General features: G+C 31.8%; 3 protein-coding genes across 20 annotated transcripts; 1 reads left to right on the forward strand and 2 right to left on the reverse strand.

Moving 5' to 3' along the window:
• Window positions 1-12349: 12349 nt before the first annotated feature.
• On the forward strand, window positions 12350-29807 carry LOC110666280 (uncharacterized). 6 transcript variants are annotated; one of them, XM_058145493.1, is made up of 22 exons: window positions 12353-12559; window positions 12945-13211; window positions 14095-14151; window positions 14768-14795; window positions 14884-15006; window positions 15234-15345; window positions 15545-15582; window positions 15722-15775; window positions 21084-21152; window positions 21269-21385; window positions 21520-21588; window positions 23726-23805; window positions 26037-26162; window positions 26263-26359; window positions 26459-26536; window positions 26954-27046; window positions 27196-27363; window positions 27756-27886; window positions 27974-28118; window positions 28869-28993; window positions 29136-29318; window positions 29501-29807. In XM_058145493.1, exons 2-22 carry the CDS (start codon window positions 13117-13119, stop codon window positions 29517-29519), a joined length of 2007 nt encoding a protein of 668 aa, XP_058001476.1. In that variant the 5' UTR covers window positions 12353-12559; window positions 12945-13116; the 3' UTR covers window positions 29520-29807. The 6 variants fall into 6 exon arrangements, with proteins under 6 accessions (XP_058001473.1, XP_058001475.1, XP_058001472.1 ...); XM_058145494.1 differs by having other exon boundaries at window positions 27974-28106; XM_058145490.1 differs by having other exon boundaries at window positions 12350-12559; window positions 26263-26536; window positions 27977-28118.
• Window positions 29808-32394: 2587 nt separating this feature from the next.
• On the reverse strand, window positions 32395-35798 carry LOC110666282 (PRA1 family protein H). Of its 5 annotated transcripts, XR_002497136.2 has the most exons (6): window positions 35277-35798; window positions 34526-34662; window positions 32987-33058; window positions 32753-32855; window positions 32622-32661; window positions 32395-32529 (listed from the first exon to the last, which is right to left on the reverse strand). XR_002497136.2 is itself a non-coding variant. In XM_021826713.2 (5 exons), exons 1-4 carry the CDS (start codon window positions 35705-35707, stop codon window positions 32791-32793), a joined length of 705 nt encoding a protein of 234 aa, XP_021682405.2. In that variant the 5' UTR covers window positions 35708-35798; the 3' UTR covers window positions 32395-32661; window positions 32753-32790. The 5 variants fall into 5 exon arrangements, 3 of the variants coding, with proteins under 3 accessions (XP_021682405.2, XP_021682406.2, XP_021682407.2); XR_002497137.2 differs by having other exon boundaries at window positions 32395-32661; window positions 32753-32884; XM_021826713.2 differs by having other exon boundaries at window positions 32395-32661.
• Window positions 35799-49011: 13213 nt separating this feature from the next.
• Window positions 49012-55815, reverse strand: LOC110666283 (protein yippee-like At5g53940). 9 transcript variants are annotated; one of them, XM_058145499.1, is made up of 7 exons: window positions 55457-55814; window positions 55068-55111; window positions 53078-53234; window positions 52939-52994; window positions 52792-52850; window positions 51667-51753; window positions 50794-50879 (listed from the first exon to the last, which is right to left on the reverse strand). In XM_058145499.1, exons 1-6 carry the CDS (start codon window positions 55550-55552, stop codon window positions 51698-51700), a joined length of 468 nt encoding a protein of 155 aa, XP_058001482.1. In that variant the 5' UTR covers window positions 55553-55814; the 3' UTR covers window positions 50794-50879; window positions 51667-51697. The 9 variants fall into 9 exon arrangements, with proteins under 9 accessions (XP_058001478.1, XP_058001479.1, XP_058001482.1 ...); XM_058145498.1 differs by having other exon boundaries at window positions 50794-51078; XM_058145500.1 differs by having other exon boundaries at window positions 50794-51753; window positions 53090-53234; window positions 55457-55815.
• Between the last annotated feature and the right edge of the window lie 16274 nt (window positions 55816-72089).

The following is a 72089-nucleotide window of genomic DNA, read 5'->3' on the forward strand; positions in this document are numbered from 1 at the left end:
AAACGTTGATTGCTAAGCTACATTGTCAGTATCCAGAAGTCATGGGAAATAAGGATAAGGCAAGTACATTTAGTGAATATGAGAATGTGAATGTGAGCAATAATCCCTAGGGTCATAATACCAAGCTAGAATTTCCCCATTTTAGTAGGTAGCAGGTGATATTGAAATGAATGACAAATTGATTAGAACGTATGGAAAATATGGGAGGATGAAAGATGCATGTCGGGTGGTTGATAGAATGTAAAAGAGTAACATGGGGTTCTTGGCATTTGTTGATAAGTGAGGATGAAGCAAATTGGCAGGGTGATATATTCTGCATGAGGTATGCAACCCCAAGTCCAATGTAGTGTCCTATTGGTTTAGAATATCCTCTGTGCCCGCGAATAACTTCACATGGACATTTATTTTGTTTCCCATGTATTCTTCAGTACTTGTTAATGGGCAAGGAGGATCACAAAGGTGATTGGTGTATAAGATTCCCTTTATGTTTTCTGATGATATCTCAAAGGATTTGTATAACTTCTACATTGAGAATGTTAAGAAGTACTATGTTGGTGATACTGTAGAGTTCATGTTTCTAACTTGGCAAAAGGATTCATTCAATACATTTTAGAAAAATAAACTGGAGTTGGATACCATGTTTTTTTTTTTATCAGCAAAATATATTAAGAGAGAAAGAAATACAGAGGATGCAATACTCCAAAGAAACAAACTGCTTCAAAACCCCAATGAGGATGAAGCAAAATTAATTAGGATGGATATGCAAGCATTTGAGATGCAAGTGTGAATCCACTTTCTCCATTTAGTGCGAAAGCCTGTACATCGCATTGTGTTATCAATATGATTCCATTTTACTGCATCAAAGGCCTTCTCAAAGTCTAATTTGAACAGAAAGCAGCTTTGGTTTAATTTCTTATAGTAATCAATTACTTCATTGGCTGCAAGAATGCAGTCAATAATTTGACATTCACTAATAAAGGCACTCTGGTTTGGGCTGATGATCTTTGACATAATTGGTTTGATCCTATTGACCAAGACCTTTGCCACCACTTTGTAGAGCCCATGAATCAAGGAAATAGGCCTAAACTCTTGAACTTTAGAGGCTCACTACACTTTAGGAATAAGCATCATGAAGGATGAGTGAAGTCTGAAGGGCAAGGTGGAGTTTAGGAAAAAATTATCAAACATTGCAACCAAATCATCTTCGATGAGGTTCTAAGAATTCTTATAAAAGAAGAAGTTTGCGCCATCCGGTCGTGGTGCCTTGGAGGGGTCACAACTCCATGCTATGGACTTAATCTCTTCGAGGGTGAAGGGAATTTCCAAATTCAAAGCTTCCTTAGGCGAGATTGTTCTGTAATTCAAATTTACATTTTGGCAATCCGGAGGGTATTGTTTGCATAATCACTCTTTGAAATGATTCAAGATGATTCGCTTAATGGAGGTTATATCTGAGGAAGTATGACCATCTTCGATAATAGAAGAGATTAAGTTCTTCCTTCTTCTATTGGCACAACAAATATGAAAGAACCATGTGTTTTTATCTCTTAGCTTACACCAGGTAAGCCTTGATTTCTAGCACCAAATGCCTTCATTCCTGGCTACCCAAGCTTGCAGATCAGCTTTTAATTGTTAGACGGTGTTCAGTTCTGAAGGAGAGAGGTCATGAGATTCTACTGTAATTTCCCATTGGTCAATAGATTGGCTCAGAGCCTTGATTTTTTTCCTCTACATTCCCAAACACGTTAACATTTCAAATATTGAGTCGTTGTTTCAGCATTGTCATCTTTAAGGTTAGAAGCGCAGAAGAAAATGAAACCTCATCCCAACAAGATTTTAGAGTATCTATAAAACCCGGGTAACTCCACCATGTATCAAGAAATCGAATTGGTCTTGGGCCCCAGTTAGAGATATCTGAAGAGAGAAGGATGGGGTTATGATCTAAGCCTCCTTTAGATAAGCCCATGAGAGTGAGATTAGGAAAAACAATAATCCAATGATGTGAAGACAATGCACTATCAATGCGGCTCATTTAGGACGTATTCCTCTAGGTAAAATGCATGCCACTAAGTGAAATATCAAGAAGACAAAGGTTATTCACAAAAAACTGAAATTGTCTTATACCCACTGAGGATGACCAGCCTCTTTGTCTATTAGATATAGATAAAATTTGATTAAAGTACCCTATGAGAAGTATAGGCCCATCAATTAACTCAAGGACATGTGTTAATTCATTCCACAACATGAGTTGATCTTGGATCGAACAAGGCCCATAAACAAAAGCAATTATGGCCTCAAAGTTATTAGAAACAAAGGAACCATGCAACAAAATCCATTGATTGAAAGATTGAGTTCTCTAGATAGAAAAAGCTTCTTTGTTCCATGTTACCAGTAGCCCACTTAACAGTCTAACCGCATCTATAGCAATCCAGTCAAGTGTTCGCATACCCAAAACTCATCTAACTATAGAAAGAGATGTCTGAGCATTTTGTCTTAATTGACAAAAACAATATCTATGTTGTGCTTATTGATGAGATTTCTAAGATATATTTTCTTAGAAGCACTACCCAAACCTCTAGGATTCCACGAGAGTATAGCAAGCATGTTGGAACGAGATACCTTGAACCTTAATTGTTTCGAAGAAGATGATCTGCCTCAACTTACTTAGCAAAGTGTAATAAGAGAGTCTCTTCATCAACATCATAAGACATACCCAAGTTCCTTCCGACATCCATGGTGGTTCTGCTTCTACTAGTGGTGATAGGATCAAAGGATTAATTCCCTCTTCCAAAGCTCTTTTGTAGTGAACCAATTTCATGAGATGGATACCATGTTGAGTTGCAATTATGAGAAGGACCCATTGTGGCCAACCATTGTAATTGGAAAAAAGAGGTATCATGATTTGAAATGGGAACTAGTTGGTTCACTAGAAGGTCCAAATGCAATTTTAATGCTCAAGGAGGATAAATATGAAATTGGACGAAAACAATGGAAGAAAATATGCTTCTCGGCTAAGCTAAGCATAGAAATATTTCAGTGAGCAATGCCTATGTTCTTTGGAGTTCCTTGTGGACAAGGAACTTTTTGAGGAGAAGCCGTTGATAATATGATACTGTTTGCTATTACAGTCAGTTACACTACGCAGAAGATTAGTTAGTAAGTAGTTATCAATTATAATTGTACACATATAATAACTAGGCTCTAGACTATAATAAGTGTCATTCTTGTATTGGATATGCATTCTTTAATCTTGATTAATGAAATGAGAATTCTCTCCCTTATATTGTCTTCTTCCTTTCTCTTAAATTCTCTCTTCTTTCTAATCCTTTTGTGTTTCTCCCTTTTCTTCTCCTTTTTCTAGTTCAATTCTTCTTTTATTTGTATCAATTCATTTCAATCGCTCTAACATTCTTGGCTTGTATCTTAGCAGATATTAGACAGTTGGACATAGCTTGACTATAAATTTAATTTTTTTTAATATTAAAATATATTTTAAATTAAAAAAATATGTTTATTTAGGCAAATCAAATTAAATTAGGTAAAATTTTTAAACCCAACTCGGTCTAACCAATTAAATATAAATGCTATAAATATATTCAGAATATATGATAATTATTCATCAATTAAATATAAAGTTTTTATTTTTTCACTTTTTTATAGGAAAAAAAATTCAACTGTGGATCCCTTATCTCTTATATATAAAATATTAGTGAAATTGTAGAAAAAGGTGGAACTAGCAAAGCTCATCCATTTTGACGTTGCCTTTGCTACGAAGTACAAAGGATAAAAATGGAAGACTTCTGCAAAACCCATTAAAAAACAGAAGCGAAAGGAAAAATAAAAAGAACATCAACAGTTTCTATTTTATGTTATTATTTTATTTCAATCATTAAATTTTAATTTATTATAATAAATTTTTTTAATTTTAATTAGATTTCTTAATAAAATTATTAATTATATATATTATTTGTTATTAATTAAAATTTAATTTATGACAACTTAATAATAATAATAATATAAATTTTAAATTTAAAATAATATTTTGTTGATATATAATATTTTATTAATATTTAGTTGTCATAAAAAATAAAAAATAAAAATAATAATTTACATATTTATTTTAATTAAATATTAATTTAGTGTTGATAAAAAATAATCTGAAAACTTGTTATAAGCTACTAAAAGAAGCTTTTTTTGAAATAAAATTAAAGTTTATAAATTTTATTTTAACATATTAAAATTAAGTGACTAAAATAAAATAATCACATAATTTTTTAAAAAAAAATAAAATTTATTAAATTTCAATAAAAGGCTAAATCTCTGTTTATTTTATAAAAAAAGATATTTTTTTAATAATATTTTTTATATTTTTTTAATATTTAGAGATTTTTTATTTTTAAAACTTTAATAATTTTATTAAAATATAAAAATACATATAAATCATATATATATAACATTAATTTAAAATTATAATAAAAATATATATTGATAAAAAATATTTTTATATATAAATTACTTTTTACGTAATAAATGAAGCATAAAAATAATTTAAATATTTAAACAAAATCATAATAATAATTTGTACGGTTCCAATTCAAAACAAAAGAATTTGCTATTGTGAGCGCAGCCTCTCCTTTTTTGTGTCCATTGGTCAAATACCAACATTGCCCTTGCTATCTTTGCGCAATTTCTCCCTTTCAATTTTTGTTTTCGTTATTTACTAAAAAGTTTTAAATTTTTATATGTATTTAATTTTATTTATCTCAATTTTAATTATATTTACTTTTTATTTTAATTAATTTTATTAATTTTAATGTTTAATTTTTTATATTTATTTTAATTTTAACAATCAAATTATCTAATAAATGAACATATATAAATTTATTATAGAATTTTTATTTTATTAATGGATTCTATATTTTTCACTAAAAATTAAATAAAAATAAAAATTTAAATGTCTTGAAAATGTCAAATTTTATGGATTATAATATGGAAATTTTACTAATCCAATGATTATTATTAAATAATTTAAGTAATAAACAGTTTTATGAGGCATGATAAAGGTTGAGAGAGATGGTTGAGCGGTGTCACGTGTGCACGTGCCATGGCAGTGAGACGGTGCATCATTTGTCATAAAAGAAAACGAAGCGCACGAATTGCGGGGCACTGCATCCTTTACATGCGACATCCTCTTCATTTTTCAATACTCCAGTCTCCAACTTCTCACGAGCAAATCACGCAACTCTTTTCTTTTCTCCTTTTCTTTTTTTTTTTAATTATTAAACTTCTCTAAAAATTATTAAATCTCTCAATTTCAAATATATTATATATTTATGACAAATTTCCTTTGATAAATTATAAATTTCTAAAATGAGAGAATATTAATATTTTCTAAATCAATTTTTCTGTTTAGTATTTTAATTATTTAATTAGCTCTAGTCAAGTTAAATTAAATCAAAATTTGTTGGAAGTGATTTTTTAAATAAAACAGGATGAAAGCCAGTGCGGGCAAGAAAAGCAGTTTGCGCGTGGTAGAGGAGAAGGATAAAAATAAGAAAAGCAGGGGGAAGGATCCAATCTTAAAATACTTTATTAAACGTGCCTGTTCTGCATTGGCCGCCCAGGCGGGATTCGCTCCAACCCCACGACCGGATCTTTTGTGGGTCCCACTTCATATCTCTTTTTATTAACTCTCTTTATCATTTAATAATAATAATAATAATAATAATAAATCTTAAACCTGCAACATTAGTGTTAAGATTTGATTGGGATGCAGTGCAGTGCACTCCACCCTTAGCTTAGCTGGATCCTAACTGGGAAAATTTCTCTCAAAATATTTTACAAATTAAAAAAAATAATGTTAATGTCGTCAATTTTCTTAAATTATTAAATTATCAAAAAATTAGTTTAATTATTAAACTCATATAAATTTTACATTTTATAAAATTTTAATAAAACAATATTAAATCAGAATGTATATTATCCAAAGAATAATAAGAATAACAAACTTACAAGATTGACCTAATTGTGTAAGCAATTACGTATGTATATATTTGATGGGACTTTCCTCTTAGACGGCTTTTGGAGTTATGTAATAATTGTATATATTTTAGATAGACATTTTGAAGAAAGTAGATAACTTTATCCGCGTGAGACTATTTTGGTCAAGTTTATCATAATTAAATTTTGGTTGATTATTGAGAATCAAAGAAATATTAGTAATTAATAATATGGGGTAAATTTCTGTCGTTCTTAAATTTTGAATGTTTTGTAGTATAAAACTCGTTAATATTACTTGAAGTAATAGAATTTATGCTACTTGAAATAGGAAATTTTTGCATTTGTAAATTAAGTTTATTAATTAAAAAAAATAAATTGAAAATTTCAACTTTTTATATTAATGATTATAAGTAGTTTACTTATAAATTAATTTGATCAAATATTTTACTATATTATTCTCGTTTAATTTTTAAAATTTTATTATATATCACATTCAATAATTTTTAAAAAATTATTGAATTATTTTAATATTCCCATAATTAAAATTTATTAAATTTAAGTTTAAATTATTTTTTAATACTTTTTAATTAATATATTTAAAAAAATAACTTTTTTAATAATAATTTTAATAGAAATGCCAACACAGAGATCCCAGTCTCTCTTTCCTTTTCCTTCCCCAATCCTCTTCCCTCTCACTTTGTCCCACTTCCTCAAACCTTCACCGTGATCGTGGCCTCCTCCAAACCTCTCACCTCTCATCCTGCTCACTACGCTCGACCAAGGAGTTCCACTCACACACATGCAAGTTGTGGCTTCAATGCGCATAAATCAAAAAGATGCTCCACTTTTAGTTCCTGCGACGCATGCACACTGGCCACGAATTGCTCGCAAAATGCAAGCTCTAGCCCTAACTCCTAATGGCCTTTTGGCCATTTTGTGGCCATGTTCCGCCAAATTTCTATAACCACTAAAGAAGTTTTGCCCACTAAGCCATCTGCAAGCATGAGAGCTTAACTCTCCACATCCTAACAGTCTCTCTCTCTTCACTGTGAAATAATATAATTCGTATTATCTATTATAAATTATCTGAAATATTTTCTTCAAATTTAAACAATTAAACCTAATTTATTATTTTTAATTTTTTTGTTAAATTTTTTTATTATATATATTAAGAATTATAATAAAATTACTCTCACTTACAATTAAACCTAATTTATTATTTTTAATTTTTTTGTTAAATTTTTTTATTATATATATTAAGAATTATAATAAAATTAGTCTCACTTACTCATTAAAATATAAAAATTGATGGGTTATCAAAACAAATTTAAGGATTAATATTAAGAATAGCCCTCCAGGCTCCAACAATATTTCTTTAAAAAAAAAAAATGACAGCTGATGCAAATCCTAATTTTTTTTTTTTACTATTTTGCTTTCTACTGGCTCATCAAGAGCTCCCTTGAATGAAAATAAAAATTTTCAAGCATCAAATGACAGATTTACCCTTGTTTTACATACAAAATAAAACTTATATGCCATGGAAATTGTTGGATTTTTTTGTTTAATTTGTTTGAATGCCATGAAAATAAGTTAGTGGGAATTGGATTTTGAGTGACATAACCTTTTCTTAGCACCTTTCAAATTAACAATGTAGAGAAGATTTTTATTTTTTTTTAATAATGTAGAGAATAATTTAATTTAAAGCTGCATTTAAAAAGAAAAATTCATATGCTTGCAAAATCTCACAGAAAAAATTCCATTATAAGATATATCCTTATTTGGAATACAAAATTTTACAAGAATTCAATTTAATTATTTTTTTTTATTAATTATCTCGTTTGAGATAAAAAAATTAATTTTTTTTAATTTAAAAATTTGTCATTATAAAAAAATAAAAATCACATATATTTTGTGATAATTTAATTGAATTTTTTTAAATAATTTATTCAAATGAAGCCATAGTGTTGTTTAGATTGAGTAATAGTTGAAATTTTTAATTTTTAAATTTTTAATCATCAATTAAGACTACTTTGTAAAATAACTTTTTAGTCAATTATTAAAAATTATAAATATATTATTAAAAATTGAAAAATTTAAAGCATTTAATTCTTGATCTTTTAATTATTATTCACTGGCTATTAATTATTAATATTTAACCCCAGTTATTGGTATCTAAAAAAAACCCTCAATTATTAAACCAAACATATCCATAATTACATTTAACATAATGACATCAATCTGTCTAATTTTATTAAAACTTAGCTAAGAAAAATAAAATTTCCTAAAAAATACACTAAATATGTTAATCATAAATGTCTTTAAAGTGTTGTTCTAAATATTAAAAAATGTTGAGTCCAAATAAATTTTATTATGCCAGTGGGAAAAAAAAATAAATTTTATTTACAATTGTTTTATATGAGAAAATTTCTTTAATTGTGATAATAATTTTTATATACTATAATTACTATCATATTACAATATTTTTTTAGAACATGATCAATAATATAGAGAAAAAAAAAAATGAAAGAGTTGATAGAAAGAAAAGAGAGAGAGAAGATAAATAAAGGGCCGTGATATATGAACAAAGGCTATTTGCCATTGCCCAGTTCACGGGTACAAACTTTCATGCATCTGGGCCAACAACCCACTTCACATATATTTTTTTCAAGCTCAAGGTGGCCCAAATTATTTGGATTAGCCATTGGAGAGAGATGGGAAGTTCTCTTTTTAATATTATTGTTATTGTTGTTGTAAATAAGAAGGATTAGGGTTATAATAATTTGCCAAAAAGGCATACACTTATGCTTCATTAATGCTTGAGTTGACAATAAATATTTTTTTTAAATGCAGTTTCATCCATTTTGGGTATAATTATTCAAAAGGCATCCAATTATGCTTTATGCATCATACCTCCAATATTTTTTAGATGAATGACTCCAACTTCTCAACATTTAAAAACAAATCACGATACATTGAAAATTTAAATCTTTGTCCACACCCAATTATTAGGTAATTATTAGCCACGATTATGAATATTTTTGTAAAAATTATTAAATTTTAATTTTTTTTATAAAATTTATTAACTTCAATTTAATTTAATAAAAATTATTATAATTAAAAATTAAAAGCCTTAAGTTAATCTGACTTACTAACTATTTTATAAATAAAATTACTTATAAAAAAAAAGATTTGCCAATGATGAAATAGTTAAATGCAATTTATGTATTTTTTTAAAATTAATAAAAACATAATTTTATTTATAAAATAATTGACAAGTTAGGTTAATTTGAAAACTTTTAATTTCTCTTAATAATAGTTTTTATAAAATTAAATTAAAATTAAATAAGTTTTATGAAAAAAAAAAATTTAATAACTTTTTTGAAAATACTCGTTGAACGACGACGTATAATATTTAGCCCAAATTATTATAATATTTTATATAAAAAAAATCTCTCATCAAATTGATAAATTATTTTAATGATAATGTTTATATTTAAACTAATTGCGCATCGCATAGTATGCATGTTATAATTTAATGTTTTTATTAAAACATATATAAATTTTTCTATATTATCCATTATTTTTGGAATACAAATTGATCAATATAAGTTTAAATTAATCAACTTATTAATATAAATCAATCCAAAACAAAAATTGTAGTGAATGTAGTTGGATTATTTTTAAGATAAAATTTAAGTAGTTTATTTATTTATTTATTTTAATTAATCTAATACTAATTTAAATTGTAGCTAATAAAAATTAGGTCATGATGAATACAACTCGGTTAACAAAATTAATTTGAAATAATTAGATTCATAAAATCTATGGAAGATTATTATGTAAAATTAGAAAAATTAATGAAAACATTCTCTTAATAATAAATTATAATTTTATTTTATAATATTTATTTATTTTAAGTTTTTTTTTTTTTATATAATTTTTTCACCATCATCATATGTAACAAACTTTTAGGAAGCAACAATGTATATTAGTGCAGAAAGCTAGAATAGCAGCTGATCTATATATAGTTTTTTTTTTTTAAAAGCAAATTATCTCATTTACCCATAAGTACATGTTAAAATTTTGCATGAATTAAATTTAATTGATTTTTCAATTAATTTTCATATTTAGAATAAAAGAATTTAATTTTTTAATTAAAAAAAAATTAACTAAGTATTTATCTAAAAAAATTTATTGAGATCGGCTATATGAATTCTCTTTTTTCACTCTAAACGATTTTGGGTTAATAAATATGTAAATTTCCAGAGATACTCTCCAAAAAATTTCTAGAGATGAATATGTAAATTGTTCTAGACTTAAAAGTGATGCTTGAGAAGTTTTGAGGTAGAAAACTAGATATTTCAAGGGTTGAAGAATCAAACGGTAAGTTTGAAAAAAGAGAAGATCACAAAAGGAGATTTTGGTGGACATCTAGTTGGCAAATTTTGAATCATGGTTGTGTATAATTTTGGGCTCTCAATTTTGTCGTTCTTGTGCTTTAATTCTATAATTTGGTATTTGCATTTCTGTTATTTTTTTGCAATTTCACTTGTGGTTTGCATTTATTGAGAGCTTATTTGAGAAGGGTTAGAATAATTTATAAAAAGGCTATAAGCTTAAACTCGTATAATAATAAATTTAATAATTATTCGATTAAATATTTATATTTAAATTAAAATAATATATTTCAATTAATTATGTATATATATCAATATAAATATTTAATTTAATAGTTATTAAACTCATTTTTATATGAGTTCAAAGTTATATTAGATACACCATACATTAAAAGAAGGTAGAAAAAGACGTAAAATGATAAGGGATGAGTGAGAGACACATAAAAAATAAATAGAGAAAAAAGGAAGTGAAAACAAAATAAAAGAGACAGTATTATACTAAAATAAACATGTAAATCTAAAACACACATAATTACATAATTACATAATATAGAGAAAATAAGAGTAATAACATAAGTTTTACATAATACAACCGTAAGATTTACGTACACAAGTAAGACGAGAGAAAAAAATTACATTACGATGAAAAAGAGTTAGATATAATTATTCAGAACTCTAAAATATTTTCAATGTTTTCCCTTATTTCTTATAATTAACAGAAAAAATAATATTCACATATTTAATATTTTATTTTAATCAAATCATAGCATGAAACTTTAAAATCATGTCATAATTTAAGTTCGTAAAAATATATCAAAAATTAATGCTATATAAAATAACATATTCATACTATATAACTTAATTTAAGATATTTTATATTAAAGATAATTTTAGTACCACTAAGTTAAAGCTCATTGGCATGATCGTTTCATATTTTTATTAACAATATATTTTTTAATTAATATCATTAAATTAAAGGTTATTGATATGGTCATCTCATATTTTATTAACATTATTTCTGTTTGATTTGAATGGAACAATGTTATTTTTATATAAATTGAAGTTTAACAGATTCATTTGTTACTTTTTCAAATAACAGGGACCAACCTGTAACTTTTACAAAATCTCATAGATCATCATATAATTTACTATAAAAATTAACTTTTCTTTCATTAAAAGTGAATAAATTCCTAAAGAATTACAATTAATAGGCAACTTTCACTTTCACTCATACACTTTCAAGTTTGTTATTGAGCCCTTATTTTTCAATTATGTATTATTAAATTTATAAATTTTTAAAAACTTAAAAATAATGATCAAACTAAAAAAGGAAAATCTTAATAATTATTTTCGCACAACTTTGAAAATTGATTAAAAGAAAGAAAAAATTCATGAATTTATTAAGTCTTGTATATTGAGAATTGCAAATTTTAAATATTTTTTTTATATTAATACAAATAAATTTATATTTTTAGATTTTTATTAAATAATATATTGAAAATAAAAAAATGAATTAAATAACACACTGCCAAAAATTAGGACTTTCATAAATAAATATTCAAAAAATATAAAGTATTGAATTTAAAAAAAAATAATAAAAAAATGTTTTCATGATAATATTTGCAGCGATGAATTGTGATTTTTTTTAACATAATTTTTGTATTTTAATTATAAATAAAAATATAAAAATTATTTTAAGATAAAGCATTTTTATTATTTGGTACGTTAAATAATGAGAAATAATTTGCAATATTATTATAAAGAAATTTTTTCTTTTTCTATTTTTAGGAAAAATAAAATTGTTTTTCCATGGAAAAATCAAAACGGTGCGTTCCAATCGCCACTGATCGGGTTAAAACCCGGACCCGAAATAAAATTATGGTCCTAAAATGTAATTAATGAGAATTAGGACTTGTTAATCAGAAAATAAACAGCCAATAAAAACTTCCATTGAACATTCACACAGAACAGAACGGAAGAGACGCCGTCTCTCTCTCTCTCTCTCTCCTGTAGTTCTCACAGCCCCTCTGCAACGAGGCCCAGAAATAGACATAAAGACAAAGACAGAGAGAGAAAGCTCACTCTCTTCTTCTTTTGGAGAGAGAAAATCCAAAGAGAAGGATCTATGGAGGTCTCTAGCCCTTTGTCATCGATATTAACAGGTAAACAGATTCCCAAATATCTCAATTTCTATCTATCTATCGAACAGAAGCGAAGCGCTGAAATAAAACCCAATTTTGAAGCCACGTGTGCGTTGTTGTTTAGCTATCATTGCTGTAATTCTTTTATTGCATTGGGATTCTGTTGGTCTGTCATTTTAGCATATCTCACTCTCCTTCACCTAACAGAACCAAATCGTTTACAACTCGGAAATTTCTATATCACCATCTTCCATTTGCTTTTGCTTTGAGTGTAAAATATCTCTGTTGCATTGCTGTAACACATTTTTGTGTATGTATATATTTTCCCATTTTTTAGATCTCAATTGTGGTAGATTTGCGTTTATGTTGTATTTTGTTTGATGGGTTGTCGCAAATCATGTTGCAGAGTCGGTTTTTGAGGACAAAATATAGATTGATAGGGACCTTTTTTGGGTTGTGTGGATTTGGTTCGGTAAATTGGAATTGGGTTTTTGGAGAATGTGGGTAATGTGGAGATAATTTGGGTTGGATTGCTGTGTAAAGCGGGTGTAGAGGAAGGGTTTTTGTTTGTTGTAGAAATGGCTGATGCAGCAGGGTTAATGGAAGCTGCTGGGACTAGATTTAGTTCCTTGGAGTTGATTGGGAGAGGATCATTTGGCGATGTCTACAAAGCGTAAGTATACCTTGATTAGTGTCATTTATTTTGATTAAATCCTTTATGATGTTGCTCATATTTGTTTGTTACTGAAGCTACTAGTGACTATAGTCTGCTCACTACTTGTTTAAAGCTTATTTTTTGAATTTTGCATTCCTTTTCTAATAATCATATGCTAGAATACTGTAAAATTTATAAACATGTGTTCCTTTTGCCATTGCAAATTCCATAGTAAAATAAGTAATCAATACTTTAATTGTAATGCGCTTGCACTGTTGGTAGTGATTTCTATGCCAAAAAGGCAGCAGTGGCAATGTTGCCTTGCCTGAAAGAAGAAAAATTGTACAAGTCATTAATTAGTCAAAAGAATGTTTTATTTCAAGAATTGTTTTGCCATTGTGAGAAAGTAACACGTCTCTTTTCCAAATTTAGACAAAATAAAAGATTTGAAAATAAATTGTAAACTGCTAATCGCTACTCGGTGCTAGGAAACTACCTGTTTCTTGAGGAAATGTGAAAAAGCATCCATAGGTACGAAGAAGTTTAATTTTGAATCTATAGTTGAATATTTGCATAATTTTCTGAAGAATTTTTTCTGTAAATATATATTATAATAATTTTTCTGAATTGGCAGGCTCCTTAAATGTGATTATTACTGTGTTATATGTTGCTTTAAGATGATTAAGTTAAATCATGAAGATTTTTTAGAAGGACCATAACATTAGTATCAAAAACTAAAACATGTTGCTGTGTTATATTGAATATTACAGGCTGCATAACTGTTGATTATTACTGTCCATCTTTTCAAGTTGTTCATATTCCCAAAATTCTGTGTTGTCATTTCAATCTGAGGAATATTTGCCTTCTAAGCTAGTGTTCCTGATGCATTCTTGATATACAGGTTTGATAAGGAGCTTAACAAAGAAGTTGCTATAAAAGTCATTGATTTGGAAGAATCGTAAGTATATAGCCTTGCTTGTTTTTGATATTTGTTTTCTAGACTCATATTACTTAATATTTACTGATCACTCTTGCTTGATCTAAATCTTCATCCTTTCTTTACCTCTCCATTTGATAATTCCCTGGACTAAGAGGAACTGAATTACCTATCATGTACAGTTTCCTCAATCAGTTCAGTCTTACATAAAAAACTTTCTGCAGTTTTCCAACTTATGTTCACAAGCGGACTTTAGAGTTAGTTTATGACTTTGTGCAGTTAAAAAATCTCCTAGAAACGGCAGTTTAAAAAAACTCCTAGAAATGGCAATAACTAAGAAGTTGCTTTGCAATTTGCTGCAAGATGTAAATATTGGTTATATGATGTCAATGAAGCAGCACTTAGTCACATGCTGATATGACTGAGATCATGAAATACATCTCTTACTGGAAATTTAGATAGTTGTGGGGAACCATTGGCAATATTTGCAGAGTATAGTAATATTTCTACTGTTTATTGTTTTGCTTCTTGGCATTGCAAGATTTTTGTTGTGTATGACACACTTCTCACTTCTTAGTCTTTATTTGGATATTGTTATTTGATATTTCTAAAAGGCTTTTGATTTTGTCTTCTGTAGTGAGGATGAAATTGAGGACATTCAGAAGGTATTACTTCATATTCTTGCCTGTCTAATTTGTTATGTATGAAATTCCTAAATAATTATGTTGCTCACGTATCTAATTTTTATGTCAGGAAATTTCAGTTTTGTCACAATGCCGTTGTCCATATATTACGGAGTACTATGGTTCTTATCTTAACCAGACTAAACTATGGATAATAATGGAATACATGGCTGGTGGCTCAGTTGCTGACCTAGTAGGTTACTTCATTTACTTGTTTTCTTGTGGCCCATGAAATTTTCACTTTGTTCAAAGATTCTTAACAACTAGAGTTGCATGTTTGTGTTTATAAATAGGCATCAACTTATGTTTATTTGCAGAGTTATGTTCTATTCTTCAATTATAGATTTGCAAGTGAATGCTAAATAGTTCCTAAATAATAACTGTTCTTACAAAAGCTAATGCAGATTTTTTTTTTTGCAGCTTCAATCAGGTCCTCCATTGGATGAAATGTCAATTGCATGTATTTTACGTGACTTGCTGCATGCTGTTGAATATTTACACAATGAAGGAAAAATTCACAGAGATATTAAAGGTTTGTTTTCCCTCTCTCATCATAATTGAATCTCGTTATCCTTTAGATATTTTTGAAACTACTTCCAACATTTCTTTGAATTGGACTTGTGTAATTTTTGCTTATTTTAGGGTTCACCTTCATTTTGTTTCCTTCAGTTTGCCTGCCTTGCTTTAAATTTATTGGTCCAATGGTAACGTTATATTATAAATTTTTACAGCGGCAAACATTTTATTGAGTGAGAATGGTGATGTTAAGGTATATCCTTTTTCTCAATGGCATGTACAATTCACCTGAATTATTTGTAAGAGAAATGAAGAAGGATATGCAGTAATGCAACAGGAGTTATGTGCTTTCATTTTTAGTATTCCAAGTTACTTTTGTGACCTCGTGACAGGTTGCGGATTTTGGTGTTTCTGCGCAATTAACAAGAACAATATCTAGGAGAAAGGTACTACATCTTTTTCGTACTACATCTTTTTCTGCTAAGCTTCATTCTTGATCTGGTAAATAGTGGACAGCTTATTGTGATATGATGTATGAATTTTCTGTTTTGTATAGCATTATAGTTAGGTGTCTAATTTAAGGACCTGTTTCTCATTGTCTCTAGTTAGCATTTAATTAGGATTAGGTGTGTTAAAACAGCAAAACCAAACAATAAATAATGGTTATCTGAAACATTGATTAGCTGCAAGTTTCAATTGGTTACTGGAACCAACCCTTTGAAAAATTTAAATTAATTAAATAATAGAGCCACTTCATTGAGTTTTCTCCCAAGGAAATGAGCCACAAGCCTTTGAACCAAGGCTTGTGTAGAAGCATGAAGGGAGATGGGGGCTTATCTATTCATGTGAAGATGAATACACGTTTTTAACGTTGGAAAGTTTATTCCATATTTGTAAACATCTCAAAGGAGGCATGAGCCTTCTTTTTGTTGTCCCACATAAAGAACAATTGAGAAGGTGCTGTGCCTCCTTCCTTATTTAACGACATGTCATGATATTAGATTTTGAAGCCAACACAAGGTAGGTCCTCTACGTGACGGGTACAAAAATTTTATTTAGGGGGGGCCCAATTAAAAATATATATAACCTTTAAATATAAACATAGATAAAGTAAAAGCATTTAAAAATAGATAAATGTATTCTTGCAGAAGGAAATAAATTATAATAACTATATTATAGTAAGATTTTTTTGTTCTCCATTTTTTGAAAGCTTTGCATACTATAAATATAATCTCAAAGTTAACAACACATTTGAATCGAGAATTGAGTCTACAGTATAAAAATTGACATAATTTCCTAAATTTTCATATTAATAAATTTGTTTATGGCTCAAATGCTTCAATATCAATTACTTTTTTAACTACCCAAACTTTGATGTTAGATAAAGAAATAGAAATTACATAAAATTACCCAAACTTTAACTACCCAAGCCCAAATAAAGGAGGAGGGTTGCGGTAGGTGACAACCAGCGTAAAAATTTCGTCACACCTTTATGATATGGATTCAAATGATATAAACGTTGGGGCGTCCTCTACTAACGACGCGCTACTTCGAAGCCCGGGTGTAGTGAGAGATATGTAAGGGTGTAGGGCGTTCACTGAAAGCGATGCGCCATGCCGGCGTGCGGGTGTGGTGTTAAGTGAGTAAGGGTTTCCACATCATGGACGGGTGTGGGTAAAGAAGTTAGTCCATAGGACAAATAATAGAACAGATAGTGAAACAAAACACAAGATAGACATAGAAAATAATAGAAGATATCATAGAAGGAGACCAATTAGGAAGAAGCAGGATAGGAGGAGGATCAAGGTTGGTACTTGAAATGTTGGATCACTTACAGGAAAATTAATGGAGCTTGTGGATACCTTGGAAAGGAGAAGCGTGAATATTGCTTGCATTCAGGAGAAAATGGGTAGGAGAGAAAAGGAAGAAAGTGGGTAATTCAGGGTACAAATTGTGGTTTACCGGAAAGGAGAGAAACAAGAACGTAGTGGGTATAATCATAGAGAGGACATTGAAAGACGCAGTAATAGCTGTGAAAAAAGTAGGAGATAGAATTATACTAGTAAAGCTAGTACTAGAAGGAGAAATAATAGATATAGTTAGTGTTTATGCCCCACAAATAGGGCTAGACAGTGAGAGTAAACAAAGGTTTTAGGAAGATATGGATGATTTAATGCAAAGCATACCGAATGAAGAGAATGTTTTCATTGGTGGAGATTTGAATGGACATGTAGGAAGTGATAGACAAGGTTATGAGAATGTTCATGGAGGTTTTGGTTTTGGCAACCGAAATGAGGAGGGAAAAAGCATCTTGGATTTTGCTATGGCATACGACCTAATACTAGCAAATACCTATTTTATAAAAAGAGTCACATTTAGTGACTTTCAAAAGTGGGCAACATAGAAGCCAAATCGACTTTCTCTTAACCAGGAAGATAAATAGAGCTCTATGCAAGGATTGCAAGGTCATTCCAGGAGAGGCTTTAACAAGTCAACGTCAGTTGGTGGTCTTGGATGTCAAGTTTAGGAACAATTCAAGTAAGGTCAGAAGAAATAGTGTAGCTCGAACAAAGTGGTGGGACTTCAAAGGAGTAAAGCAAGTGAAGTTCAAAAATGAGGTTCTCAAGTCTGAAGTATGGAAGCTGGATATGGAGGCCAATGATATGTGGATACAGATGGCATTAAAGATTAGAGAAGTAGCTAGAAAAGTACTTGGAGAGTCTAAAGGACATGGACCACTCTCAAAAGAGAGATGGTGGTGGAATGAGGAAGTACAAAAGGCAGTGAAGAGAAAAAGGGAATGGTATAAGAAATTACCTAAATGTGATAATAATGAGACATATGAATAGGACAAGATAGCAAAGAAAGAGGCAAAAAAGGCAGTTAGTCAAGCAAGAGCATAGGCCTTTGAAAAGTTATATGAGAAACTTGGAACTAACGAAGGGGAGAAAGATATTTATAGATTAGCAAGGAGGAGAGAAAGGAAATGTTAAGATCTCAATCAAGTTAGGTGCATTAAGGATAAAGAAGGAAAAGTGTTGGTGAAAGATGAGGACATTAAAGAAAGATGGAGAAATTATTATAATGATCTCTTTAATAATAGTCAAAATGGTAATAGCGTGAATATAGATTATAGAACAATAGAAAAGAATGTGAATTATACTAGAAGGATTAGATCTTTAGAAGTAAAGGAAGCACTTAAGAGAATGAAAGTGGGTAAAGCCTATGGACCCGATGAAATACCAATTGAAGTGTGGAAGTGTTTGGGAGATATGGGAGTGGTATGGTTAACTAAATTATTTAATAAGATTCTAAACTCAAAGAAAATGCCTGATGAATGAATGAAGAGTATTTTAGTACCTATTTTTAAAAATAAGGGATACATACAAAGTTGTTCAAACTATAGGGGAAGTAAACTCATAAGCCATACTATGAAGTTGTGGGAGAGAGTTGTGGAGCATCGACTATGTCATGATACTTCTATCTCTCTTAATCAATTTGGTTTCATGTCCGGTCATTCAACTATGGAAGTGATCTTTCTCATTAGAAGCTTGATGGAGAAATATAGAGATGTGAAGAAAGATTTACACATGGTTTTTATTGATTTGGAGAAGGCTTATGATAGTGTTCCAAGAGATGTCTTATGGAATGTGTTAGAACAAAAGATGGTATCTATTAGGTACATACAAGTGTTGAAAGATATGTATGAAGGAGCAATTACTATTGTGCGCACAGTGGGAGGGGACACGAGATTTTCCGATCTCAATTGGATTACACCAAGGATCAGCCATAAGCCCTTACCTTTTTACATTAGTTTTAGATGAATTAACGAAACATATACAAGAGAGTATTCCTTGGTGCATGATGTTTGCGGATGACATTGTTCTGATAGATGAGACACGAGAAAGAGTCAATAGAAAGCTAGAACTTTGGAGAAGTACTCTAGAGTCAAAGGGTTTTAAGTTAAGTAGAACGAAGACAGAATACATGCATTGTAAGTTCAGTGAAGACCAAACTGGTGATGGTGAAGGAGTTAGTTTGAATGGAGTGGTATTGTCCCAAAGTAATCACTTTAAATATCTAGGCTCAGTCCTTCAAGTAGATGGGGGATGTGAGGAGGATGTTAGTCATAGGATTAAAGCTGGATGGTTGAAGTTGAGACGTGCCATGAGAGTTTTATGTGATCGTAAGATCCCCAATAAGTTGAAAGGAAAATTTTACCGTACAGCCATGCGACCGGCTATGTTATATGGTAGTGAGTGTTGGACACTGAAAGAGTTGTATGCGTCTAAGATAAGAGTTGCAGAAATGAGAATGTTAAGGTGGATGAGTGGTCATATTAGACTAGATAAAGTCCGTAATGAGAGTATTAGAGAAAAGGTAAGAGTGGTGTTAATTGAAGATAAGTTGAGAGAAGGGAGATTGAGATGGTTTGGTCATGTGAAATGTAGACATACGGAGACTCCAGTTAGACAAGTAGAGCACATTAGGTTAGAGGATAGAAAGAAAAAAAATGGGTAGACCTAAATTGACTTGGAGGAGAGTAGTAAAACATGACCTAGAAGCCTTACACATTTCTGAGTATTTAACCTAAAATCGTTTAGAGTGGAAAAAGCGAATCCATATAGCTAACCCCAAATTTTTGGAATAAAGGCTTAGTTGAGTTGAGTTGAGTATATATACACTTATAACCTTTAAAGTTTGTTTAAATTCATTATCTTAGATTATTAAAGAGTACCCATTACTTATTGAAATATCATACTATATAAATTAAAGAGATTTTTTTCTTTCAAAAATAGGGCACTTAAAATTCATCAATATTGTTGATTTACCAAAAAATCTAGTAGAATAGAAAACTTCTACTGAAAATTAATGGAGTTGAAGCAAAATAGTTGTTGGATTAATGGACTATTATTTTTATTTTAATTTTCTGAATTACTATTTTTTAATACTTGTAAAATTTAAATTACTAATATTTCCTTGATTATTTAAAAAATTCCAGGCCCCCCTTGGCCCCAGTGTGTGTCTGTCCCTGGTCCTCTACTTCTGCAAATGAGGTGACAAAGAAAATTAAAGTTCAAATATGTGAATTAAAATATATTTGTAATGAATATAAATATTTTACTATTATTAATGCAGAATATCTAATATTATAATAGTGAAGTAGAAATACGAGTTGGTTGGATTAACTTTTAGGTATATGAAGTATGAACTGAAACAGAATCAACCGGACTGCTTAATTATTTTTTCCCATTTTGTATAATGGTTTCCCCCCATTCCCACTTCTCATTTGTGTTTTCTTGTGCACATGCTTGCAACTGTGTGTTTGTGAATGTGTGTCGCTTATCAGTTAAATTCTCTTAAAGGTGAGTCAAATAATTTTTACTACAAAATAGTGGTTTAGTGCAAGGCTGAAAGCTATGTTCATATATTTTTATGAAATTAAGCTTCATTAACTGTTTTAGGTACCAAGTAGTGGATCTTGTAAAATAATGATTTAGAAGATGAAATGTTACAGGTCTTACCCTTTCCGTAATGTATTCCTAATATGATGTGACCATTTTGGAGCAGAGATGTGTTATAGGCTCTTTTTTAAAAAATTTGAAGTTGATAATTCTTACTGTTTGAAATTCATAATCTTTTAACATTTCTAACTTGATAAATATTTAAAAGAAAAAAAACTTGATAATGGCATTTAACAAACACAATTAATTTTTTTTTTCAGCAAATTGCTAATTTGGTTTACAATTACAGACTTTTGTAGGAACTCCATTTTGGATGGCGCCGGAGGTAATTCAAAATTCAGAGGGGTACAATGAGAAGGTATTTCTTTTAAAGTGTTATTGGGCCATTCTTTTTAGAAAGCTGTCTAGCCCAATCAAATGTCTTCTCAACTTTGTTGAACATGAACATTTCATATTGACCTTTGCATCATGCAGGCAGATATATGGTCACTGGGTATAACTGCAATTGAGATGGCAAAGGGGGAACCCCCACTTGCGGATCTTCACCCTATGAGGGTTCTTTTTATCATACCCCGAGAAAATCCCCCACAGGTTTTCTAAGTGTTCTTTGATATCAAACTGGTTAATTACTTATTTTAGTTGATTTAGAATGTTGAAATCTTTTGCCAGATGGAAGTTTCATCTTCACAGTTTAAAAGAATCAACTGTCTTTGTTTCTTGTACAGCTCGATGAGCATTTTTCTCGTCTGATGAAAGAATTTGTTTCATTGTGTTTAAAGAAGGTTCCTGCCGAGGCAAGTATTTATTCCCTCTGTATAAGCGTTTTAGTTTCTTCTTCCTTTTGTATATTGTTCTGTGGATAGTGGAGACGAGACATTTGGAATTGCATTTTCTTGAGCTAAGTTATATAGACTTGGCATTTTAGCCTAGGATGCCCATGTTCATATGAGATTGTCAGAATTTTATGACATAGCTCCGTTTTGTTCCCATCCACTATGACACATATTCATTGAGTTAGACAGATTTGAGGCTAAGATTGATATTCCTTTTGAAGTGTGTTGTAATTGAAGAATGATAAATGAGAAAAACACCTTAATGTGTGTATATATATATATATATATATATATATATATATATTTTTTTTTTTTTTTTATTATTATTATTATTTTTTTTTTGGGGGGGAGGGGGGGGTGTGGTGGTGGAGGATAGAAACACCTTTGAACTTTTGACCGTACACATTGGCTGCCAGCCACAGACCAGTGGTATAAACAAACCTAAGAGGAATCCCATAGTGTTAGGCTGTTAGCTAAGAGCCACAGCTGAATGATATAAGTAAACATACTAAATAGATGTATAAACAACATATATAAAAACAAAGAAGAACACATGTCTACTGGTGCAAAACAATGAAAGTTTGAAGATTAAGATCTTTGGTTCATACCCAATTGGGCACACGTGTCAACTCCATGTAGATGGTTCTTGAGAATGGATTTGTAATGTATGTGTTTGGATGTCAAATGAATGAGAAGCCATAGTTATGTTCAAGTTGATTTATTGGACCTGAAGAATCTACACTTTATCGATATGATATCTATTGTTCATGTAGGAAGGTAGGTTTTGAAAAATGATAAAAAAAGGAAGAAAGCTCTTTTCTTTTTATGTAGGTTAATTCTTGAGAATGAATATTGCAAGTGCAGCAGTCAAAGTCGTCCAATTGTTTATTATAGATTTGAATTTTGATTCTGTAGATTGCTGGGTTGCATCCATGTGTATTAGTCAAAGTCATTTGAATTTTTTCTTACTAGTAACCATTTGTTCCATTCAATAGTTGGTTCTAGTGCAAGCTTAAGAACTTCCAATGATATTGATGAGTATTGAGGAGAAAAACTTGAGTTGTGAGAAACACAACCAAATTTACTTTATCCTGGTAGATTTGTCTCTGATAACTCACTTCAAAGTTACATTATGCCAGGAGAGTTGCATTTCCAATAAATTGCATATGGCTGCTTCTTTGTTTAGTGAACACCGGTGGCACATTGTCTTTATTGAGTTCGTTCAACAATTCTCCTCCATTGTTTTGTGCTTGGAATTGGAAACTGGAAAAGAACAATTTGACCATTAAAGAAGTGATTGAAAAGGAACCCAATGTTACCTGTTTAACTGTTTTCCTGTGTAATCAAGTCCTTATAGGGATAGAATTTTATTCATTAATCAGATGGTTGAATCATACGTCAAATATGGGATGTTTTAAAGGTAATTTGGACAGCGATTTCTTAGGTTTTATTCAGGAATTCCAGGTGCAATGATTCTTACAAAACCTTGATATAGGATTGACTACAGAACGTTATACAAATGATTAGTCCAAAAATTGGCTTCACACGCCTATCAGCCAAAGTTATGCTAGTAAATTCCCAAGTGGTGTATCTTCAAAGAAAATGTTGAAAGTGTACAGCTATGTCCAGTCTTTTGCTTTCAAATTATGTTATATTGCAAAATTTTGAGGACAATTGGAGTTTCTATATTGGTACATAATAGGCATTTGAGAACATTAGGCTGAAGTGGATGAAGTGTTTCCATGATATATTTGATTAAATAATTGCATGTGGCTAATGGCAGTCTGCACACTGATGAAAACCCCTCGACTAACGGTTGAAAATAATATCATAGTTGAGATTTGAAAGTGATGTGTGGTTTTTTCTTGACTTATATGTGATTAGTGGTCATGTTAAATAACCTTTATTGATTGTATGACACTTTTTGCTTCTTACCTCTTTGTTTCTTTTAGTTTTTGAAATGTTTATCCTTGTTTCTTGATTATCTTATGCATATTTACTGAGATGGTTGTGTGAATGCTATATTTTATTATTAGCTTAAACATTATTGAATACTTCAAGTTTTCTTGTAATTTTAGTTTTATCAATTTAATTTCAGCGGCCAAGTGCTAAGGAGCTTTTGAAGCATCGATTTATTAGAAATGCTAGAAAGAGCCCAAGGCTTCTGGAAAGAATAAGGTGCAGTATATTGCTATAACTCATTACATATTCTTCATTTGGAAAGATGATTTCAATTTTTGTTTTTCTAGTTAGCCTTTGGAATTTGGACACTGCACTACCCTGCCTGACATGTGAGCATAATTGTCAAAGGCATAAGGTACACAAAGGACCTAGGTGCAAGGTGCATGTACCTGTTTTAAGGATATGAGGTGCACAGTTATTTAATTCTGTCCAAAAACACGGATATATATTTTCAGTTTATTAAGTTGAAATGACTGAATGCAGAAATTGTTGAAATTTAGAATGATAGAAAAAGGTAGGAGAAAATAAGAAGAGAAGGATTTACGTGGTTTGACTACCAAGAGCCTACGTCAAAGGACAAAAAAAACCCTCAAAGGATTACATTTCATTTACTTGTGTTTAAAATAATATATAGGAGTCTATATTTATAATGGAAGATACAGGATATATATGACATCCTATCAATAAATCATAAATCACTCCTTTATTTTAGACAAGCACTAATCAAGCCATTGATTTTGGTAATCAACCACATGATTTTCTCATAATTATAAGATTCCTTAGTAAGAGACATATCCCATAAGTTACAGGAAAGTCTTGTCAATTCCAATAGAAACATCCTAAAATCTATAATGAGACACCGTGAACTACCAAGAGTAGTTCAGCTTAAGTCAAGTGCAAACTAGTTTGTAAAAAATACAAACACATCAACACAATATCACAATTACATATTTCAAATTCTATCCTCAAGCTATTTTGGTACTATAAAGAAGATGACTGCTAAAACGCTCAACGAGTCATGTACACATGAATGCAAGAGAAAAGAAAAAAAAAAGAAAAAAAAATCATATTCCAGATTAAGCATAGTTCAACAAAAGCACTACAATCAGAATAATGGACCCCAAATTCTACATTCCAAGCTGCTCCTAGAAAAATCAATTATAACCTTATCTATTATCAATTAAATCGCCACAGTAACATATCCCAAATTCTACTCTCCAAGCTACTTTTGGAAGACTAATAATAATCTTCATCACCATCAAGTAAAGCACCTTCTTCATCAGGGGTAAGGACCTCAATGTTTTGTTCCTTTTCATTTCTCTCTGAATTAGTCCATCTATAAAGTCCAATCAAAGGCAAGGCAATATACCTAGAAACAATTATGTCTGGTGTTGCTCCTAAAAATCAGGTTGATTGGATGGGAGAGAGGCCACTTTGTGATTAAGGTTCCAAATCTTATTGTGATCTTCATCCCCTAAGCGTTGATTCCATGTAAGTGTTTCTTTTATTGGCATTCGTAATACTATCCATTGTCTAAAATCAAATTCACGCTCCAGTGTTATAAGGTTAAAACATCTGATGTCACTAGTTGACATTTCTCGAGTCCTTGGCATGTGCCTCACCTATGAATACTCAGGGCATAAGACCTTGGGCCTTGGTGCACCCTAGTTCAGGCATACCTTTGACTACTATGCATGCGAGCAGAGATGGAGCCATGATATTTTTTCAGTGGGGTCATATTCAACAAGTCAATTCATGATTGACATCTCTTCATCTGCAAATAATTCTTGATGTGAAAACAGACATTTTTGTTGATGCTGTTCCCATTAGAAACTCTCTGGTGTATAAAGATATTCATACTTTTCACATATGGGAATATGAAATTTAGACTCATGCGACAAGCCAAGGATATAATGGTATGAGATTCAATATGATGTCCTAAAGCCTAATTATGAGTCATAAATTTGATTCCTAATCTCACCAATACAATTTCAAAGATTGGAACAAAGAAATATAACAACTAAAATAAACTTCAAGTAAAACAACAATCAATATCATAGATGTGATATATATGCACTAAATGAGATTGGAGAGTCAAAATGTCCAAGTTTGAGTCCTTTTACGGTTTTACGTATTTAAACCAAAATACAAAATTAACATGTATTAATTTTTCGAATAATTTCAGTGGGTCAATTGAGTGAAAGGCCCAGCAAAAATTTTATACGCCACCTATATGTTTAATGTTTCTCTAAAATTCTTTTACCCCAATCAATGACAATTAGCCCCGCCTATGCATATGAGGTGCTGTAAGAGAATGCAAAATATGATTGTCTTGGGCATATTTCTTGGAAAACTTAAAATATCTGTTTTCCATGACTGGAAGTGTTTAATTGGAGGCATTTTTGTAGTTGGAAAGCATAGTATTTACAGTCCTGTTGTGTTGATAGAGAGCGTCCAAAGTATCAAATAAAGGATGCAGAAACTCCCAGGAATGGTCCAAGAGCAGTTGCAGAGTCATCCGATACTGTGAAGGTGACTAGAGATGTAGGAGCTGAAGGAATTGTTCGAGCCAGGTGGATTGAATTTGTTTATTACCATTGCTTTTGCATTGTCTAACTTTACTTTAATCTAAGAAGAAGGTGTTTTAGTTTCTTAGACTGGTTTAATTTGCAGTGGTCAAGGAAAGCCCCTCAGAAATGCTGGATGGGACTTCAGTATTGGTGGAGCACAGAGTACTGGAACCATAAGAAGTGCTGTTCGACCTCCTCAGGTTAGAGAAAAGAAAACAGAAATTTCATACAATAAGGTTACCCAAAGAACTATGGAGAGTGGTGACCATTTGTTGTCTGCATCTGGAAATTCCCTTCAGGAATCACCAGAAATATCATTTGGTAGAGATGCTAGGGATCCACATCACGATGAACGTCAGAATAATTCTTATGATTATGTAAGCCTTACCCGCCTCTTTCTTTCTCTCTCTCCCCCCCTCACATTCATTCATTTACTATGATTGCATCATGACTGCAATGTTTTGCCTGTGCTTTTGTGGAATAAGTTGATTAAAAAGTAAAAAAAATCTGAAGTATTCCTCAATGATGAGATGTTAGCTGCTCAATCAGTAAGATTAGAAAAGTGACATGCTTATCTTTTCTTTTGAAATATCTTCATACCATCACAATTTTACATGATTTTGTGATATTACTAGGATCTACCATCTCCAGTATTTGTTAGCTGCTAACTAGCAAGAAAATTTGAGCAAGTTTTTAGTTTGCTGGGCGTATATACTCACAAACAACTCAGACAACTGAATCTTTCACTGAAACTTTCTAGATTAAACTTCCTACCTTTGTGTGTTCAATTCCAGGAGGATTTATCTGTAAGTGGGTCAGGAACTGTTGTTATACGGACTCCTAGAGGATCTCAGTCATCTACCATGTTTCAAGATCAAGGCAGTCTGGTATGATTCCTGTCTAGTTGTTATGAGAAGGATATTGAGGATATAGCCTTTCCCCCCAACATCTCTCCCTCTCCCCTCCTCCCGTCCCCTCCCCCCCCCCCCCCCTTTCGCCACTCTTTTATTTGATCAGATTATGATCTGTTTTGTAGTCTAGTAGCATGGTAGGGTCTTTTGAAGATGCCTCTACTAGTGGAACGGTTGTCTTCCGTGGCCAACATGATGATTCTGATTCTCCTTGGACTCCAAAATCCAGACTGGGAATGCAAGAGAGAACTTCAAGTGCCTCACTGGAAGACAGTGCAGTAAATCTTGCTGAGGTTATTTCCATTACTTGCTAGGTGCTTCGCAAATATTGTTCCTTAATTATCAGAATCTTTGAATTAATTTGAGTTTTTATTTTGTGTTTCTTAATTAAAGACGCTTGTATTCCTGAATTATTCGTAGAACCCTCTATAGTGTATCGTTGATTTTCTTTGGAATTCATTTCTGTGAAATCCAATTGCTGCCCCGTACTCTATTTTTTAGGAGTTTATTGCTTAAATCTTTTGAAAGTTTTGCCAATTCATGATTTATCATTGATTTACTTAATATTGAACTCTTTTCTATGTTTCTTGTTCATATGGAATTTGAAATCACTGCTGCACTTTCTAATCTGAAATCTGTCAACATGCTTTTTCTTGAGAAGCTTATTTGGTCAATGTCTGTGTAGGCAAAGGCTGCAATGCAAACAGGATTGCGGAAAGGAAATGCCAGGGAAAGGTCTGCTCTAAACAAGCTCAACTACGATGGGCATGAAAATAGAAGAAGAGAGCAGATGACAAGCAGCTCCGATTCATCCAGGTACATATTATTCAACATGAAGCTGATCCACTGTAACAAAAAAATGTTGTTTCTTATATTTTTCTAAAAGTAATGTGTCTACTTTAGAAGTTCTCGTGACTACTATGATGCACAAAGAGTATTTCCAAGATCCCGCCAAGCAAGTGAAGATGAAGAAAGTTCAAGAATAGCTTCATCATCAGCACCTCTATCAGTTTTGTTTCTGCCATCCTTAAAAGAGGTGAGCTACCAGGTAATGCTGTCCACTTGTCTTTTTGCTAATTGGTGGGATAAGTATAATCTAGTACTGTTATTCCCATATATTAAATTTTAATTTGTAGTGCCATTACAAAACTGCTTGGACAAATACTGCATTGATCCATGTCGAAAATGCTTATTATGCCTTTTACATTTGTAGACATAAAACTCAAGTTTGGTGCAGGATTACCATTCACATTAAAGTAAAGCCTTTAAATTAGTATCAACTATCAAAGTAATATTTGGCAATAGTGGCAGAAGGACTTCGATTTTCTAATCAGCTATACCACTTATTCATATTCTTATTAGCCAAGCCAAAATGGGGAACTTAATCTGCCATAAATTCATTAAGCATTTATATGAAACGGGAAAAATTATGGTTTGGTTTTCTCAAATTATTTTTTACAAGAATATTGTTATTAGTTTGCCTTAGTTCGGTCAACCAAAGAGCCTACATTATTCCATTTGAATTGAGAAGGTAGTAGGTAAACAACAGAAACAGGTGATCTGTGCTGAAAACAATGTGGGGCACCCTCAGCAAGAGGGTTAATGGACATGGCATTGTGCATGGATTACTGGACATAACTAGTGATAGCATAATGGTTTATACAGGAATCTCAAATCATATTTATCCAGAAATAAAGAAAAAACAACCATCTCGTCTTTTATTATCCATAGGAGTACCCATAGTTTTAAAAGCTCTCAGCTTCATATAGCTTCTAATAGCTTCATCTCTACAATGTAGGTGGTAGCTGATGACTCTGAAGGATCAGTTGTGCATGCTGTTACAAATTCACTTGTAAATATGGAGCGAACGAAGCCTGGATCAGCTGAACTCCTTGTTAGAAATTTGCTTCAGCGATTGTCAAGGTTTATATGTTTCTCTTGAATCCACCCCCCAAAAAAAATAAAATAAATAAATAAATAAATTCTCTCATACTTCTTACCTGCAATTAGTTTTAAATATTTGCTTATGGTAGTTCAATTCCTCAAGTAAAAGGGTTTTATGCAGTTCAAAGGATTCTTCAATGAAGGATCTACAGGAGTTAGCAGGTCGACTGTTCTCTAAGGGCAAGGCAGCCCCAGAAGAAACACAAAATGCAAATGCAGAAGCTGAAAACAAGAAGAAGCAACAAAATAAGGAATACAATTCAAATGCTAATTTAAGCCCGCTTGCGAGGTTTTTACTCTCAAGGTTGGTTAAGTGACTTTTCTTATCTGTTCATACATTTTTTTTTTTGACGTTTTGAAGAAAAGGGGATTTTACTTCAAACCAAGTGCCTCTAGTTTGTGAAGGGTTTTATATCATTGTGTTTGGATGTTTCTGAATTCCTCGCCTATTCGGGACAGTTTAACATGTATAAATCTATAATGCAGATGGCAAAGCCAAGTTTAACGGGACGTCAACCTTAAAAGGGGTTGGAGCTGGATTACAACTTTGTTTTGTAGCGTGTTTTGGTTTATGCATTCTTTCAGAGTTGATGTACATATCATTGTAAGAAATTGTGCATTTAATATCTATTTTATATTATTATAATTATTTTTACTCTTTATAGTTTGATTTGGAGAGGCGAATTGCTGTATAATTAGGGGTTTGCTATTGTTATTATTGACAATGTAATTTTAGCATAACATTAATTGTATTTATTAATACATTTTGGTAAAAAATTTTGTCATTAACGTTCGTCTCCATGTCTTAATAATTCTTTGGATGTGATACCATCAAATTCCTTCCGTCCTTTGGATGCATGGATCTTTAGTTTCGTGCAAAATTTTAGCAGATTGGGTGAATATAATAAATCCGATCATGCTTTGCAAAGTCCCAATTTTTGGTATTTTTTGAATTATTTTATTCAAATTTAAGGGTAATTTCAATGATTTTTTTTTTTGTCTAGACTAAAATTCAATTAAAGAACATTGAATTTCAAGCTGAACTTCAACTTTCCAATATTGTCTCTGCCTAACTCCAAGTTAAATTTGGCATTCCAATTTCAATTTGTGTCCGATTCAAACTACTCTTCAGTGGGATCAATTATTTAAATAATGTGATTTTAAAGATATTTTACTAAAATAATGTTGTGTTATAAAAACTGTCAATTGTAAAAGTGATTTTAGTTTTAAGCACCAAAACAAGAAATTATCAATTAAAATATAGATTTTGTGTCTTTATATCAGCATAGCAATATTGCTCAAAAAATCAATAGTCAAATTGGTAATTTTATTTGCCGTCGAATCAATTGAAATTCTTAATTTTTGACACTAAAATCACCATTTCATTTAACGGTTTCAAGAGCAAATTGTTGCAATGTATTGAAAAAGAAATCATAGCAAGATAAATTAATTTTTTTAACAAGTGAGAATTTCCATTAATTTAAAGCAGTGCAATTTCATATTAAAATAAAATTATTATATTTTATGAAATTAGGATTATAATATTATAAATTAATTTAAAGCACAATTAAAATTAAAAATATTACACTCATAATAAAAATATAAATAAAAAATAGTTACAATATTCTTAATTTATTTAAAACTATTCATTAATTTTTATTTTAAGGAATAATTTTAAAATAAATAATTATATGTTTATTTATTATAATAAATAGATATAAAATTAATAAATATAACATAAAAACGTCATTTGAGTTGGCGGTTTCTAAAGTAATACGCAAAGCTACATCACAACATTTGAAAAAAAAAATTACCAGAAATAACTCTCTTCAAAGTTCTTTCACTTGAGCAAGGCTTTATCTTCTTTCCCTCTTCTTCTCAATTTTTTTTTTATTACTTTTGTATCTAACATATATATTTTTTTCTTTGTATGCAACATGATTTTTTTCTTATACTATAAACAGAGTTTAATTATTCTTTGGATTTTAACATTAAAAAGTAAAAATATTGCAATTAAGGTAAATTTTAAATTTTAAAGTCAATTGTTTATTTTGATTAATGTTGTAATATGTTTATTTTATATTTTAATTTTGATAATTTTTTTATTATATTTTAATTTTGATAATTTTTTTAACATGTATATCAAATTCTATGATAAATTTAGTAAAAAAAAAATAAATTAGTATATTGATATGATGTAAAATATTCTAAGTTTAGTATTATGCTATTAAGTTTATGGTAATTAGAAGAGTATTAAAGAGTACATTCTAATAATATATTTCATGTAATATTTTCATTTATATTTCATGCAATAATTATTAACTTCTAACAAAAAATTTTTAATATTATTTCTTTGTTTACTCACCTAATCAAATACTTTCAACTTTTCTATGCTTCTATTTCAAAAAATTTCATGTTTAATATTAATTTATTATTTAATTTTTTGATCTTAATTTTTATTAATTTACTTTTATTAAATCTGAAAAATTTTTTGTAATGAAGAAAATAATTACAAATAAGAAAGAGTTGCAGCACTCTTAAAAAACTTATATGCATTATATGTAGAACAAAAGAAATTTTTTTACAAGGAAAAAAAGAAAAAAAATTTCTCAATTCGCTCTTTATATTTTTAAAATATGTTTTCTGCATTTGACGTGTTTTAATGGGCTGACGCATACTCAAGAAAACATTATTTCAAATAGCGTTTTCTTAGACAATCTGACGCATCCTATAAATATCATTTTGATTGATAATTTTTTAAGTACTGAGACACACTGATACACACTTACAGGACACGATGATGAATTACAATTAAAAGTGCTTCTTCAACTTGGTGATTTGGTATTTACTTTTTAAATCTTAAAAATACTTTTTAAACAGGCTTTTTTCAAGTAAAAACTATTTTTTAAACAGTTTCAGATTTACATTAGAAAGATAAATAGATAAAAAAAAAAACATTACTTAAATAATTAATCCTCAAGGCTGTATGATGTTAAATAATAAAATTTACAAATTAATTCAAACTTCTTCTCATCATAAATGGTACAGAAACATAATATTTATTTATATTCTTTTATGAAGTATTTTCTACAATATAGATTTTTTTTTTTTTTAAATTCTTATCTTATGGAACTGGAGAAGCTTTCCTAAGGAAAGCGAAAATATAAGCTTTCTCAATATGAACATCAACTTAGGATTGCACTTTGAAAGCAACTCAAGCACATGAAAAAATAGCTCAACTGATTTGAGGAGCCTGTTTGCCTGCCATGGACATCCTTCACTTTAACTCTCTCCTCTCCAATTTCTTTCATTGGTGGGAACGGCTCAAATACGTCACATTTGTTAGAAGTTGATGAGGATTTCAGGGCTCATTCTAACGCTTGTCTCAAAATGAAAGTGAACAATTTTGAAATAATGAAATCCATAAGTACATACTTTGCCCAGTACCCACTTACGATGCTATCTTACAATAATGTACAACTGTAAGTTTCCAAGGTTTTCCCCCACAACTGAGACTAAAAGGATTAAAAAAAAAAAAAAAAAAAGAAGTAAAAAATTTGTAATTTCACACTACAATTGAGCTTGGAACTATAAAGATTGTTCCCACCTGAAGGCACCTAGCTTTACTGGCCAGTGGCCACTGCCATCTGCAAGATTAACACACCTTTGATGTCAGAATGGACAGAACCTGTTGATCACTTGCAGCTAAAAAAATTCCCCAAATTAATGCCGAATTACCAATAGTCTCTTTGCCTATTTTGCAAAAACTTCCCATTTTATCTCCGCCTAGAAGGTTGCTCTGCCGGAGTCAGCTTCCGAAAAGAGGCATGCAAAATCATAACTACAAAGGAATACAGAGATAACGTTCAACTGGAAGAAAAGGAAAGTTATGGTTGATAAGGTGGCTATTCAGGTTCCCCTCATTATTCAAAACAGGGAAAAAGAGGAACAACAACAAAATAAAATTATTACCTGCATAGCTGACACCAAGGGCATAGAAGAGAGCCATTTGAACATTTAAACAAACAAGAATAACTACAGTAGCTGCAATGAAGAGATATATCTTGTTACATTAGATGCAAGTTCAGGAAACAACTTCCCATTGTCAATCAATTGACATGCAATAATTATTCATATTACTAAATAAATTATATATATATATATATATATATATATATATATATATATATATATATATATATATAAGGAAGGAATTTTAAGGGAAAATTAAGAGGGGAAAAAAAAAATCAGAGTGAAGTTACAAAGGTAGCATTTCCATCTAATTTTAATCCTTTCTTCCTTCAGAACAAAGATAGGATTTGAACCCAAAATCCTTCCCTCCCTAGTTTGTCATAACGCCTGCGCCACGGAGAACATCAGCCTCAATTTAAGTAGTTTCTTCAATTTTCAGTTGAAACAAAATGGTTCTGACATAGGCTGGAGATTCTTACATGATTTTCTTCAATTTTCATTTCTTTTTTCAAAGTTGAACTTACTAAACTTCCATGAATGATTTAAGAAAGGAAAAAATAAACCTATTATATCCCATATATAGTTATTAAAGGCTCAAGGCGCACTAAGGCGCCGAGGAGTCCTGGAGCCTAGGCTCAAGGCGCAAAGTGTAGGTGCTCGCCTTAGCGAGGTGAGGCGCAAAGTAAAAGATTTAAAAAATCCATAAAAATCAAATAAATGTAATACTTTTCCTTTTTTTTCTTTGGCATATATCTTGAATTGGGTTTGCTGATTTGAGTTTAAATGGTAGTCCTTTTTTGCCAATAAAAATGCTAGCTAAAGATGGAAATAAATAAAGTATACTTTTCTAGAACCTTGTGCCTAGAACAAAGGCGCACGCCTAGGCGCATGAGGCGCTAGAGTTCGAGCCTGGTGAGCCTTGAGCCTAAGGCGCGCCTTTAATAACTATGATCCCATATAAGGCAAGTAATAAAGAAATTAATTCTTAAACCATATTGCACCAAATTTCTGTCATTGAAATTGAATCTTTCACATTTTTCCCCGGGAAGTTAAATTCATTTTCCTAAAGTCGGGTTTTCTTCATATGTAATTCTTTTATAGCTTCAGTTTCCTCTCTTTTTATGAACTTTCTTTTCTTTCTCCCTCTCCCTTACAACAGTATTTTTTTTTGTGTATTTTCTTTTGTGTATTTTCAGTGACAACTCTAAGAAAGCACAAAAAATAAGTTACAGCTGATTACAAATAAGTTTAATATTATGGATATTTTAAAATGCGGTTTTCACTTACCTATGATCTAAGCTAAAGTTTTGGTCATAAAAAAGTAGATGAAAAGAGTTACAAAAAACAATTTAATATAATCAGCAACTTTCTTATATCAAAGATACAAAAAATAGAGTTTCAGTGTCTGTGTATCACATGTGCAGTCTACTATATAAACACAACGTTCAAAGTACCTTAAATCTGATACAGTTTTTGATGGAGCCCTTGTGCAAAAATAACCATAAAAGACCAAAAGTCAAAAAGTAGTTGATCACTGACCACACTGAGCAGTGCGAACCAAAACCTGCCTAATTGCAGGGTATAGATCCAATCCCCATCTATCACTGCAGAACTTGAAAATATCCCAAAGTGCCAAACTTGATATCAATCCTATGAGAGCAAGTGGCATTTGATACCTATAAACCCAGTAACAAAACACAGAAAATATTGAGCAGTAAGAATAAGAGTAGAAAACAACACATAACTATCCTCATCAGTCATCACCAACACCTAAAAGATGTTTAGTAGAAAGGTCCCTAGATATTGGTTTGCTGTTTGTCACCCCTAGCTAGTAATGATTAAATTTGTACCTTCCTGTCACGGATAGCATTAAATACAATCCCGCCTAAGAGATTAGAGGAACAACACAGAGAACCAATCCAATCCCATAACAAACACATTAAAATGCCTCCTCCTGTAGTAAAACCCAAGGAATAAAAAGTTGCTCAATTTAGCTTAAACAACATTTAACTTAGTTGAGATGACTGCCCCATATGATGAAACAAGAAAAGGAAACCCAAATTGGATTTTCATTTGTTTCCTCCGAGCAGTTAAGAACTCATAATGAGAACATAGAAAAGGTAATAGAACTTACAAAGAAGCCAAAATTTGAAGAAGCATACCCAAATTCAACTATGTTTCTTTAATTTCATTGATTTTCTCCGCAGCCAAACAGAACAAATATCACAGAATAATCGGTATTAAGGGGAATTAAAAAATAAAATAAGAGAGAGAGAGAGAGAGAACATACAGAGTACAAGCACAGAAGAGGATAAAGAGAGAGGCGTAGTTTCTGGCATAACGCTTAACATTCTCATGAACCCGGAGTCTGGCCTGGTCATTACCGGAAGGGAAGGAGTAGGACCCGCAGTCGCCGAAAAAAGCGCGGGTCCAGCAGGGGGTTTGACCGGAGAAATCATCGGTGGTGAGCTTAGAGAGTGGATTCAGAGTAAAGAGAGAGAGAAGAGTAAGGATACGGGAAAACAGAGAAACAAAAAAGCCACCAGTTATTGAGGCAGTGGTAGGAGTGTTAGAGGAGGCGGCGGCCGTGGTGGTGGTGGTGGTTGTGGTAGTGGAGGAGGAGTGGTGGTCGAGGATTTCGAGGTAGCCGGAGTCGCGGAGCCATGACTCGAAGGCAGCGTCCGGGATGCTTAGAGCGAGTGGGTTGGATGAGAATTTCATCGTAGAAGGCAAATGAGCAGCCTAGATAGACTAGTCCGGTCTTGGATTTGGCCTCTACTCCGTGTTAGTTTCTTTTGAGGATTTATTCTTAGCTTAGATTTAAACAGGAATATATAAGAGAATGTTTTCATTGTTGTAGATTTGAATGGACATGTAGGAAGTGATAGGCAAGGTTGTGAGAATATTCATGAAGGTTTTGGTTTTGGCAGTCGAAATGAGGAGGGAAAAAGCATTCTGTATTTTGCAATGGCATACGACCTAATACTAGCAAATACCTACTTTATAAAAAGAGAGTCACATTTAGTGACTTTCAAAAGTGGGCAACATAAAAGCCAAATTGACTTCCTCTTAACCAGGAAGATAAATAGAGCTCTATGCAAGGATTGCAAGGTCATTCCAGGAGAGGCTTTAACAAGTCAACATAGGTTGGTGGTCTTGGATGTCAAGTTTAGGAACAATTCAAGTAAGGTCAGAAGAAATAGTGTAGCTCGAACAAAGTGGTGGGAGTTCAAATGAGTAAAGCAAGTGAAGTTCAAAAATGAGTTTTTCGAGTCCAAAGTATGGAAGCTAGATATGGAGGCCAATGATATGTGGATACAGATGGTATCAAAGATTAGAGAAGTAGCTAGAAAAGTACTTGGAGAGTCTAAAGGACATGGACCACCCTCAAAAGAGAGATGGTGGTAGAATGAGGAAGTACAAAAGGCAGTGAAGAGAAAAAGGGAATGGTATAAGAAATTACCTAAATGTGATAATAATGAGGCATATGAACAGTACAAGATAGCAAAGAAAGAGGCAAAAAAGGCGGTTAGTCAAGCAAGAGCACAGGCTTTTGAAAAGTTATATGAGAAATTTGGAACTAAAGAAGGGGAGAAAGATATTTATAGATTAGCAAGGAGTAGAGAAAGGAAATGTCAAGATCTCAATCAAGTTAGGTGCATTAAGGATAAAGAAGGAAAAATGTTGATGAAAGATAAGGACATTAAAGAAAGATGAAGAAATTATTTTAATAATCTCTTTAATAATAGTCAAAATGGAAATAGCGTGAATATAGATTTTAGAACAATAGAAAAGAATGTAAATTATACTAGAAGGATTAGATCTTTAGAAGTAAAGGAAGCACTTAAGAGAATGAAAGTGGGTAAAGCCTGTGGACCCGATGAAATACCAATTGAAGTGTGGAAGTATTTGGGAGATATGGGAGTGGCATGGTTAACTAAATTATTTAATAAGATTCTAAACTCAAAGAAAATGCCTGATGAATGGAGGAAGAGTATTTTAGTACCTATTTTTAAAAATAAGGGAGACATACAGAGTTGCTCAAACTATAGGGAAATTAAACTCATGAGCCATACTATGAAGTTGTGGGAGAGAGTTGTGGAGCATCGACTACGTCATGATACTTCTATCTCTCTCAATCAATTTGGTTTCATGCCCGGTCGTTCAACTATGGAAGCGATCTTTCTCATTAGAAGCGATCTTTCTCATTAGAAGCTTGATGGAGAAATATAGAGATGTGAAGAAAGATCTACACATGGTTTTTATTGATTTGGAGAAGGCTTATGATAGTGTTCCAAGAGAAGTCTTATGGAATGTGTTAGAACAAAAGAGGGTATCTATTAAGTACATACAAGTATTGAAAGATATGTATGAAGGAGCAACTACTATTGTGCGCACAGTGGGAGGGGACACAAGAGATTTTCCGATCTCAATTGGATTACACCAAGGATCAGCCATAAGCCCTTACCTTTTTACATTAGTTTTAGATGAACTGACGAAACATATACAAGAGAGTATTCCTTGGTGCATGATGTTTGCGGATGATATTGTTCTGATAGATGAGACACGAGAAGGAGTCAATAGGAAGCTAGAACTTTGGAGAAGTACTCTAGAGTCAAAGGGTTTTAAGTTAAGTAGAACGAAGACAGAATACATGCATTGCAAGTTCAGTGAAGGCCAAACTGGTGATAGGGAAGGAGTTAGTTTGAATGGAGTGGTACTGTTCCAAAGTAATAACTTTAAATATCTAGGCTCAGTCCTTCAAGTAGATGGGGGATGTGAGGAGGATGTTAGTCATAGGATTAAAGTCGAATGGTTGAAGTGGAGACATGCCACGGGAGTTTTATGTGATCGTAAGATTCCCAATAAATTAAAAGGAAAATTTTACCGTACAGCCATATGACCGGCTATGTTATATGGTAGTGAGTGTTGGGCACTGAAAGAGTCGTATGCATCTAAGTTAAAAGTTGCAGAGATGAGAATGTTAAGGTGGATGAGTGGCCATACTAGACTAGATAAAGTCCGTAATGAAAGTATTAGAGAAAAGGTAGGAGTGGTGCCAATTGAAGATAAGTTGAGAGAAGGGAGATTAAGGTGGTTTGGTCATGTGAAGCGTAGACATACAGAGGCTCCAGTTAGACAAGTAGAGCACATTAGGTTAGAGGATTGAAAGAAAAAAAGAGGTAGACCCAAATTGACTTGGAGGAGAGTAGTACAATATGACTTAGAAGTATTACACATTTCTGAGGATTTAACCCAAAATCGTTCAGAGTGAAAAAAGCGAATACATATAGCCGACCCCAAATTTTTGAGATAAAGACTTAGTGAGTTGAGTTGAGTTATATAGAATTAGTCCATTCATTTGCTGATGAATAAGAATTACAATTTAATTTCGGAAAATGATCGAAATAATTCTCAACTTTTAATAGAGTTAAATAAAATTAAAATTAAGTTTTGAGTTAAATAAATTTTTTTATTAGAATAAAAAAACTTTTTACTTAATAAAATATTATTTTTTTAATTTTAAATATTATAAATTATTTATTATTTTTAATTAAAAAAGAATTAACAATATGATAAACAAAAATTATTTAATATTAAATCTATTATTTAAATATTTTTTTATTAAAAATAAAGAAAATAATATTTTATTAAATGAATATTTATTTTAATTGAAAAATATATAAATTTATTTAACCTAAAATTTGATTTTAAACTTATTTAGGAGATAACTTTCAGTATGGCATGAGGTAGGAAGCAAGCAAGTTTTGTTAGCCGTTATGTTAAGGTGACTCGAAAAAGCTAGAAAGAGAATTCTGAGAGGCCTTAAGCTTCAAGCTGTATGGCTTCAAGCCGTGAAGAAGGAACTCTGTGACTATGGCATCCACTTAGCTCTGTATATTTGCATTTGAGCCTTTCGCTCGATGTCCCCAGTCGCTCTGTTACAAACCACTTTTTCGCTGGGCGATGACTTATTTCTAACACCCCTCAAAATTACTCTTCTTCAATCCATATAAAACCCTAACCCCCCAACCCCATTTTCATCTCTCATGCGTACATTTCTCTATAAAACAATTTTACACTATAAATTTAATACATAATAATGATATTTATATTTTTTCCATATATTATATGTGGATTGCAAAATAATATTCTACTGAATATGAAATTAAAACAATATTAGAGCAGATAAAATTGTTCTATTTACTTTAATATGAAATTCTTAATTTATAAATTAATTTTATTTTTATCACATTTATATTACACAATAAAATATGAATATTATTTAAAAAAATTAATTTATTATCACCTTATAAGGCATTTTTTTAACTTTTAAATTATATTTTTATTCATATTAATAATATTAAAATGTTATATAAATATTTTTACATTAAAATAATTTTATTAACTAAATAAATCTATATTTAATAAATAAAAAAATAAAAATTAAGATATTTAATAAATCTAATTAATTTTTTTTTTTTGTCAATAGATAAATTTTATTGCAAAATAAGTCTTAAGGCTCAGCACATAGAAAGGATCTAACTAAAATTTAAGACTACAAACCATAGCTTAAAACCAATCAAATATATTACAAAAATAGCCCATAACTAGACAGATCAACACTTGAGTAAAAGGGAACCTAAAGGCTATCCCAATCCAGAACTTGAGAAGGTGCCCAAGGCCCAAGACTACCAGAACCCTGGCTTTGAAGCAAGCCTCATAGCTGGATGCGAGGACCAGCGATGCCATCCAAGAAGGAACCCTTGCAGATTAAACAGGGAAGACAATCGAACTAGGAGTAAAACACCTAGGAATCAATAGGCCTGAGATCACAGATAGACGATTCCCCAAAAAAGCACTCTCTAAAATTCAAGCCAGCCAGCAGGACCCATGAACATTGACAATGGAAAATCTCAGAGTCAAGATGGTGAACAAAGGAACTTACAAGTAGTTCAAAGAAATTTCGCATCAGCACTAGGATAAGCAAAAAATACTAGTGATAACTCCAGAATGGGTAGGTATAAAAGATTATGACACGTGTCTCCTGAGACTTAGGTTAACGGGAATAAATGAGCAAGTTTTGGCTAAGTACAACTATTTTGTTACTTTCAGGTTTGGGGGTAGTCCTCTTTGGGAGGACTCTACTAGGACATAAGAAGGGTTAGGTGAGAAATTTTTCACATGTTGGAAGATGACTCGCATTCATAGAATCAATGTGTACTTGACATGTATAAAGCTCTCAATTAGTAAGTTTGTCTTTATCATTGTCATTCATCTCAAAGTCAAATCATGCTATATCTGAAGTGACAACTACTTTGAGGTGCATGAACTTATATTACTTAGATACGACCGTTAGGCTACTAAATGAGGGTCCCACTCTGTAGGTTTTCGATAAATAGGTAAGCCGACCTTTGGAAGGGTGTACCTTAACTTAGACTGGCCGGTAAGGGTGTGGCTTGACTTAGCTCTTAGAATCATACTCCAGCAAATTATACGACATGTTCCCTGGTTTTAGAAGGGTATTTCTCTTTATATTTATTATTCTATGGTTATTCTGGTTGCTTAACCATAATAATTCTTAAAGTGCTGAAAGCCGAGGGTGTTGTTATTTCATAGATGATTTCCCTCAATTTTTCATGTGCTGATTTGGGGGGGCCGTTATTGGTGTATGGTCAGATTGACGACTCATTTCTATGAGTTATCCTTGGGTGACCGCCTAAATTGTCGATATATGGGGTAAACATCTTCCTGCATAGATATGGGTACTCTTTATAGGTCATTTTGCGGGTGCTATATATGTTAAGGTTTTTTATTCAAGGCATACTTGTCCCTCATCAAAAGTCTCGTCTTATTTATAGTGTATAAATTAGCGATGGAGCTTTTCGATGTTCCATATATAATATATATTTTTTTAAAATTTAATAAATAAATTATATATGATATATTTTATTAAAAAAATTATAGAAATAGGATTAAGATTTATTAAATATTATCTATTGAATTTCTTAAAAAATATTATATATATATATATATATATATATATATATATATATATATATATATATATATTATTTATGAGGAAACTTTGACTTTTTTTGTTAAATTAATAATATTTTTATAATTAATTACTTTATAAAAAATCATTTTTTATTAAATTACTTTATTTTTAATAACAAAATAACTTTCCTTTGTATAAAATTAAGTAATAAAGACACCATTTTTAAATTAAAAAATATTTACTTATATATTTTTATATATAAATTAATTTTATATATTAAAATAATTAATATATATATATATATATATATATATATATATATACAACCCCTCGAATCATTCAACCAAAGGCTTTACTAATTACTTCCTTTCTTCTATCCTAAGTTTTTTTTTTTTAGCAATTCTTCTATCCTAAGTTTGCACTTACGTTATATATGTAATATAAATTACTTATTACTTGTCAAGCAAGCAAAATAAATAAAAATGTATTTGGGTTCCCGAGGTTTTCTTTATTTCCTTAGTAAATGACTCCATCTCCATATCATGCCACTCAACATTTTGTTCCTCTATATAAGTTGTTTATTTGGTGCAAGTTTTAAAGCATATATGCATGCTATGGATTCTCGGTACCTTGCCCTTCCAGCCTCAGAAAATAGCATTGCTGTCGATGCATTCCAAACGGTGGAGAAGAAGAAAAATAAAAAATTAAAGAGATGCATCATTCTTAAGAAGAGAAGAGGTTACTTCTTACTGTGTTGTTCCAATGTGGAGCCAGACTCAGAGCAAGAAATTAAAAAGAAAGCACTTGAGCTTTTGAATGATAATAATAACAACAGAAGTAAATGTTGTTTAATGATGTGTTGTTCCAACGTTGAGATGCATCATTCAGAAGAAGAAGGCAATGTCAGATTCAAGAGCTCAAAGTAATATTATGAGTATGAAAATTAGTTGGTTCTGGTTCACGATATTATCTGATATTCTGATTATGATATTTCCTTTTAGTTGCTTTTAATAATTTTATAATGAGTTTATATAATTATAGGGTTGTAATAATGTCTATTTAATTGAAAGTTGGATATGTAAATATTTTGGAGTTTTTATGAGATGGTTTATTTTTTAAAAAATATTTAATTAATTCACCCTTTTGAGATATAAATTAAATTCTTAAAATTAAAATTAAAAGGAATAACTAACTAATACTTATGTTTATTAATTTTCATGCAAAACAATATTGTTTTAGATTATAAATTGATTAAAATAATATATTTATAAAAAGTCCTAATACTTTTAACAAAACAAATTTTCACATAATAAAAGAGAATCTTCTTTTTGATGATTCACTACACTGAGAAAGACTAAGTTGAAAGGAAAATTTTATCGTACAGCCGTACGACTGGCTATGTTATATGGTAGTAAGTATTGGACATTGAATGAGTTGTTTGCGTTTAAAATAAGAGTTGCAGAGATGAGAATGTTAAGGTGGATGAGTGGCCGTACTAGACTAGATAAAGTCCGTAATGAGAATATTAGAGAAAAGGTAGGAGTTGTGTCAATTGAGGATAAGTTGAGAGAAAGGAGATTGAGGTGGTTTGGTCATGTGAAGCGTAGACATACAGAGGCTCCAGTTAGACAAGTAGAGCACATTAGGTTAGAAGATATAAAAAGAAAAAAAAAGGGGTAGATCTAAATTAACTTGGAGGATAGTAGTACAACATGACCTAGAAGCATTACATATTTCTGAGGATTTAACCCAAAATCGTTTAGAGTGGAGAAAGCGAATCCATATAGCCGATCCTAAATTTTTGGAATAAAGGTTTAGTTAAGTTGAATTGAGTTGAGTACATTACACAATAAAATATGAATATTATTTTTAAAAAAAAATTAATTTATTATCACCTTATAAGGCATATTTTTTTTTAACTTTTAAATTATATTTTTATTCATATTAATATTATTAAACTGTTATATAAGATTGTGTTTGAGAGATATGGGAGTGGCATGGTTAACTATATTATTTAATAAGATTCTAAATTCAAAGAAAATGCCTGATGAATGGAAGATGAGTATTTTAGTACATATTTTTAAAAATAAGGGAGACATACATAGTTGCTCAAACTGTAGGAGAATTAAACTCATGAGCCATACTATGAATTTGTGGGAGAGCGTTGTGGAGCATCGACTACGTCATGATACTTCTATCTCTTTCAATCAATTTGGTTTCATGTCAGGTCGTTCAACTATGGAAGCGATTTTTCTCATTAGAATCTTGATGGAGAAATATAGAGATGTGAAGAAAGATCTAGACAGTTTTTATTGATTTGGAGAAGGCTTATGATTAGGGGTGTGCAGTTTTCGGTTTAAACCGAAAAACCGAACCGAACCGATTAATTCGGTTCAATCGGTTCGGTTTTAAAATTTAATCAATTCGGTTCAGTTTATAATTTTGATAATTTCGGATTAATCGGTTCGGTTCGGTTATTTTCATAAAAAAAATCAAAAAAACCGAACCGAACCGAAATTATTAATATATATAGGAAATAAAAAAAATTGAACCAAATTGAATCGAACCGAACCGAAATCAAAGAAAACCGAACCGAACCTTAAGATTTTTGAGTTTTGATTTCTAATTTTTTTTGTTTTTATGTTTTTATTATTTAGATTTAATGTTAAAAATATGAAATTTTATAAATTTCGGTTTGATCGGTTTAAAACCGAACCGATATTTATCGGTTCGATTCGGTTCGGTTTTCTCTTATCAATCGGTTCGGTTCGGTTTTTAAAATTTTTGATTTTCAATTTTCGGTTTTATCGGTTCGACCGTTTGCACACCCCTACTTATGATAGTGTTCTAAGAGATGTCTTATGGAATGTGTTAGAACAAAAGAGGGTATCTATTAGGTACATACAAGTGTTGAAAGATATGTATGAAGAAGCAACTACTATTGTGCGCACAGTGGGAGGGGACACAAGAGATTTTTTGATCTCAATTGGATTACACCAAGGATCAGCTTACCTTACCTTTTTATATTAGTTTTAGATGAATTGACAAAACATATACAAGAGAGTATTTCTTGGTACATGATGTTTGCGGATGATATTGTTCTGATAGATGAGACACGAGAAGGAGTCAATAGAAAGTTAGAGCTTTGGAGAAGTACTCTAGAGTCAAAGGGTTTTAAGTTAAGTAGAACGAAGACAAAATACATGCATTGCAAGTTCAGTGAAGGCCAAACTGGTGATAGGGAAGGAGTTAGCTTGAATGGAGTGGTACTGTCCCAAAGTAATCACTTTAAATATCTAGGCTCAGTCCTTCAAGTAGATGGGGGATGTGAGGAGGATGTTAGTCATAGGATTAAAGCTGGATGGTTGAAGTGGAGACGTGCCACGAGAGTTTTATGTGATCGTAAGATTTCCAACAAGTTGAAAGGAAAATTTTACCGTACAGCCATACGACCAGCTATGTTATATGGTATTGAGTGTTGGGCACTGAAAGAGTCGTATGCGTCTAAGATAAGAGTTGCAGAGATGAGAATGTTAAGGTAAATGAGTAGCCATACTAGACTAGATTAAGTCCGTAATAAGCGTATTAGAGAAAAGATAGGAGTGGTGCCAATTGAAGATAAGTTGAGAGAAGGGAGATTGAGAATGTTTGGTCATGTGAATCGTAGACATACGGAGGCTCCAGTTAGACAAGTAAAGCACATTAGGTTAGAAAATAGAAAGAAAAAAAGGGATAGACCAAAATTGACTTAGAGAAGAGTAGTACAACATGATCTAGAAGCATTATACATTTCTGAGGATTTAACCCAAAATCGTTTAGAGTGGAGAAAGCGAATCCATATAGCTGACTCTAAATTTTTGGGATAAATGCTTAGTTGAGTTGAGTTGAGTTTTTTAAACTGTTATATAAATATTTTTACATTAAAATAATTTTATTAACTAAATAAATATATATTTAATAAATATAAAAATAAAAATTAAGATATTTAATAAATCTCATTATTTTTTTTTTTCATCAATAGATAAATTTCATTGCAAAATAAGTCTGAAGGCTCAGTTCATAGAAAGGATCTAACTAAAATTTAAGACTTCTAACCATAGCTTACAACCAATCAAATATATCACAAATATAGCCCATAACTAGACAGATCAATAATTGAGAAGTGGACCCTAAAGGCTATCCTAATCCAGAACTAGAGAAGGGCCTAAGGCCCAAGACTACTAGAACCCTGGCTTTGAAGCAAGCCTCATAGCTGGATGTGAGGACCAGCGATGCCATCCAAGAAGGAACCCTTACAGATTAAACGGGGGAGACAACTAGGAGTAAAACACCTAGGAATCAATAGGCCTGAGATCACAGACAGACGATTCCTCACAAAAGCACACTCTAAAAGTCAAGCCAGCAAGCAAGACCCACAAACATTGACAATGGAAAATCTCATAGTCAAGATGGTGAACAAAGGAACTTATAGGTGGTTCAAAGAAATTTTGCATCAGCACCAAGACAAGCAGAAAACATTAGTGATAACTCAAGAATGGGTAGATATAAGAGATTATGTCGCATGTCTCCTGAGACTTGGGTTAACGGGGATGAATGAGCGAGCTTTGACTAAATACAACTATTTTATTACTTTCAGGTTTTGGGGTAGCCCTCTTTGGGAAAACTCTACTAGGACATGATAAGGGCTAGGTGAGAATTTTTTTACCTATTGGAGGATGACCCATATTTATAGATTTAGAGAACCCATGTGTGCTTGACACGTATAAAGCTCTTCGTTGGTGAGTTGTCTTTATTACTGTCAATCATCTGAAAGTCAAATCATGCTATATCTAAAGTGACAACTACTTTGAGGTACATAAACTTATATTACTTGGATACGACCATCAGGCTACTCGATGAGGGTCCCACTCATTAGGTTTTCGGTTTATAGGTACGCCGACCTTAAGAAGGGGCACCTTGACTTAGACTGGTCGGTAGGGGTGTGGCTTGACTTGTATGATACTCTAGCTCTTGGAATCATACTCCAGCGAATCATACGACATGTTCCTTGGTTTTATAAGGATATTTCTCTTTATATTGACTAGGTCTGTGGCTATTCTAGCTACTTAACCCTGACAATTCTTAAAGTAATGAAGGCTAAGGGTGTTGTTATTTCATAGATGATTTCCCTCAATATTTTCATGTGCTGACTTGGGGGCCTGTTATTGGTGTGTGGTCAAGTTGACGATTCCTTTTCATGACTTATCCTTAGGTGACACTGCCCCAATTGTCGATATATGGGATAGACATCTTTCCGCATAGATACAGATACTTTTTATAGGTGATCCTGTGGGTGGCATATATATTAAGGTCTTTTATTCAGAGCACACGCGTTCCTCATCAGAAGTCTCGTCTTATTTTACAGTATATCAATTAGCAATGAAGCATTTCGACGTTCCATATATAATATTTTTTTAAAATTTAATAAATAAATTATATATAATAATTTTATTAAAAAATTATGGAAATAGGATTAAGATTTATTAAATATTATCTATTGGATATATATATATATATATATATATATATATATATATATATATATATATATATATATATATATATATAAGAAAACTTTATAACTTTATTTTTTTCGTTAAATTAATATTTTCTTTCATAATTAACTACTTTATAAAAAAATAATTTTTTATTAAATTACTTTAAATAACTTTACTTTGTATAAAATTAAGTAATAAAGACACCATTTTTAAATTAAAAAATATTTACATTTTATGAAAATTTATATATTTTTATATATAAAGCAATTTTATATATTAAAATAATTAATTAATAAGATGAAAATATTTAGCATTACTTGTTTGGCCATGTAACTATAGTTATTATTAGAAAATAGATTTTCTGCTAATTAACTTCATTTTCCTCTTATGCTTGTCAGATTATGACACTATACATATACATGATCAACCTCGGTGTGGCTATATATATATATATATATACAACCCCTCGAATCATTCAACCAAAGGCTTTGCTAATTATTTCCTTTCTTCTATCCTAAGTTTGCACTTACGTTATATATGTAATATAAATTATTTATTACTTGTCAAGCAAGCAAAATAAATAAAAATATATTTGGGTTCCCCTGGTTTTCTTTATTTCCTTAGTAAATGACTCCATCTCCATATCATGCCACTCAACATTTTGTTCCTCTATATAAGTTGTTTATTTGGTGCAAGTTTTAAAGCATATATGCATGCTATGGATTCTCGGTACCTTGCCCTTCCAGCCTCAGAAAATAGCATTGCTGTCGATGCATTCCAAACGTTGGAGAAGAAGAAAAATAAAAAATTAAAGAGATGCATCATTCTTAAGAAGAGAAGAGGTTGCTTCTTACTGTGTTGTTCCAATGTGGAGCCAGACTCAGAGCAAGAAATTAAAAAGAAAGCACTTGAGCTTTTGAATGATAATAATAACAACAAAAGTAAATGTTGTTTAACGATGTGTTGTTCCAACGTTGAGATGCATCATTCAGAAGAAGAGGGTAATGTCAGATTCAAGAGCTCAAAGTAATATTATGAGTATGAAAATTAGTTGGTTCTGGTTCATGATACTATCTGATATTCTGATTATGATATTTCCTTTTAGTTGCTTTTAATAATTTTATAATGAGTTTATATAATTATAGGGTTGTAATAATGTCTATGTAATTGAAAGTTGGATATGTAAATTTTTTGAGTTTTTATGAGATGGTTTATTTTTTAAAAAATATTTAATTAATTCACCCTTTTGAGATATAAATTAAATGCTTAAAATAAAATTAAAAAGAATATCTAACTAATACTTATGTTTATTAATTTTCATGCAAAACAATATTGTTTTGGATTATAAATTGATTAAAATAATATATTTATAAACAAGTCCTAGTATTTTTAACAAAACAAATTTTCACAAAATAAAAGAGAATCTTCTTTTTGATGATTCATTACAAAGAGAAAGACTATATTATTGTTTAACTATTTGAGGGGAAAAAAAAGCATGAAGAATACATAAATCAAATCATTTTATATATTTAAATTAATAAATATGATATTATTATTATTATTATTATTATTATTATTATTATTATTATTATTATTATTATTATTATTATTATTATTATAGTCAAAATTAATCTTTTTCTAAGAATTTTAAATGCAAAATGTTAACAGCAAATAAACTGAATAACTACTTATAAATATAATTTCACAATTGATGGTTAACAATTTAATCATGTATAATAAATGTGAATAAAACCTGCGTGATATAATTAATTAGTTCTTGGTTTTGATGCTTAACATGTAAGTAATTCTTGATTGTATTGAGTTGTCTTTCACATTTAGTAAGAAAACAAAAAAATTGCATCATAAATTGCAAAACTGAAAAAAAAATGGCAATCGAAGTCTTCAGAATTAAGGCTACAAGTTATCATTAATTTAATAATAATCAGTATTTAAATTGTTATTTGTTTTAGAATTAGGAAGGAAATTATAATTTTATTAAGAGAAAGCAAATGCAGAAAGTTAAAAAAATTAAAAGTTAAATGTCAACTTTGTAAATTTTAATTACCTTTTAAGTAATTATTAGTCTAATCTCTCCAAAATTAATCAAAAAATATCAATAAGGTGAAAAGTTAACTTAATCCTTTTACAAGATAATTAACTCTGGTTAACCTCGCAACAAACATGAAACCATCAAAGATGAAGGAATAAAAAGCCTCTGCAATGCATTTGCTGAAGATGATAAGCATTCAAGTATTACTGTTGTTATTATTATTATTCAAAATAAATAATCATATGTCATACTTTAAATAACTTAGTTTATCATGATTTCAGACGAAGGTCAACACATAGGACATAAAATTAACATCTTATTAGCTTTGATATCTCGTTGAAGAACACTCAATGCAGCCATTCCAGGCATAACAAAAACACGATAATCTAATTCATAATTCATATCCTTGTGTTCTGTTATAAGATGCATCACCCTTGTGATGAATATGCCAAGAATTCTTCAAATGGTGTATTGCACCAGAAACATCACCGCTTGAGTTACCTTCTAGCCAAAGCTGGAGCCTTTTTAGGGATGTAGACCTTGTAGCTTACCTGGGCCAGGAAAAGAGTAAATAAATACAGTAAATAACTAGGTGCATAAACAAATAAACGTTACTCACTGCTCAGAGGTTTCGAAACTACTTAAGGAATCCGTGAAAGATTACAGTACTTACCTGTACCATTTCCCCACCCCGCATCACGGACATTGTCTCCTGCTCCAATTGTGAACTCTCCTTACCATCATCTTGCACTTTATTTGAGCTTATATCTCTTGCTTCAGATGCGAGGTGAGAAGAAGGCTCAGCAGAAGTAGAACAAGAGGCATTATTAACTGCGTCACAGTGGCCACTGCCCTTCATTGTTGTCACAGAAGACACTGCCTTCTTTTCCAACTGTAAGCCCTCCTTACCTTCATCTTGCAATTTATTCAAGCCAACATCTTCTCCTGTAGGTGCAAAGCAAGATGAAAGCTCGGCAGAAGAAACATCAGAGGTGTTGCTAACTTTGTCACTGTTATCATTGCCGCTTAGAGGAGTCGCATTAAGCTTACCAACACTTCTCACACTCGATGATTTTGCCTTATTAGGTATCTGTGAAGCAGGCACCTCCACTGCAACAGTGGTAGAAATTGATAATGCTTGCTTCAATGCGGATGTAACCAACCTTGGTTTGTTTGTACCAGACCCAAAAGTCATACTGACCTTTTCCCTGCCTGGAACAGCTACGTGGTTGGGTAGATGAGCATTGTTCTTAACAGGAACATATTCACTGCGACCATTCTTTCCATCAACAATCTTCTCATCTTTTTGCATAGAATTAGCAGAATTTCTCCCAACTACTAAAGCACCATCATCCTTTAGGGACTCGGTTTCACTTCAGCCTTTGTAGTGGACGGTGACTTCAAAGTACCATCATTCATATCTTTCTGATTAACATCATTCTTTGCATTTGTCTGAAACCCTCCACGGAACCTTCTTAGATTCTCCAAAGCCTTTTGTCTTAAAATTGACTACAAATCATTACCATTCACATTACCAGAAGCTTCAGATTTGTCACCATTCTTTTCCTCTGTAGTATCATTTGTCCCAACCCCGCCACAAGCAGGTTCACTTCTCACATACTGGTCATCTCCTTCTTTGTAATTGTCTGTGAGTTTGATGGTCTTAATGATCAAAACAGAAGCATCTTCTCGTTTCTCAATCTCCATTGACCTTTTCTTATCAAATGCAACATGTGATTGATGAGCTGACACCATTGTATTTCCCCCATCATTACTATCATTGCTTTTGCTAGATGGGTAATTATTATGATCATATATCAGCTCCTCTTTATGCTCATCCCAATCCAACTCTCTTCTCTCCTCATCCTCCTTTGTGAGGGTGATAACTGATCTCAGCCGCCTTGAAATGTTCCCACTAGTCACTTTCTCCTCACTCCAATAATCACCACTTCCATTATGTCTATTGCAAGAAGAACAACTCCTTGACCTATACCTACTCCTTTTAGTTCCACTTTTAACATTCCTCAATTTTCTTTCATTGTTGTCTCTTCTTTCAGACCTGACCCTATGGTTCTCATATTCACTTTCACCACTACTACTTAAACTCTGACAAGGCGAACAACTCTATGAGCCACTACTCGTAGAACTAATACTTGCATCTCTCCAAGACTTCTTCTTTTTCTTGTTCCTAGTTGCTTTCTTCCTTGTCTCAGAATTGCCTTTTCTCCTTGAACCTTTCTGCTTTCTCAAGTGACAAGACTCCTCACAGCCAGAAGAGCGTGTGCGAGCCCTCCTTCTAGTCCCCTTCACACCCTTACAAGTGTAAGACCTAGACGGAGACCTTCTACCTTAGTAACTATCCTCAGAACTGGAGGAAATGGATACCGAACTTCTTGAATCATAGCTAGAATAAGAAACTGAATCATCACACTGCTGAAGCTTCTTTGATAAACTTTTCCTAGTCTTACTTCTCTTCTGTGTACGACCCTAAATGAACAATATACTGTTTATGGTGCATAAATAAATGGCATTAAGACTACAAAAAATTCAGAATCCATATTTAGGTAAATTTGCCAAATGCTCTTTTTTCCATCATTATAAGTTAAAAAATAAAATTTCTCAATATTAGTTCGATGTCAATTTTCTGTCCTTCAGAACCAAAACATCAACCACCATCCCAGCCCACCCCTACATATGTACATATAATAATAAGGCACTAACTGAAATTGTAAACCCAATTGCTGAATTTTCTTGGATTTATTGTCATAGGAATGTTCCTACTATAATTGCTCCTCATAAACTAAATGTACCATACACAAGTACAGTAATACACACACACACACACGCGTACAACAAGAGCCCATGTCTGCAAGAGGAAAGGGTATTGAATCAAACAACGAGTTACAGTCCATAAAGCTTAATATCAAGGCATAATTGAGTAATCAGATAGAAAAATTCAAACATGAAACGTAAAAAATGCACATTTAAAGCGCTAAGACACAATTGAGTGTTGAATTAAAAACAAAAATAATAACAATTGTACAAAATTAAAATTCAGAGACAAAATGAAAATAGAAATGTGGAAGAGTACCTGAAAGGAATATTTGGAGCGTTTCCTTTTACTAGAAGAAGATTTTCCCATTTGGGTCTTCTTTTCTCAATCTCTCGCTTTGAAGATCTGAAAGAAGCAAAAATCAGACCAGAAAGCTAAAAAGGATGAAGGAAAAATAAATTAAAAAAATTGAAAAGAAAAATTAAAAATGGGTGAAGAAGAAGAAGAGATCGAAATAGAAAGCGGATTGATTTTCAGGGGATGAATGAAAAAGCATAAAGAAGGGTTGGGTCCGCTCTCTTTTGGCTCTTATATAGAGTTGCAGAGATGCGCAAAGCAAGGAACGACAAGTCGCCAACACTCCAGAAAACAGAAGTTTTATGGATATTATAATGACCTCCTCCTCCGAAGCCCAATAAATTGCTATATGCAAAACAGCCCGTATGATTGACGAAAATTTTTTTCTCGGAGAATAATAAAAATTTAAATTTTGACAAATGAGGTCTAATTTCATAAATTAATTGCAATTTTATCCCCATATTAAAATTATATAATATATTAAAAAATTATAATATATATATAAAAAAAATTTTTACTTTCGCGTGGCTACTGACACCATAAAAAAATAAAATTATATCAAAATAATAAAAAAAATTTGACACGATATATTTCATTTTTATGTCAATTTTTTTAATTTTTCACCCTTTAAATTTTTATTTAGTAAAATTAATTATGATTAAATTTAGCGTAAACCCATCATAATCAACAGTTTCAATTAAATTGTTATATATGTGTCAATTTTATTATATCATTTTTTCAAAATAATACATATCCCTAACATGATAATATACAATTAACAAAATAAAAAATAAAACTTTTATTTTCATATTTTTAATTTAAAAATATGCTTTTAAAAATTTCCATACTGTAAATGAAAATCAAAACAAATAAAATTATCATTTTATTATTTCCTGTGAAATTTTACTCATATACAAATAAAATATATTTGACATTGCAAATTAGACCATGTCCAGCAAAACAATGAAATTCAACTGAAAAAATATAGTTTGCATATTTGTTCAAATTCAAAACAAGTATATATTACTTCTCACAACTACTTCAAAGTTGAAGTTAGATCTTATGCAACATCTCCATAGCTCATACCAGAATGCGTGTCGATAAAGCCTTCTGTTGACAAGTCCACCTCATCAACAATCCTCCCGCTGTTTGATAGGCAACCATGAACAAGTGTATGATGTCAAGAAGCTGAGAGAAGGATGAATATCTTAATTTACAAAATAAGAGCTCTACCTTTCAAGAACAAACTTGCCTACTCTATACTTTTGGCTCTTTTCATGTGCAGCCTCCTGGTAAGGAAATAACAAAGACATCTTTAGTTCAAAGTCGGCAAAATCTTGTATTATGTACAGTAAGGGGAAAGAAAAGATACAGATGTTCTTGCATGTGTATGTGTGTGTGGGGTTGGGGTGGGGAGTACATATTTCCAGCCAATAATTTGTCCACAGCAGCAGCAAAATATATCTGCAACAGTATGCATTCCTGAAAGCATCATTTTCTCCTCCAAGGCTCCTATTGTGATGTTAACCCTGAAATCACAAACTCCAAGGTATGCAGCTTTGTTGTTTTATGGGATACATGACATCAAATTGCTCAAGGTGAGAACAAACACCTTGTGTGAGATGTAAATCCATTCACTTGTGGACCTAGATACTGAAATGCGTATGTGCACGTGCCCACATCTGTATATGAGCGTGTGTAAAACCAAGAACTGTATTCCTACAACAGTCCCTCCAGGAAGGCAAAAGTGCAAACTAATACTACCGGTTGAACCATTTAGGTGAGAGGTCTTCTTTATTCATAATTTTCAAACATAATACGCAGTTTGAGTTGTCATCGGCTATCATAGGAATAACAGCATTCAAAGCAGTGATCAATATCCAAGCAACCAGAATTGATACCAATAAGCATGAAAAATCAAACGAATTCTATTTCAGTACTTGCATTGGGATAAGCTGCATCAATTTCAATCAATGAAAGGATGAGGAAGCTTTAGCAGGAAAATCTTGAGGTTTTGATGAAGGCTGAACATTTTGACGAGGAAAGACTTTCGTTTTCTTTTCACATTTAATGCTACTATTGCATGATATTCACTCTAAAAGTTTCTTTATATTTCATGAATTAAAATCTAAAAGTTTCTTTTAGATTTCCTGAGTTAAGAAAGCAAGAACAAACTGGGATTTAGAACAAAAGCTGCAGAAGAAAGAATCATGAGAACAAAAAAACTGGAGCAAATCATTTCCTGTACACAATTAATTACAACTATTCAAAAACCATCTATCATACATGGCTTCAATCATTAAAACTCAGGCAATAATATAATTAATAGGCATAGAAACACATGAAAAACCTCAACCAGGAAATATTGGCCCTTAAGGCCTTAGATTGTGTACATTATGAAGCAAAACAATCATAAAGTATTATGTCAAAAGATACCATAGCATCCATCTCTAATGAGAAATCAAACACTTGTGACTGCCAACAAAACACAAGAAATCTCATACAAACTTTCAGGGGTTTTTTTCAACCTAATATGCGTTAGTTCGAAGATGAGAATGTTGAGGAATTTATTATCAGATCAGTCCTTCCCCACCCATTTTTAAGTTTCCAATCCTTCGTTTTATTGATTTTCAGAATCAAAGACTTTAGTTTTCATTTTTGTTCATCTGAGATGCCTTTCTCATATATTCTCAACATCTTGGGTTGTAGTTTCCACCCCTTTTTGCTGATTCTGGTGATCTATGACTAGTCAATAAAGAAAAGAAGCTATAAATACCAACTTTTGCAGTTGAAGAACCTTTTTTTTTTTTTTTTTCCAGACAAGCACTTACAAAGAAGAGATATAGAAATTTCATGTACACAATAAAATCCATGTGCATAATGATAATAAGCCTGAATGATGGAGGTTGTTCAACTAAGATAATGACCTATGCGCAAATATGCCATCTCAAATTCCAAGGTATTTTCACTTGCCCAAACTGCATAAGCTCCACTCAAGGAGGATCACATTCAACAGAACAAAACTCAGAATGTTAAAAGATAATGAAAAATTAAATGTGTATAAATGAACCATAAGCTAGTCATTTTTTCTGTGGAACAGGATCAATTATAATAAGTGCAGCAATAATTCAATCACTCTCTATAGCTTGGGATTTCTTTGCTGTATAGACAATATAGACAAAAAAAAAGCAACAACTTTTTAGAATCAAATACTAAGAATTTGACCATAAAAATAATGCCAAAAATCTACAAGTGGATCAATAATAAAACCACGAATCGTGTAGAATAAAAAATGAGCTTAATAAACGTCATTAAAAAGTTAAGAGACCAGTAAGTCCATGAAAGAATTGTAAGGAACTCACACATTATTGAAGAGGTATGCCTTTCCACTATGGCAATGAAAAGACTGCGTACAAATCAAAGGAAAGGATGAGAATTAGATAAATAATTAAAAAAAAAAAAAAGAGAGCAGAGTCAGTAATTTAGAAAGCAAATTAAAATGGCAGTTCTTCAAATAACAGATGAACCAATGAAAACTATCATATAATCTTTATCTGCACACCCAAAGTTAATCTATTATGACAAATTTTTGCTAACAAAAATATAAACAACTTTATTAAGCTTCTCCAATACTTGCAAAGATACAGAATTTGTAACAAATATAGCATGTCTTCCTTATCCCAACTGCTAAAGGATTAAAAATCACAATAATATAAAGCAAAAAAAATTGAGAAGAGTTAAAGGGGCTTACCCTTGAGACCAGATCAACAGGAAGAGCCAAGTGGGTACCACAATACTTGCATCTGTAAGACCTGCCGTCTAACTCCACCACAAATATCCTACCCATTTCTTTCTTTCTTTCTTTCACTGCTTGACTTGATACCTGCTGCCCTATTGCAATTTAGAAACCCAAAGTTTTGGGTTGAGAGATTGTTGCAGGGTTTTGTTTTTGCGTTTGCAAGATACAGGCGTGGTTGGATTTTAGATTAGATGAAGGAGGAGACGTTGGTATCGTGACACAGACGCTTGCCTTTCAGCTTTCGCCAACAGATTCGAAGAATGCTGCACAACATTGGCAAAATATCTTAGGCATATATTTATTTTATAATTGAGTATCTTTTATTTTTATTAATAAAAATAAATGAAATCTTAACAACCTTACAAATATAGTTGTATTTGTATTCTTTTTATTTATTAAATAAAAATTATTTATCAGTAAATTTTATTAAAATTGCCTCTAAAATTTAATTATATTTAAATTAATAAAAATAAAAAAAAGTTAGAAAAATAAAAATATTTATTTATTATTTCATTTAAAAAAAATCTTAATAAATTTTAGTTTAATATCTAAACTTATAAACTCTTAAATTTAAATTTTAATTAAAATTAATTATATTAAAAAATAAAATAAAATAAAATGTCAATATAAAGAGAAAAACTCTTAAATGAGCTTCATTTCAAATGAGCAAATGATTGAAAAAAAGAATTTCCTTTTTATTTGCTATATATCCACTTTTTCTATATATATATATATATAATTTTCAAATGATATATAATTACATACAATGCATAAAAAATAAATTATATATATGAGAAAAAATAAATAGGTAAATATATTATTTAAAAAATTAATAATTAATATAATAGGTTAGGTTTAAGTTTAATTAAAAAATTAATATAATTAATTAAATGATTGAAATTTATAATATTGATTTTTTTATTTTAAAATAATATATTATTAAAAATTTAAAAAATATTAATATGTGTACATATAAAAAAATTATAATAATTTTTTAATCTTTTAATGCTATAATGTAATTCTAATATGGTAAATAATAAATACAATACATATAAAGAAATTAAAATTTATATTTTAAATATAGAATTTTTATTTAATTAAATAAATTTATATTTAAATATAAACTTAAATTAATATTTTGATTTAAAAATAGTTTAATTTTCATATTTATATCATTTAATAAAATTTTTATTAATTTAAATTCAACAACCTCTTTCTGAAATGTTTACATTTATTTTTAGAAAAATAATTATACAAAATTGAATTTAAAAATATATTATAAATTAATTTAATTGTAACACCCCTGATTTTTTTATATATTATTATTGGGCTTCGTGTAGGTATCCTCAATTCGCGGAAATTTGACAGTTGTCCGGATCTGTGAATTTCCGGCCAGACAGACCAGCTATCGGAAAAGTCTCCGAATTGGATCGAGGTTTTGGCTACCCCACCATTGTCATGCATCCTGAGCGCGTTCCCAAAGTCGGAATCGGCAAAGGTAAACCCGAACCTTGTTTTTTCGTAATTTTCTAGTGCTTAAATCCATAAAATATTCGTGGTAGCTTAGAAAATTACGATTCTTTTTGCAATAGCTTAGTAATATTTCTAAGGACCGCGGGGCAGAGTTTTATAATTTTTAGAGCTTATTTGAGCAGTTTTTACAAAAATGATCAATTATAAGGACTAAATTGAAATTTTACATATTGTGATGGATGATTGATTTGGTGGGCCCAGGAGGGGCTGAGTGATGTGATTGAGTTGTGGACATATGGATTGTGAATATAGAAGTGTGTTTTGAGCCCTTTTACAGGTTGGGTAGGTCTTAGGTATAGGGGAGACTCTGCCGGATTTTCGGCATGACTTAGGACGTATTGGGTCTTTTCTTGATTTGTATTGAGTCATTTGTATTAAATGATTGTAATAAAATTGTCAAGTGAGCCGACCTTCTTCCTCCCACTACCTCGGTGACCACCACAAGTCTGTGAGTAAAATATTAATTTTAATTGTAATTTCGATATTATTATATGTTCAGCATGCCCATGCATCACTTATATGCATATATTTATGTAGTTAAACTCTAGGCACGATTTATGATACATTGATAACTGTTAAAGTGCCATGATGTTGTTGTAGTAATTTGGAGCAGTGTGCGTGCGTTGGCGTGCGTGTGATGTGGTGTGGACTATGGATAGGACGGGTAGTCACGGCTTGAGTTCTTCGCTGGGACTCAATCCTTCGAGGGGTAGTCATGGCTTGAGTTCTTCGCTGGGACCCTCGATTTGGTTTATTAAGCGAAAGTCCGGCTTGAGTTCTTCACTGCACCAGTTGGATTTAAGAGAGTCAGATAGGGATCAGCTCCCATATGTTATGATTGATGCTACAGGGTGCGTGAGTGCTCCAAATTACCTTTTTGATGTTATGATGTGAAAATGATGTTGATGTTGCATTTCACTCTACAGGGTGCATTAGTTTTAGATAGTTATAGAGATTATGGTTAAAATTGATATTTTACTCTCTGAGTCGAACGCTCACTCCTGTTCAATATTTTTTTCAGGCTACAGGAGGATTTTATTTTTGGTTAACCTGCTTTTCTCCTTCGCAGGTTGTTTATCAATATTTGTGTAATTTTATTTACTCCTAGAATTTCCGCATGTGTTAGAAGTATTTATTTGATTATGGTCTGTAATATTATTATCATGTTGGACCTGTAAACGTATAATGATATGTATGTTTGATGGATTGGATGAGGGAGCTGAGCTCCCATTTATTTTTATGAGGATATGAGTATGTGGAGGGTGAGCTGAGCTCCCCAATTGAGTATTTATTATGTTTACAGGTCGGGTGAGTCGAAAACTCCCCGTTGGAAAGTCCATTTTATGGCCGGATTCTGTCCGTTTGGTTTCTTGAAATTGGTTCCAAATGGGCCTTAGAGTTGGGTTAATGAACAGTTAGGCTTACTACGGGCCTCGGGGGCTTTAGGCTGGCCCAGGTCCTAGTGCCGGTCCGGCCCATAGGTTGGGTCGTGACAAATGTGGTATCAGAGCTTAGGCTCCAGATTCTTAGGGAATGTTCATCTAAAGTGTTGGGTAGAGTCTCCTAGGAGTCACATGCGGAGTATAGGATTCTGTTTCGTCTTTTCCTGTAATTCTTTGTTTCTAGATTCTATGTTATACCTCGGGAAATATAAGATTACCTCAGTTAGTGTCTTGATTTTCGTGGAGTACATAGAAACATGAAATAGATTTAGCAAACTTATTGAGATCTACCTTGGAAACACGTACTCCAGTAAATACTATATTTTCGTCAGTATGGGTTTAAATGGTGTGCCCATTTCGTGCAAGGCACGAGTACATAAAAGTGAGTCTTGAAAGTACAGTTGCCCTAGATAAGGATGAGGATACCATTGCTGGCAATCATCAGTGGATGGCCCAGACAGAATAAGTTTATGATAATAGAAGATTCAAGAGAGATAAGAGATTAAGAGACCTAGTCTGCCAGGACGTATCGTAGTAACTATACAATATTCTCGATGTTTGTTCTGTAAGCTGCAGACATTAAGATCGACATGAGATTATTGTGTAGAGCTGCGACTTCCTGTAGTGCTTATGATGAGGATGTTGCGTGCACTGCTTTGGTACAAGAATGCCGCAATGCAGTTCTATATCTGCAAAGGAGTTGGGAACTCCTGGTTAGGGATCTAAAGCTAGAATATCGAAGGTCACAGTTGGGTGGTAACTAGAGTCAGTGACCCAGTTACCCTAGCATGAGCTAAAGTTACAGTAAGAGTTGCAAAGTAAAGGTGACACCTATAGAGTGAGACCATCTAGTCTTCGGTATGGAATTTTGGATGGTTTTTGCAGTATGACAAACATTTTGCTTAGAGCTTAGTGAGAATAGTATACCTTGTGTGTATCAGTATGGAATAAAGTACAACCCTACTACCTAGAGAAGGTCGAAACTATGAATATATGATTTACAGAGCTATGATATGATAAGAGAGACATTAGTTTGACATGGTTTTGGGCAAGGTGGTAAATGTAGTACCTTTGTTGCAGCAAGTTAGGGTATAGTCCTATCTTTTCAGAAGGGATCGAAAGTTATTACTAATAATGGTGACCCACAAAATAGTGCCCCAGATGGGACTGTAGAGTGTGGTAGAGAGTAGTTGGCTCGGGTATCCTGGAGAGGATACAAGTTCCATTATAGGAATCATATATAATCAGATCACGATGGATGTAAATCCTTTGAATTGGATGACGGATTTGGGTGCCCGAAATCTTAAGTTTTGGAATTGAGTAAACATGGATAATAATAATAATAATAATAAAAATAATAATAAATAAAATTACTGCAGAATCAGTTCTCGAGGTAGTAAGGGTATTATGTAAGCTAAAGGATAAGAATAGAAATCATACGATAAAGGTATGACTGCAATTTCCTGAGTTCCTTTCTGACTTCATATTGTTCAAACAGTAGTATAATCTAATTATAATAGTGTTAAGAGTAATAAATTAGCGAAGATAAATCACAGAAGGCCAATGGATAAAGAAAGTGCAGAATGAAAGTTTGGACAATTGATTGCAGATGCAATATAATCTAAATGCTAGTGGAAGTACTAGCTAGAGTGGTCAAAGGACCAAATCTGAGTAGCACAGACATATGATAACGCGATAGAGACTCTGAAAGATATAGTTAGCAAGTACAGCTATTATGTTAGGAAAAAGAATGGAACCAGGGATAGAATAGTCAAGTTCTATTTTGGGTAAGACAAAGGAAATAAATGAAAGGACAACCTAAAGAGCGCATAATAAAAGGAACAAAGTTAAGATATAGGATAGGCTAAGTGTTATTCTTGGCAAGGAGAATGACAAGGATGGAAAACCCAAAATGGGACCACATTAGTGAGAAAAGTGATGGAGGTATGGAATACAATAATAATGAGTAAATGTTAGAAGGTGTGCGATGGTATTGCGGACTACCTAAATAGGTAGAGAAAGAGAAGTTAGTAAGCAATAAGTTGAATAAAAGTCATCTAAGGGATCAAATAGGTATGATGAGAGGAAAAGAATGATAGATAATGACACATAGGTTTTAGGTTAGACTTTTGAGATAGTGAGAAGGTAGTTAGAGGTTCGTTATGAATGTCAGGCAAACATTTTTAGTGTGATCAACAGAATCACTTTGTAGTGAAGCAATAACGACAGGACAATAGTAGGGGTAGAACGAAAAGTGACAAGTCTGGATGGTTATAAATCACTAGAAAGTTCAAGGATCAAATTAATGACCCTAGATAAGGGTGGAATTAGTGTTGGAAGAATTTATTAGTGAGAGAAATCTTTCAGGAATCAACAAAAGTTAAGGGCACAATAAAAACGATGATAGATATGAATCATAGGTCGAGTATAAGTAAAGTTAATAAATTATAAAATATTATGTCAAGAAGGAAAATGGTACGGTAAAGGGTTCATTCAGATGATACCTTATAGGTAGAGCATAATTGTGCTAGGAGATGATGAAATTTGGAGAGAAAGACCAAGAAACTTAGGTGAAACGTTATAATATGACAATCGGGTGTAGTTGAATATAGGAGGATATTTTCTTTCTTTTCAAGTTTAGCTTGTGCTTTTGGTTCTAGAAGGTTATATAAGGAACAGAAACTGAGTCAAGGAGACCTAGTTATTGAGAGTTTGGTAGGCACAAATTCATACATAATTTCCTGATATGAGAATGACAGTAAGTGCATACCTAGTATTAAGTATGAAAGGACAAACAGAGTAATGACAGGAGTTAAATTGAGTTAGCTACTAAGGCTTGCAACTGTTTTAAACTATGAGCTAGAGGAAATACTAATTGTGGATGAGTTTCAATAGATGAAATTATTGCTAATGGGTAATTTGAGGTTGAAGTTTGGAAAGTTGTGGGCAGTATATGTGATTATATTAAAGAGAATAAACACGTTAAGTATCTTATTTAGAATTAAGGCATGACACACATTTCCCACAGCCGTGTTAGTTCAGATGGAACTTATAGTTTCTGGAGCTCCTGTCCATCCAGGATGAGCAATTTCCTACTAAGGCTGGTAGGGAATGATAATGTTCTGATAGTTAAGTTGGGAAAGGGGTTACAAAAACGAATTTTCTATGGTTAATTATAAGTGTTACAAAAGGTGAAGAATGTGCTGGCAGGAGTAAGCCGTAAGGTTAGAATTTTCAAAGTAATGGAACTAGTAATCAAGATAAGACTAAGAAATAAAAAGAAAGTTAAAGTTGATGATGGGATAGACGTCTTTGAAGGAAAAGGTGTAAGGATGAGATAGGACTAAAATTAAGGAATAAGTACAGCAGGTTGAAAAGATACCAACAATACCAAAAATAGGAAAAGGGAAGTGGATAAGATGCAAAGGACAGGAAGAGAGCTCGATAGAGTCAGTTATAATGATGAGGATAAGGAGTGTCTAACCACTGCCCCTGCGTTAACACTACCTATGAGCGGTGAAGGATACACCGTGTACTGTGATGCCTTCAGAGTTGGCCTAGGGTGTGTTTTGATGCAGAATGGAAAAGTAGTGGCTTATGCTTCAAGGCAGCTAAAGAGGCATGAGCAGAACTATCCCACCCATGATTTGGAAATGGCGGTTGTAGTCTTTGCACTAAAAATCTGGAGACACTACCTATATGGTGAAGTGTGCGAGATATACACCGACCATAAGAGTTTGAAGTACATCTTCCAACAGAGGGATTTAAACTTGAGACAGAGGAGATGGATGGAGCTTCTGGAAGACTATGATTGCACCATCGGTACCACCACAGGAAGGCCAATGTAGTAGCAGATGCTTTAAGCAGAAAATCTTCTGGCAGTTTGGCGCACATTTCAGCAGAGAAGAGACCGTTGATTCAGGAAGTACATGAGTTGATGGATCAAGGTTTAATCCTAGATCTTTCAGATGAGGGGGTATTGTTGGCTCATTTTTCAGTGAGGCCAGACTTGCGGGACAGAGTTAGAGTTTCCCAGCACAGAGACCAACAATTAATGAAGATCATAGAAAGAGTACAGCAAGGTGAAGGTGGTGAGTTTGGATTTGCCAATGATGGCGCCCTAGTGCAAGGTTCTAGGATATGTGTGCCCAATGTGGACAACCTCAGGAATGAAATCATGCGAGAGGCACACTATACACATGCAGATGTCCACCTGTGTTCCACCAAGATGTACCATGATGTGAGAGATAGCTATTGGTGGAATGGCATGAAGAGAGGCATAGCAGACTTTGTGTCCAAGTGCTTGACTTGTCAGAAGGTGAAGTTTAAACACCAAAGACCGTCAGGGAAGTTGCAAGAGTTCCCTATCCCAGAATGGAAGTGGGAAATAATTTCTATGGATTTTGTGACTGGGTTGCCTCGTACCACGCGAGGATATGATTCGATATGGGTAATTGTAGACCGCCTAACCAAATCAGCTCACTTCTTGCCTGTGAAGACTACATATTCTGTGGCACAGTATGCCCGGCTCTACATTCAAGAAATAGTCAGATTGCATGGAGTTCCGGCTTCCATAATATCTGACAGAGGGCCCCAGTTCACTTCTCGATTTTGGAGAAAGTTGCAGGAGGCACTTGGCACACAGTTGAACTTCAGTATGGCTTTCCACCCTCAGACAGACAGACAGTCCGAAAGGACAATCCAAACACTGGAAGACATGCTTCGCATGAGTGTTTTGGATTTTGGAGGTCAATGGGATGATCAGCTAGCTTTGGTGGAGTTTGCCTACAACAACAGCTACCATTCCAACATAGGGATGGTACCCTATGAGGCACTATATGGAAGAAAGTGTAGGTCTCCTCTGTGTTAGACAGAAATGGGAGAAGCGAAGGTGCATGATGTAGACCTAGTGCAGTACACTTCAGAGATAGTTCCTTTAATCAGGGAACAATTGAAAACAGCTTTCAGTAGGCAGAAGAGTTATGCAGACCCCAGACGGAGGGATATGGAGTTTGCGATGGCGTATGTATTCTGAAGGTTTCTCCGATGAAGGGAGTCATAAGATTTGGAAAGAAGGGCAAGTTGGCACCTCGTATATTGGACCTTTTGAGGTTCTTGATAGAGTTGGAGCGATTTGCCTACGGTTGGAGCTACCACCCAACCTTTCTTACGTTCATCCGTGTTTCACATCTCCATGCTCAGAAATACATTCCAGATCCTTCTCATGTACTACAACCAGATGTAATAGAGCTAAAAGAGAACTTGACATTTGAGGAGCAACCTGTAGCCATAGTGGACTACCAAGTGAGACAGCTAAGATCAAAACAGATTCCTATAGTTAAGGTTTTGTGGAGGAGCCAGTCAGTGGAAGAGTGCACTGGAGTCGAAGCGGGACATGCGTAGCAAGTACCCTTATCATTTAATGTGTAATCATGTACTTTATTACGCCTTGTGTAAAATTCGAGGACGAATTTTTACGTAAGGGGAAGAATGTAACACCCGATTTTTATATATTATTATTGGGCTTCGTGTAGGTATCCTCAATTCGCGGAAATTCGGCGGTTGTCCTGATTCGTGAATTTCTCGGCGAACAGACCACTAGGAAAAGTCTCCGAATTGGATCGAGGTTTTGGCTACCCCACCATTGTCATGCATCCCGAGCGCGTTCCCGAAGTCGGAATCGGCAAAGGTAAACCCGAACCTTGCTTTTTCGTAATTTTCTAGTGCTTAAATCCATAAAATATTCGTGGTAGCTTAGAAAATTACGATTCTTTTTGCAATAGCTTAGTAATATTTCTAAGGACCGCGGGGCAGAGTTTTATAATTTTTAAAGCTTATTTGAGCAGTTTTTATAAAAATGATCAATTATAAGGACTAAATTGAAATTTTACATATTGTGATGGATGATTGATTTGGTGGGCCCAGGAGGGGCTGTGTGATGTGATTGAGTTGTGGACATATGGATTGTGAATATAGAAGTGTGTTTTGAGCCCTTTTACAGGTTGGGTAGGTCTTAGGTATAGGGGAGACTCTGCCGGATTTTCGGCATGACTTAGGACGTATTGGGTCTTTTCTTGATTTGTATTGAGTCATTTGTATTAAATGATTGTAATAAAATTGTCAGGTGAGCCGGGACAGCCTTCTTCCTCCGCCCAGCCGCCTCAGTGACCACCGTCAAGTCTGTGAGTAAAATATTAATTTTAATTGTAATTTCGATATTATCATATGTTCAGCATGCCCATGCATCACTTATATGCATATATTTATGTAGTTAAACTCTAGGCACGATTTATGATGCATTGATAACTGTTAAAGTGCCATGATTTTGTTGTGGTAATTTGGAGCAGTGTGCGTGCGTTGGCGTGCGTGTGATGTGGTGTGGACTATGGATAGGACGGGTAGTCACGGCTTGAGTTCTTTGCTGGGACTCGATCCTTCGAGGGGTAGTCACGGCTTGAGTTCTTCGCTGGGACCCTCGATTTGGTTTATTAAGCGAGAGTCCGGCTTGAGTTCTTCGCTGGCACCAGGTTGGATTTAAGAGAGTCGATAGGGATCAGCTCCCATATGTTATGATTGATGCTACAGGGTACGTGAGTGCTCCAAATTACCTTTTTGATGTTATGATGTGAAAATGATGTTGCTGTTGCATTTCACTCTACAGGGTGCATTAGTTTTAGATAGTTATAGAGATTATGGTTAAAATTGATATTTTACTCTCTGAGTCGAACGCTCACTCCTGTTCAATATTTTTTTTCAGGCTACAGGAGGATTTTATTTTTGGTTAACCTGCTTTTCTCCTTGGCAGGTTGTTTATCAATATTTGTGTAATTTTATTTACTCCTAGAATTTCCGCATGTGTTAGAAGTATTTATTTGATTATGGTCTGTAATATTATTATCATGTTGGACCTGTAAACGTATAATGATATGTATGTTTGATGGATTGGATGAGGGAGCTGAGCTCCCATTTATTTTTATGAGGATATGAGTATGTGGAGGGTGAGCTGAGCTCCCCAATTGAGTATTTATTATGTTTACAGGTCGGGTAAGTCGAAAACTCCCCGTTGGAAAGTCCATTTTATGGTCGGATTCTGTCCGTTTGGTTTCTTGAAATTGGGTCCAAATGGGCCTTAGAGTTGGGTTAATGAACAGTTAGGCTTACTACGAGCCTCGGGGGCTTTAGGCTGGCCCAGGTCCTAGTGCCGGTCCGGCCCATAGGTTGGGTCGTGACATTAATAAAATATTTTATTGTAAATTGAATAATTATCTACATATTTTTTTAATATAATCATTTAAATTAAAAATAATAATCTACTATTGTCAATGTTTTTTATTTTATTAGCATTGATCTTTTATTTTTTTATATAAAAATAAAATTTTAATTGTTAATTTATTATTTATAAATAATTTATTAATATTAATATATTTATTAATCTTATTTTTAAAATTTTTTTCATATCATAAGAAAATATAAAACCATGATAAAATATTATATATCAAATAAAAATCAATAATATTGATACTTATTGATATGAATGTTTATGTAATTTTATTAAATAAAATTAAAAAATTAAATAAAAAATAACTTGAAATTCAATATTATATAAAATTATGCTAAATTGAATTTATTTTGCTATTATATATATAAACTCTTAAATGGTTCTCAAAAAAGTTTAGACTTTTCACGTTAATTATATATGCTTTATAAAAAATTATATAATACTAAAAATTAATTAATCTTGATAAATCCATACACTTCATTATTGAAAGAATTTGATATGAAAATATATAAACAAACAAAATAATAAATAATTAAATTTATATATTTATAAAACACTTATCACTATAAAATTATATTATAATAATAAATTTTTCATAATAAATTTTATCAAAATAATTTTTTATTTTAATTAATATATTTTTATTTTTATTAATTTAATCTAAAAATAATAAGTGAACATATAATATATATATATATATAAAATAAAAAAATTATTATATTTTCATAATAATAATTATGATATATAATGAGTTCTAAAAATGTACAAGGCACATTTAAAAAATAACTAATTATTTGAAAATTTTAAAAAACTATCATATGTAAAATCTACCATATTTCCTTCATTTCCTTTCTTTTCTACCTTTTTTTAATCTAAACTCTCTTATTTTTTTATTTTTTTTTCTATTTAATTTTATGTCAACAATAATAAATTTATTCAGTGACGAAACTAGACATTAAAAATATGAGAAGCGATGTATAAAATTATAAATATAATATATCTATAAATGCATGACGATATATATTTATACAAAAAAATATTAATTACTTAGCGTATAGTTTAGATTAAATTAATTAATTTATGATTAAATAATAATAATATAACTATCAATTAGTTAGAGAATATATTAAAATATATAAAGTCAATTTTAATTCTTTTTCTTATAAATATAATTTATTAAATAATTATTTAATTAATAAAATTAAAAAAAAAAACTAAAACACTCTCTATATTTTGAATAAAATTTCTTTAAAATAAATTAAAAAATAATTAATTATGAATAAAAATAAAAAGATATTATAATAGTTATTTTAACAGATGATATTAAACTATAATTAGTTATTTATAATATTAAATAAAATATATAATTTTAATTAAATTTATTTATAAATAAAAATATATATAATTTTTTTTTTTTATAAATTTTAGTGGGAGTTGTTGGGGCTTGGGGGACGAGGTCTTCCTCTAACCCAATCATAGCTCGGCCCCTGGATTTACTCTCTTTGAAGGATTTATATTCATCTTTTATTGAAATTTTGTATAATTTATCATTTTATTGTTTAATTAGTAATGTGGAAATAAATAATTGAATTTATAAAAAATCATTTTAATTAAATATTATAATATTAAATTAAATAAAAAAAACAAAGTTGTAAATTAAAAAATATTTTAAAAAAAATCGTAAAAAGAAGGTAAGGTCACCTAGCAGCCCAACAAACCCCGGCGTTAAAGGCATTCACGCGCGCGCTCGGGCGCGCACCGACACGCAAGCAGCCGCCCAAGCCTTTTTGGCGGTTGGTTTTAAAAACCTCACTTTCCTTCCTTTCAGAGTCTTCCATGTGTCACTCAATCGCAGTACCCTTTCCCAAGTGGCGGGTCCCATTATTAAATCCCTCCACCGTCGATGCGCCGGTTTAACCACACACACATCCCTCTCAACGACAGTACATTCCTCCACGTGATGTATGCCACTTTGCGAGTGTTGATTGGGTGAGGAAATAAGAAATCTTTGAAAAATGGTTGCCAGAGGAGGACAGCAAGTGGGGGCCCACCAAAAGCTGCCGCCGCGCCTCCTCTTACAACACTGTTTCACACGTAGACCACTCCTGTCTCCTTAAAAAAAAGAAGAGATTATTTTGCTTCTCACCATTTAAATTTGAAATTTTCACTTGAGACCTTCTGCTTTAATTATAATCATTTCTACCCCAACAAGTATGAGGCCTTGTCAATTTTAACCTTCACCTGTCTTGAATTAGCTTGCCAAAATTCAGGGATTCAAAATTCATGAAAAGAGAAAACCATAGAATTTAAAGATTTTATCAAATAAATAGTTTTAATGAAATAAAAACATTATTAAATAATAATAACATTAATACAAATAAATAATTTAGAAACAGAGCAGAATTAAATAATTAATTAAAAAAAAAAACAGTGCAGAGCAGAACAGTAATTTAGAAACCAAATTAAAATGGCAGTTCTTGAAATAACAGCTGAAACCAATGCAAACTATCTTATAATCTTTATCTGAACACACAAAAATATATACATCTCTATTAAGCTTCTCCGATGCTTGCAAAGATGCAGAATTCGTAACAAATATAGCATGTCTTCCTTATCCCAACTGCTAAAGGATTAAAAATCACAATAATGTAAAGGAAAAAGCAATTGAGAAGAGTTAAGGGGGTTTGCCCTTGAGACCAGATCAACAGGAAAGGCCGAGTGGGTACCACAATGCTTGCATCTGTTAGACCTGCCCTCTAACTCCACCACAAAATCCTACCCATTTCTTTCTTTCACTGCTTGACTTGATATCTGCTGCCCTATTGCAATTTAGAAACCCAAGCTTTGGGTTGAGAGATTGTTGCAGGGTTTTGTTTTTATGTTTGCAAGAAAAGGAGAGAATTGGTGTGGTTGGATTTTGGATTTGATGAAGGAGGGGACATTGGCATTGTGACACTGACACTGGCCTTTCAGCTTGCGCTAACGGATTCGAAGAATGCTGCACAACATAGGCAAAATGTCTTACGTGTGAAAGATGTTTTTCTCTTGACAACTTCCAAAATAAAATTTTTAATTTAAATAATTTTAATCAAATAATAACATTAATAAAATTAATGATACTTACATTTTTTTTTTTGCAAAGTATATTTTATTTTGACCATAGTTAATATTAAATTAATTATTATTCAATCAAAGAATTGGTTCATGTCTAGCTATTGCGCTTGGAATAGACTCGCACATCAATTGTGGATAATCTTGGACTTAGGCCTATATTAATTTTACAATTGATTGTCTTTTATTTTTATTAATAAAAATTTGAAGTCTTAACAACCTTATAAATATATATTGTATTTGTATTCTTTTTATTTATTATATGAAAATTATTTGTCAGTAAATTACTGTAGTTAATTATATTATATATAAAATTTTAAAGTTTCACTGTGATTAATTTTTCACACTAAGAAGCTTTATTACAACTAAGATAAAAATTTAAATTTTAATTTAAATTATTATTGTGATTATTATTGTAATAAATTGTTTAATATTTTATTTTTAATATTTTTATTAATATATATATATTAAATTAAGTGATAAATTTAATGATATCAGTGTAAAATATGCTAATTAGTTAAAAATAAATTAATACATTAAATAATTAGTTAAGTAAATTCCTGTTAATATATATTTTTTACTTTTTTATGATAATTTTGTGATATATTATATTAATTTTTTTAAAAAAATTTGAAAAGTAAAAATTAAAAGTATTGCAATACCCTTTTTATTTGTACTTTTATTATGAGTACTAATTTTTTTATGAGTTGAAATTAAATTCTGATAATTTACCATAGATTTTCTCTAAACTGAATATAATCAATATATGTATATATGACCCCATAAGAAAGTTATATTCTAAACTCTAGTAAACCATCTCACAGAGATAACATAGTACTCCAAACTAATAAAATTTTATACATTAGCACACTAATGATTTAAGAAATTGTATTTTTCAATTTTTTAATCATAACTACCTGCTGAATTAAAAAAAAAAAACAAAAATAATTACCCAACGATGACTTTTTTAATGTTTCAGTAATGACAAGCTATGTTTTACTTATTGGGGGTACCAACTCATCCTTGCCATCTATAAATATTTGATATATTTTACCACAGATTTTTTCTAAACTTAGCGTGTGTTTGCATGTATATATATATGTGTATATATATATATATATATATATATATATATATATAGACCAAAGGGTAGCGCCACCCATTCAAGTAAAGGGAACGAATAAAGGAAGCGGCAGCTACATCTGAACCGACCTCTCTTCCATCAACATCAAGCAGAAGGACCAGAACTGTCAAGGAAAAGGAAAACTCAGAAAAGGATCCCTCTTTCTGCCTTTCCTGCCCCTTGAGGAGCATAAGACTCGTACTCTTATTCCCCTTTCTTCGGAGTAGCAACAAGTTACCCCCACAATTCTGTACGCGTAAAATAGGGGTGAAAGCAGTTATCCCCAGTAGTTGCTTTTAGCGGTTGAGAAAGATACCAAGAGTGCAGAGGAAATCCATGCTGTGGTTGTTAAGGCGTTGATAGTGGAAGGAAAGAAAAAAGAGTACCAGATAAGCGGAGACCACTGTTAGAAAAATTCAGTGGTTGTTATGACCTTGTTTTTTAAATTACACCATAAACTGGGTATATCAGCAGGCAAAGGCAAAGATGATATTTTAAATTAGTAAAATTATAACACATTAGTACACTGATTATTTAAGAAATTGTGTTTTTTTTTTCATAACCACCTGTTGAATAATAAAATAAAAAATGATTACCCAGCCACATTGGCAAAGATAAGATGATTCTCCAGCAATGACGTATTACATTTTTACTTACTGAGAGCACCAACTAATCCTTATCACCTATCAACATTTGATGTATTTTACCATAAATTTTTCTCTAAACTAAGTTATATGTATTCGTAGGAAAGTTATACATACTGTAAATTCGGTATATCAGCTGTCAAAGATAAGATGGTACTCCAAACAAGTAAAATTATAACACATCAACACTCTAATTAATCACTTGCTAAATAAAGAAAATAAAAAAATAATTACCTAGCCATAATTTTTTAATTGCGTTAGCAATGACGTATTATATTTTTACTTATTTGGAGTATCAACTTATTCTTATCACTTATTAATATTCAATATATTTTTCATTAAATTTTCTCAAAATTGATTATAATCTGCGTATATAATTTCGTAGAAAAATTATTCTGTAATGTAATGTATCATCGGGTAAAGATTCCAAAGACGAAATGATTTTCCAAACTAGTAAATATAATAGCACACTAATGATTTAAGATATTGTATTGTTTAATTTTTTATGATAACCACGTTTGAATAAAAAATTAAACAAAAATAATTACACAGCTTACATTTTTTTTTAATAGTGTTAGTAATGAAGCGTTTTTTCTTTTAGAGCCCCAACTCATCATCCTTGGCCTAGTTAACCAAGTTTACGTAATAATTTTCCAACTTTCATATGCCCAGTAAAATAAAATTTGGATTTTCACCATGCAAGTATGAACTTGCGGCTAATCATGCGTTACAGCAGCACAATCACACGGTACAAAATACAAACAAAAAATTTAATGGATAAATATTTTCAATATCAGAAAGTAAGAGGGACTAAAATGCAAAAGAACAGAAAACAGAACCCAAAAGCTATAATTAAAGCTTTTATCGGACGGCAGATGTGCACGTGACGACAACCCGAATCCCGACATGTTCCTCGTCAACACGGAATTACTCCCGTAGGCCCCACGCTGCGTGGACCCCCTCTTGCCGCACTGATTCGGTCTCTTACTCACACTCACTCTAATCGCCGTCGGTGCCGCCTGTAATAACATAAACTCCCCAAAATATTAAACAACCTACACGTAACGCGTATATCTGGGCCCCACTTAGAAGTCCTTATCCATGCGTCTGATTAAGAACATCTTAGAGATCTGTGCCAGAAAATGACAAGCGAATACGCGAATCACGAGGTGATTTTTTATGACCAGCTTACAATACCACCACCCCCAACCCATGCTTCTCATCATGAGGCCGCCCTCTGTTGTTTTTGTTCTTCTTAATTAACAAATATAATTTTTTTTTTTTTTTTCAAAATAATAACAATTATAAAACTTGGGGAGGTTCACCGTACGGTGCGCGGGGTCCACGTGTGGGCGGACGCTATCGATTAGGCTACGCAGCGCACCTAAGGAACCACCCCATCAAAATCAAACCCCCTCCCGAACGCCGGCGACATGACTGTTCGACACCTGTA

The sequence above is a fragment of the Hevea brasiliensis genome, chromosome 4 (genome assembly GCF_030052815.1).
Source record: "Hevea brasiliensis isolate MT/VB/25A 57/8 chromosome 4, ASM3005281v1, whole genome shotgun sequence".
NCBI classification, from domain to species: Eukaryota; Viridiplantae; Streptophyta; class Magnoliopsida; order Malpighiales; family Euphorbiaceae; genus Hevea; species Hevea brasiliensis.

Coding starts and splice junctions, on each gene's coding strand:
- LOC110666280 (XM_058145489.1), top strand. CDS start 13,117: ATGGCTGATGCAGCAGGGTTAATGGAAGCTGCTGGGACTAGATTTAGT. Junction 15,007..15,233: donor GTGGCTCAGTTGCTGACCTA/GTAGGTTACTTC, acceptor TTTTTTTTGCAG/CTTCAATCAGGTCCTCCATT. Junction 28,119..28,868: donor TAAAAGAGGTGAGCTACCAG/GTAATGCTGTCC, acceptor TCTACAATGTAG/GTGGTAGCTGATGACTCTGA.
- LOC110666282 (XM_021826713.2), bottom strand. CDS start 35,707: ATGAAATTCTCATCCAACCCACTCGCTCTAAGCATCCCGGACGCTGCC. Junction 34,663..35,276: donor CTCTTCTGTGCTTGTACTCT/GTATGTTCTCTC, acceptor CTGGGTTTATAG/GTATCAAATGCCACTTGCTC. Junction 32,856..32,986: donor CCTTGGTGTCAGCTATGCAG/GTAATAATTTTA, acceptor ATTCCTTTGTAG/TTATGATTTTGCATGCCTCT.
- LOC110666283 (XM_058145495.1), bottom strand. CDS start 49,887: ATGCAAAAAGATGAGAAGATTGTTGATGGAAAGAATGGTCGCAGTGAA. Junction 49,127..49,248: donor GGGGTGGGGAAATGGTACAG/GTAAGTACTGTA, acceptor TTCCTGGCCCAG/GTAAGCTACAAGGTCTACAT.